This window comes from Centrocercus urophasianus, unplaced genomic scaffold (assembly GCF_019232065.1).
Source record: "Centrocercus urophasianus isolate 14NV4802_14NV808 unplaced genomic scaffold, USGS_Curo_1.0 seq_13, whole genome shotgun sequence".
NCBI classification, from domain to species: domain Eukaryota; kingdom Metazoa; phylum Chordata; class Aves; order Galliformes; family Phasianidae; genus Centrocercus; species Centrocercus urophasianus.
In genome coordinates, this window is record NW_024884475.1 from 39,006,824 (window position 1) to 39,077,532 (window position 70,709).

At 39.2% G+C, this 70,709-nt stretch overlaps 3 protein-coding genes and 2 long non-coding RNA genes across 11 annotated transcripts in view; 3 read left to right on the plus strand and 2 right to left on the minus strand.

Annotated features, from left to right (window-relative positions):
• The first annotated feature begins 1,259 nt into the window (after nt 1–1,259).
• Nucleotides 1,260–4,559, plus strand: LOC122157289. The gene is made up of 3 exons (XR_006167831.1): nt 1,260–1,368; nt 3,553–3,684; nt 4,388–4,559. It is a non-coding gene; the product is annotated as an uncharacterized LOC122157289 (long non-coding RNA).
• Nucleotides 4,560–11,719: 7,160 nt separating this feature from the next.
• RASSF6 (Ras association domain family member 6) lies at nt 11,720–33,092 on the plus strand. 7 transcript variants are annotated; one of them, XM_042812848.1, is made up of 11 exons: nt 11,804–11,892; nt 16,240–16,329; nt 23,022–23,100; nt 24,264–24,418; nt 26,344–26,435; nt 26,858–27,042; nt 27,469–27,570; nt 28,529–28,580; nt 29,668–29,786; nt 29,874–29,971; nt 30,760–33,092. In XM_042812848.1, exons 2-11 carry the CDS (start codon nt 16,259–16,261, stop codon nt 30,833–30,835), a joined length of 1,029 nt encoding a protein of 342 aa, XP_042668782.1. In that variant the 5' UTR covers nt 11,804–11,892; nt 16,240–16,258; the 3' UTR covers nt 30,836–33,092. The 7 variants fall into 7 exon arrangements, with proteins under 7 accessions (XP_042668781.1, XP_042668785.1, XP_042668780.1 ...); XM_042812850.1 differs by having other exon boundaries at nt 24,267–24,418; XM_042812849.1 differs by lacking the exon at nt 11,804–11,892 and adding an exon at nt 11,911–11,934.
• Nucleotides 33,093–33,251: 159 nt separating this feature from the next.
• On the minus strand, nt 33,252–46,647 carry LOC122157283 (alpha-fetoprotein-like). Its single transcript, XM_042812844.1, has 14 exons — nt 46,555–46,647; nt 45,073–45,133; nt 44,704–44,839; nt 43,548–43,750; nt 42,908–43,055; nt 42,564–42,661; nt 41,817–41,946; nt 40,973–41,187; nt 40,016–40,148; nt 39,138–39,235; nt 37,824–37,962; nt 37,176–37,399; nt 36,166–36,298; nt 33,252–35,290 (listed from the first exon to the last, which is right to left on the minus strand). The coding sequence occupies exons 1-14, from the start codon at nt 46,637–46,639 to the stop codon at nt 35,246–35,248; spliced, it is 1,848 nt and encodes a 615-aa protein (XP_042668778.1). The 5' UTR covers nt 46,640–46,647; the 3' UTR covers nt 33,252–35,245.
• Nucleotides 35,410–45,439, plus strand: LOC122157288. Its single transcript, XR_006167830.1, has 4 exons — nt 35,410–35,551; nt 36,206–36,332; nt 36,943–37,096; nt 37,210–45,439. It is a non-coding gene; the product is annotated as an uncharacterized LOC122157288 (long non-coding RNA).
• Nucleotides 46,648–61,146: 14,499 nt separating the features above from the next.
• ALB (albumin) overlaps nt 61,147–70,709 on the minus strand; it is a 12,546-nt gene continuing 2,983 nt past the window's right edge. Inside the window, exons 4-15 of the mRNA XM_042811641.1 lie at nt 70,016–70,230; nt 69,162–69,294; nt 68,373–68,470; nt 66,975–67,104; nt 65,856–66,070; nt 65,182–65,314; nt 64,258–64,355; nt 63,974–64,112; nt 63,363–63,586; nt 62,688–62,820; nt 61,610–61,666; nt 61,147–61,341 (exon numbers count right to left, since the gene is read on the minus strand). Coding sequence (XP_042667575.1) covers nt 61,616–61,666; nt 62,688–62,820; nt 63,363–63,586; nt 63,974–64,112; nt 64,258–64,355; nt 65,182–65,314; nt 65,856–66,070; nt 66,975–67,104; nt 68,373–68,470; nt 69,162–69,294; nt 70,016–70,230 — 1,569 coding nt within the window. The 3' untranslated portion in view covers nt 61,147–61,341; nt 61,610–61,615. The remainder of the gene's footprint in view (nt 61,342–61,609; nt 61,667–62,687; nt 62,821–63,362; nt 63,587–63,973; nt 64,113–64,257; nt 64,356–65,181; nt 65,315–65,855; nt 66,071–66,974; nt 67,105–68,372; nt 68,471–69,161; nt 69,295–70,015; nt 70,231–70,709) is intronic.

A 70,709-nucleotide genomic window follows, 5' to 3' on the forward strand; every position in this document is an offset into this window, starting at 1 on the left:
GGAGTTTGTACTTGCCCTGTTTTGCTGTGGCAGTTTCAGGCACATCCACCTGGTTCTGGAAGTTGTCACATTATCCATGTGGGTCATAACTGGTAAGAAGCTTACGTTTTACAAGAAATGCATGTCACAAAGCAAACACAAGTGACAAAGGTATAATAGGCAGTGATGATCTTATCCCAGGACTCTCAACATCACCCTCTTCTACCACTTGCTCCTGTATCAATCCCTGTATTTCACATAATGGCTTTATTTGCAGTCCACTCATTGAAAACAGCAGGCAAAATGAAAAATAACATCCATACTTCTCATAGGTGATCCTATGCTGTCAAGCCTCCTGAGGCCTGCAGAGCACCAGTGTCTCAATTATTGCAAGTACTGATAGATCCAACATAAGAGCTCAGAGTTACTTATGTGATTGCAGTGTCTGATGGAAAGAGAATGTTTAACTCTTTGTGGTCTAGCCATTAATTCACTGGAAAACTAAAAGAAAGAATATTTGCCTATTCACAACAATGGCAGAAGCAACTTCTTGCATTTGTGACAGAATAGGCTGGAATGGACACCTATTTCTTGTTTTGTTCAGGGCTCTTCATTTTCAGTCCAGAAATTTTTGCTTTTAATAATACTTGGCTATGTTAGGACTAATGGGATTTCTCTTTCCAAATGTTTCATAGGCTGTGGTGTCATTTCACCTTTTTTGTCCAGGAACAGTTACCTTTTAATCACTGAACTGTTGTAAAGCTTGTAACTACAACTAAACATTGCATGGTCTTTCCCTCTTATTATTTCTTGCCTGATGATCTCCCAGTAACCCACATTATGGCTTCATTCTCTCTTTCACGTCTGCTCCCATAGCCTCAGCAGTCACTCCTTTGACAGGGAAGCGTTAGGTCTGGTTGCTCAGGTGCAGCTCACTGGCTACTGGTGTACTGTGGAGAGCTATGACAGTTTCATCCATCTGTCCACCCCATCTCCCTCTTTTGTGTCCCAGTCACCACAATAAAATGCAGCAAAATATAACATTATTGCAGCACCTCTTAGTGCAACCTCATTAAGAAATCAAGTTTTTCTCCTTGGATCTTTTAGCCAGGAGGTATATGAAAGGTAGGGCAGCAATACTATGTGTGAAACCTCTGCTCCCATAAATCCTGAGTTTTGTCCATCACTGTTTTTTCGCTCAAATAAAAACAGTGTTAGCAATTTTCTGAGTAGATGATGTAGTGACTGCAGGCTCTTACGCAGCAGATTTGCGAGCAGCCCTCTCCGAGAGTGCTTCACCCTACCCGTGGGTCCGGATGAGCCTACAGTTCCACCTTGAGGCTGACGCACAAACTTCTTGTCAGTGACATTAAGAGCTTGCCCTTAATGGTAAGAAATAAATCAACACCACCTCTAAAAACGGTCTGTCTGTATGTCTAGTTCTGCGCTTCTTATTGCGTTCATTCCATTTAACCATTATTTGTGCTTAAGATTGTTTTGCTCTCACCCTGGAAGCTACAGCAGTGGTGTGACAGAAGTTGCGCCCTACTATTATCTCTAGTTGTTCACATATTAGTGTTATTAGATACAATCACATGTCCCCAAAAAGGTTACAAATGGGAGACTTAATTGATACTTACACATGACTTAGCTTCTGGAACTGGGAATTTTCACTTTCTCAGTTGGCTTCATGCCAAACAGCACAGGTTCGAAGTAAATCTGTGGGACTCAAACCACCTCTATGATAAGAAAAGTGTTCTGCCTTTGTTTCCAAACTTTTGTTCTTCCACATCAGCCATTTTTTCTATACTTTATCCTTGTTGTTGGACATAGATTGGGAGCCCCTACACTTGAGGCCTCTCCCTGCCCACTCACTGACTTGTACAGGCACCTGAACAGGTCCTTAGCCACGTTCCCCAAGCAAAAGCTGGCTTAACCCTTCCTCAGTATTTCATATTTAGTCTTGAGTGCACTGTCCATTCCTTGTTTGTTTGTTTGTTTATTTTTCTCCTAATTTGCCTGATATTCTGGTCTGTAATTTCCCAAACTCCAAAATCTACTTTTCTAAACTGTGCTTCTTGGCCAATTTCAAATCTGGTACCAAGGCATGTTTACATGAGAGTTCTGATTGTATTGTGTCTATACATTCATCTTCCTTTTATTCTTTCAATACTTGATGACTCTTTAAACTTCAGAAGCTATTTTTAAAAAGGCTTAATAGCTCCCTTGACACTATTTAATTGCAGATTTTTAAAACAACTTTCCAACATAAATGTGTTATTTCCCTGCCTGCCAAAGAATGAATAAAACATTCTCAGCAGGCTTTTAACTCTAATACATAGGTGCTAACAGCTCTGACACCCCTTCAACCAGCAGGAGAGTAATTTTATTCTAGCTTTGCCAAATGAAATAAAAAATTTTGTCCAGACGAGCTTTCTCAGCCAAATAGCATCCCTGGGGCTACCCCACCTAGTGGTACTTCTACTCTACTGCATCTTTATTATCCTAGGGTTATGGAACAGACACTGCTCTAGATTCAGGAGTGCTTCCCTGTGTTACTTTGTTGTTGATATAAATTAGATAAAATTATTGATATTGATGCCTATATTAGAATGGTGGAGTTTTGTTTCTTTAGAGATCAGAGAAAAGGTTCAAATGCATAATTAGAAATGTCTCTAAGGTGTGAAGAACTAAGAAACAAGCTCAGTGTAATAAGTGGTTAGCACATCAAATTACTTTCATTAGTGCATAGCACTTACATAAACCTTTTGAGTACAGCATAGTTTTCTGAGTTAATGTACCAAAGAAGGGTTGCAATAAGATGTTTCTTAAAATGGACTTGATGGAAAATAGAGATAAGGAAAATCAGAAGACATTGGGGTAGACAACATAAGGGTTGACATAAATAATTTTTACATTCACAAAAATCTCTGACAAAAAAAGGGCAGCATTTTGCTTGTCTTTAGGTTTCTAAATTTAAAATGTACCTTTTTACAAGATAAATTTAAAATAGAATATTCTACTTCCAACATGAATGTTTGAATGTATTCTATATTCAGTCATAAAAGGTTTCTCTTCCAAGAACATTTTCAGAGCAAACGATCCAAATTATTATAATACTGTAGTGCAGAGGCCCCAGAAGCTTGTGAAAGTTAATTGTTGCAGTGGTATGTACAACATGACCACAGATTTAAGTTCTGGGATACAAAGAACTGAAAACACCAGGATTTTAGAGCTTTACCTCAATTATTTTTAATTACATTTGACTATATGCTTGCATTACTGTGATAAGGTCAAAAGCAGTTAAAATAAAGCTCTTTGAGTAAATACATCATAGATGTAATGTCCAGCACAGCAGCTCTTGGGACATGGAGTGAAGCAAGAGCAACGGCCTGTGTAAGTCTGTGCACATTTTGCTGCCACAAGATGTCAGTGCAAGCTCACCAGTTGCCTGCAGCACAAGCCTGGCCAGCAGTAGGAGACTCCCTTGCTCAGCTACTTCCTTACATCAGTTTGGGTACCCAGCACACCCCTTTCAGCACACTGTAAGAGATCATACTTTTTATTTTGCAGCATCGAGTTATGCATGTGTCTGCAGCATGGAATCCATTACACAGGGAAAAAAAAACACGTCCTGTTGGTGTGGAATGGGCAAAGCAGAAGGATCCAGCCCCAGGAAGAATATCACTTCTGATGACATTTCAGGTAACATAGGTGGCTGACTGTGAACAGCAGAGTCCTATTTCTTTCCTAAAACATTCATAAAATCATAGAATCACAGACTGCCTTGAGTTGGAAGGGACCTTAAAACCCATCCAGAACCAACCCCCTGCTGTGGGCTGATTGCCACCCACCAGATCAGGCTGCCTGGGATCCAATCCAACCTGCTCTTGAATGCCTGTGGGATGGGACACCCACAGCTTCTCTGGGATCTTATTTAAGAGCAAATTGATTATGTCACATTTCAAGGGAATGATACCAGATTGAACACTCAGGTCACTTTTGAAGAAAGGGCCAATGGCCTGAGAATCCTCAATTTCAGGTTATTTTACTAGATATTCCTTAATTTTTTACAAAGGTATCTGAAATTTATTGCTCTAAATCAAAGCATAAAAATTCAGTGCCCACTCCTGTAGCACTTCTGACTGCTACAGAAGCATGCAGGGATCATGTAACTACGGGGTGCTTTGGATGAGGAACATTTGGCTCCCCAACTAAATTCCTCTAGTAATAGCTGGACATTTACTGTTCAGGCTCAGTTCCTGTTTCTGCAATATCTTTAGAACAAAATGTCACACCTGAAATTACTTCCATTCTTTTACCTGTTCAAACCTGTGCTTTCTGCACAAACTTGGGTTGAGCATACCAGGCAACTTACAGTCCTAAAGACACTCTCATTTCTCTACAGCTTTACAGCTGATTGCACTTCCTCTTCTTGGAGACAGCCTCTGTCATCCAGCAGCCCACGGTTACCTGATGTGAGAGCTGCCTTCTGTAAGTGTGGTATTGGTTCCCTAGTGTGGATAGCATAGTGGCATCTGGGACAACACCGTCCCAGAGGATGAATTTGCATTTCTAGAGAGGAGCTTGTTCAGATTCTTCACTTGCAGGAACATGTGTACTGGCTGGAAGCAAGGCATTGCCAGCAGGGCTGAGTGACATGTTCAGGGGGATCAAGTTTCAGACTCAAAGACACACCCTGTAAACAACTGAATAGGGAAGAATATTTCCAGAATTTCAATATCTCCTAAACAGTTATTAACTTGTTTATATTACTTTACACAAGGTGTGTAGTTCACAGTCCTAATCAGAATGCGATTTTACACACTGCTGTGTTCCATCTGCTTCTGTTCTCATCTGTCTTCGTTATTCCAAAGTACTTATCAACTAGAAAGAAATTCAGACATCTTCATCAATGAGATCAAGTTTTAATCTAATTTTCATGAAACCTAGCATCGTTTGTGAATGTGTTAACCAAGCACCAAGAGAAGATTTATCACTTCAGATTTCAAGACATTCTGTGCCATGCAACACCACTGAAATGCTACCGCCTCTGCCACAGAGCTGGCACGTAACTGCCACCCATAGCAAGCAGCATTCACTGTGCTCTAGGACCCTGCTCAGAAGAGTTTGAGTCTTGGATAGCTGAATGAAAAGAAAAAATGTGATCTACAAGGTCAAACACAGAGAGAAGAATATGAGATGACACAGTAAGTATGCGACTGTATTTACTTTTTGTAACGGGTGCTAGATAGCTGAACTCCTCCTGAAAGGGTTATTTGGTATTGTAATAGAAAAGCAGCATTATGCAAGGATAGAAGGGATTTGGAACAAGCAGTTACAGTGTCTAGTAGGTGATTTTAAGAAAGAAGAGCAAATAGAGCTAAGAAATGTCTTTTTGTCAGAGGGAAGACTTGGAGAAAACCGGAGGTCTCCTTAGACCACCACACAAGGCAGAACATCACACAGTCAATCCCATTTGTTCTGCTTTGTACTTTCCTCTTCATAGTGCTCTCCATGTTCATGTGATATTTTAAAAAGCAAAATAACACCTAAGTGCTACAGATCATTTCCTGCTGTCCATTTAGATATCTAATGCAGTACAAACAGTACAAAAATTTTTTGGTGTACTTCAGGGTGTTACTTGCTTACCTAGTCAATATTCAGTATAGAAATGAAAGTTTTCAAGTCTCAGATTTCACAGTTTCTCTGCAAGCTTCCCAGCAGCTTGATGTATCACTCAAGTTAGTTGTGCTTGGCAGCATACAATGAAGAAGTGTCTGCTGTGCAGGGACACCAGGACACAATGTGAAAAATGTCTGCATGGCACAGCTGTGTTGAGCAAAGGCGAGTGGGCAGCTCAGACAGAAGCGGGCTGCAATTGCTATGCATTCCTTCCATGCCCCCTTGCCTCTGATTCTTCACTTCATAACTGCATAACAAAAACTCATGAATGCTATTTCTCATGCTATTCTTTTTCAACCTTGATGCTTTCATTACTCTAAAAGCTACATACAAGGGCTGCTCAAAAATTAATGCCTCCTATTTTATAATGCTGTCCGACAATGTCAGAGGTGGATGTTGGTGGTATGGCAGTAGAAGTAGAACTGTCCTGCAAATACTGTTTTATTTTGATGCCATGTGACAGGTGGCAGCAGAGAGGCAGTCTGACAGAATGGCATCTGATGTAGAGGTGGTATGGAGCAAAGGCGTATCATTGAATTCCTCCATGCAGAAACAGTGGCATCCCTTGACATTCATCGATGCTTGTTCAGTATTGAGGGGAGACCCACTAATTGATTTAAGCACAGAGAGACTGTGTGTGGTGCATCAGCAGTGGTGACAGCAACATAAAAGACAAGCTACTTCCTAGACAGCCATGCACAGCTGTCACTTCCAGTGGCTTGCAGGCTCTTATTCATCACTGGTGAAAGAGCATAGTTAATGGTGAAGTCTGTGTTGAAAAGTAGTGTTTTGTAGCTGTGAATTTGCTCTATCAAATATTACTGTTATGCTCTTTTTATCTGTTATAGTTTCTGTGGAAATTAATAGGTAGCTTTAAGGCAACCATAATGGTATCTGAAGCTCAGTGTGCTTTGCTGGAACAGACTGTCTTCATCTGTTGCTGAGGATCGATTCTGTACAAGTCTAGTTTTAGTGGCAGTTTAAGTTTTATTAATATTTTGCTGATAAATAGCAAATTTTGAGTATATATAATTCTTAGTAGCACTTAATCAGCACTTAATCATTAGCCAATTTAACACATGATTTAATGGAAAGTCCTGCAATCAAATACAGCAACTTAATGGTTCAAGATTGGCAAGATAGACCTGGAACATGAAGGGCAATTCAAGCAGAAATTTCTAAACTTCACTGCACAGACAAGGACCTTTTCCCTTGGTAAATTACTCTCTTCCTGTTCACCGGCTCTCAGCAATCAATGGGATCTATCCCAGAAGGGCCTCTTTTTCTTTAACACTGACCCCCCCCCCCAAAAAAAAGAAAAAAAAAAGCCTACCCTGAGTGGTGTCTCAGGTCAGAGGGAGATCAAAGGTCACAGCCCACTGTAGACCGCAGGAGCTCAGAGGACTCTTTGCATAGGACCCTTGTTTATAGGACCTTGAGATAATTGATTTTAGTAAAGTTTTCTACTCTGGCCAGAAGCAGAGGAAGCAATTATTGGATAAGATAATAATTTGGTGAGTTCTGGAACGTTCTCCGCAAGTTGTGCTGTTCTAATACTCTCCAGCTTGTACTGTTTTGGTACCCGTTAGCTCAAGCTGTGTCTCAAGGAGCAGGAATTCTTGTCACCAACAGGGAGTATCGGGTCATCCCAACTTACTACACTTCATGCAAGATCAAAGCACAATGGTAGTTTGATCACAGAGTGATATGGGAAGCTGCACCACCACATCTGTTCACTAGAAGCTATGGTTTGTAATGGCTGTTAAAGAAAATCTGACTTTCTTCTGGAGAGAGGCTGGATTAAATGAAGCAGAAGAAGCGTCAGTGTGCTCTTCAGACCACTTGTCTGAGTACCTAGCCATGAGAAAACAATACAGTAGCTGATGTTTTTCCAGGTGACTTGTGGTTCAGTCTCCTAGGTCTGCTAGTGATTATATTTTTATTAAGAGGTTATTTTCCTTCAGTAGTGACAGAGTTTCATCAATCTGCACCATCAAGAAATTTGATCAAGTTACTATCATGTAAAATATGGAGATGACAAATAGCTTTGTATCACACAATTTTAATGAAGATTAGTTTATATTCTCAGTCTCAGTAGAATATCCTCCTCCCTTATCCTTCCCATTTTCTTGCAGTTTGTAAGTTCTAGTAATGCTGGGTAGCAAGGTTGTCAGCCTTTGTTAAAGTTGTTTACATTCGGTGCTCCAATACAGAGTATTATCTGAAAAAAGAGTACTTTCTGTTAGCAAGTATAAGCACAGTGATATCTAGAAATTTTTAACCACTTAAACATTATATATAAACAATGACAAGGTGTTTACGTGAATACTCTTTCACTCAGATCCAACTCCAGCATTTAACATTAGGAAGTTTTTAATAAATAGGGATTATTCAGTTTCAATTGCTAAGAAGGAATATTTTTTAAAATATATCTTCCATTTTATACATAAAAAAAATTGCTTGTTAGTACTGGTCTGATATTTGCCAGAGACCTGAATGTGGTGCTCAGGGACATGATTTAGCAGAGGGTTGTTAGATTTAGGGTAGTATGGTTAGGTTGTGGTTGGACTTGATGATCTTTAAGGTCTTTTTCAACCTGAGCAATTCTATGATTCTATGATTCTGCATGATCAGAATATTTTTAAAACAAGAACGAAATAGGTGAACAATCCATGTTATGACTTAGCTTCTTTTAGAAGGAAGTAATTAAAGAAGAATAATTAAGTGTGTGTGTGTGTGTGTGTGTGTAAGTAAAAGAATGTGTAGGACCTGTTTATGGAGTTAAGAAAAAAAGTATGCTAGGAGGTTTTTTGGTCTGAAAATCTTTAGAACAAGGAGCAAGGGCTTAGAAGAGCTGTGAAGGCTGGCTAGGTGTGATAGCAGTTTTTTTGTGCAGGATGTTTCTTTCTGGTTCTGCCCTTAACAATATTTATGAGCTCCAAGCAATGAAAATGCATGTATGCTTTTATGAAGGTCTGGACTATCAAAAGCATGACTTAATGGGGCATATGGTCAACACTAAGCTATGATGCATGACTAATGCTGGTTCAGTCTGTTAAGTAAGAGCTGCCCATCTAACAGTTTGCTTATGAGGTTAAAGGCAGTGCTGCTTGTAGGCAGATTTCTACTCAGGCAAAGGTTAGTGCCTGTGACACCTCAGTTCTTCCAGCTGTGTGAAATACCATAGCTGTTGGCGCATGAACTTGCCATAAACAGCAGGTTCTGCTCCTTCTGTTTTCTGAAGAGCTTGAAACTCACAAAGTGGTATGTGTGAGGAGTTATGGTCCACAAGGGACTGCCTTGTAAAGGCTGTATGTTTTGCATGTTTAGTTGTCGGAGCTAATCGTTAATCATCATTTTTTAATTCCTACTGGCTATGCTTATCAGCTGTGTCTGTGAAACACCATGCTACACAAATATTGCTGTTGATGCTTGAGTACACTGACAGAAGACTGCATTCTTAAAGAATGGGTAATCCTTTGCAGAGTAAACCCAGTTGTTCTGAATTCCCTCATTCGTTGCTATTAATGATGCCTCCTGACAACTTCTATAATGTAAAGCAAAGAATTTGACTGTGAAATTCAGATCCTGTCATTTGAGACTCAGAATTCTGCCTCAGAAGGTCCAAGAAGCCATTTCCACATTTGGAAATGCTGATCAGAAGTTGTCCATGAACAGCTGTTTGCAAACAATATTGAGGACTTTTTTTCTACTTCACAATGAAAAATATCTCTTGTGAGCTTATGTGCACTTACGTTTCTCAAAACATTGCCATTAGAATACAGCATGACTGTATGATCATGCTGTGGCCAATCTCTTTACTGGGACTGTGTACTATAAAAGTGGAAACCTTTGTTTTGTTTGTTGAGTGTGTGTGGGTTTTTTTGGTTTTTTTTTTGTTTTGTTTTGTTTTTTTGTGGGGCTCTTGTCTTTTACTGTTGGAGATGTCTGTCAGTTAATGATTTGAGGCCAGGTTATTAAACAACTGGACTTCAGCTTCCAATTATTTATTAACCTAAAATAATTTGCATTAATAGTGTAAGAAGCCAAAAAGAACTGTAGCCTTTAAGGACACAAGGATCATAGTATTCACTGCCTGTTCAGGAAAAAAAAAAAAAAAGCAAAACCCTTTTTACCCTTTTATTTAACCATTTCATAAGTATGTTGTGATGTTTTTAGACTTCCAGTGCAAATGAGCTACAATTACTAAGAAAGGTGAGTAACAATACTCACTCTGCATGTGAGATTTTATTATCCTATGAAAGGAATAGGAATATTTATTCCTGTAATTTACAGCAAATTAATCATTGCTTTGTGGTCCTAAAGTCATTTTTTTCCTATGTAATTTTTACTCCCAGACTGCACCAATCAGCTTCCACTAGGTGCCTATCAGTTAATTACATGTGACCTTAATGAGATCATATCAGGGTCAGTGGTACAGGTAGTTCAAGTGTGATAACGAAAATGAGAAACAAACCTGAGCCATGTTCCCCTATTGTAAAAACCAGTCCACCTGGTTTAACTGAAAATGAGGTTTATTGTCCATTATTACAATATTTTTTTTTACTGCTTTGGTATCTTAATTTGAGATGTTTGCATGAATCTAACTAGTAAGTACATGGGGTTTTCAAAGCCTTACTAGTAAGTGTAAAGGTATCTGTAACACCTGAATTTAAAAACAAAACAAAACAAAACCATTCCCACCACACACACACCCATGCACTCTAAACAACAGCAGCAACCAAACACCTTAAATGTTGGTTGTTAGCATGAACACTGAAGGGTTTAACTTCACTTTATATTTTAGAATACTTGGATACCTCCTGGTACCAAATAGCTTCATGGTGTCAGTGTCCCGCAGGGTGGCCCAGCTGTCAGATATGGATGGATTTGATTTTATCTTAGTCTCTACTTTATCTCTACTTTAATCCAGAGCTGTCAGGAGAGTGCTCAGGTATCTGAAGGTACAACAGGAAAAATCAATTTCAATAAATTGAAATTGTATGGATTTGTGTTAAATCATTGCAGGAGTGGTGGAGCTTGATGTGAAGCTCCAAGTTCACCACAGTGTGGAGCTTCTATGCTGTGGTGAATTGAGCAAAAATCCTGCATGCTTACTTCTTCGTGTGTTTTGAGAGACTTCTCAGTATTATACCAACCAATAAATTCTGTATTTACGTATTTTTGAGGTGTAGGACTAGAAGCTCTGCAGCGTAGACTGTAATCTCAAATATCAGATACGTTGTATTGCATGTACATCTGTCTAGCTCTTGAGAGGAGCACACCAGAGGATAATGACAGGGGTGGAAAGCAAATATTAACGGGTCTGCCAGTCCTTGGCATGAGATGATATAAACCAGAGGCAACTTGATATTAATCATGGTGCCTTAGGACTGGCATGAAGACAAATTCAGGTCCTGTATTTCTCATACTCTTCTCTCTTTGGCCCAACGAGTCTCAGTCTTAAGCTTGATCCTGTGAATAAATGGCTAAAACTGGATGGGCAAATAGCAGGAGCTTGGAAGGTTTGGATAAGCGTGATTTTTTATTTATTTATTTTTTTTTTTACAGCTTAAACATCTGCTTATGGGATTAGCTGTTTAGCAATTAAGTTAAGTAATAATGCTTTCTCTTGCCCAGTGAATAACATGCATAAGAATATTAAGTGGGTAAGCAAGGAACTGAGTTTAGAGCTGTTTGTGATGAAATGATCAAGATGTGTTGTCACAGTTTTTTGTCATAATGTTATAAATCCATATATTTATCCTTAGACATCACCTGTTTGTATGCATTCTTTATTTCACTAAACACAAGAGATTTGGGTATATCCAGAGAAGGAACAACCACATTAACCAGTGGAGTAGAAAACAAACATGAGAAGAGTTTAAAGCCTAGCAGTGCTTTCAGCACAGGATGTTTCAGGGTGTGCTCTGTCAGCAAATAATTACCGAGCGCCAGCAGGTTGCCTCTCGTTATGGGGTTAGTGATTAAAGTGTTAACCGGAGCCTCCCGTAGGTGCAGCCGTGACTCAGGGAGCGCTCCCTCAGCTGCCGGGAGGAAGGAAAGTGGGAAGGTGAATGCTCCCAACATGCACCGAGGTGTGGGGAGTGTCCTGGCTTTCCAGCACTCCCAGGTTGGTGAGCAAAACAGCAATTCGCAGCTCCGTGAGTTCCGTAGAGAAGCAGAGGTAGCTGTTAGCTCATGCCATGCTGTCATGCTTCTTCCAAGGTATGTGGTACTCCTTTGCTTCTGTTCTGCTCGTGTGCACAGGTAAGTGAAACATAAAAGCTGGAGCTGTTCTGCTAGCTGCGTGACCTGCAGCGTCAGGGGAAAGCAATGTCCTTCGCAGTCATCCAGAACTTGAGTCAGATTATTTTCACGTAATTAAGGTGCCAGAGGGAAGAAGAAATGTTCAGTCAGTTGGAAATTCTTGGAAAAAGTTCCTAAATCTCAAGGCGACTTGCCTTAGTCCCTTGTGATAAAGGAGGCAGATCCCATGCTCACTCAGTCACCAGTAAGGTTTTAAAGACTGTGCGGTGACCTTGGCTACTCTGTGTGGGGAGCGGAGGCTATCTTTCTGGAGTGACCTGAAATAGAAAGGAACTTCACAGCAATGGGTGAGTCATGTTTGAAGTACACTTGGTGAAGCCCTGCTGTGCAGTCACTGTTCAAAGGGAGGGAGCCTCTGGGTGCTGAGGGGCCTTGTTCACCGATTAACACCAACTTGCTTTTGGTTTCAGTACTCAAAGCTGGTCTGGAGCTGCACGAGTGGAGAGGTTGCAGTGTTTTGCATATTTGAGTAGTGCAGCGTGCTGTTCTGTAATAGTGAATTTTAGAACGAAATGTAAGAGAAACTGGAAGACTTAAGGCAAACAAAATCACCTTGTATTCAGTGGGGAAAAAATGCAAGTATTCGAACTTATTTCAAAATAAGTAATTTCTTGTAATTAGATCTTTGCTTTGGTGGTGAGGACATGTAATTGAAAAAGAATGATATATATGTGTGTGTGTATATATATATATAAAGACTCACAGAATTAAAGTGTATGACTAGATAAAGACTGATCAGCAATATAACAATGTTCTGCTGATACTGGATTTCCTATGAATATGAGGAGATGATAACTCTTTTAGAAATAGGTAGCGGTTCAAGAATGGCCTAAATACCAGAGTGCTGAGTTTATTGCATTGCTGATATTCTTACAGTGCAAAGCTCCTTGTGCTGTACAAAATTTTATATGTAAGTTTTGCTGATAGCCAAGTAAATATGATTGTGTGATAAATAGATAGCTGGACTTTGTGGGTTTTATACAGGAAAATGAGAACACTCACACAATCCTGACTTCCAATATTTTTTTGAATAGCTTTAGAAAGTACAGGTTCAAAATACACAGAAATCCTTAGGGGTTTTCGTGTTTCCAGTTCTTCTCAGCAGTGTTAGGAGCTCTGCGTAGCACACTGCTTGCTCTGCAGTCCCCATCTTAATCTATGAATGTGTCAAGAAGCACGTCTAGTCTGTTGCTCACAGCATCTTCCATAGGCTATTAAATATGAACTAAAATGCTGCTTTGCTGCTCAGCTGGACACGTGGATCAGGTGCCCTCTCCTGCAGCTGCATCCTTTTATCCTGGTATAAAAATCTGTGAGGACTTTTGCTCTTACCTTTGTTGTTCCTCCATCCCTGTCTTTTTGCTGTTTTCCTAAAGCCAAGAACTTTAAAACTGTGGCATGTTATGAAATTAAACTAGTTCTCTTATCTCTCCAAACACTCTGACTTTTTCCTTTAAAACATTAATATTATAAAAAAGGAAAATCTATTTTCTCGTCAGATTGGTCATGTACCCTCATGAGGCTGTTTGTTGGTCCTCTCACAGCTCAGGGACTGCAAAGTAGGTTTTTTTTTTTTCCCCATTTTTGTGCACTTCTCTAATAGTTGTTGTCTTCCTCTGGAGGTTCTCATTTTGCATCTGCTCCATTTCCTATTTACTCCTATTTTTCTTCTCTGTCTTTTGTTTCCTGACAAATGTATTTTAGGCTTTAGTCAGCCTTCTCCCAATAATTAAGTTTCTTCTTCATTAGGTGTCAGGCCTTAGGTTGGTCCTTCCAACGTCTGGATTTCAAAATCTTGCCTCTCTGAGGCAATGTCTGATGGGAAGTTATTCAGGAGATATCATTGCATAGGTGCCATGTATAGCAATAGCTATACATTGTTGAGAAAGGTGGAAAATTAACACACTTTGATCATGCTCTAATGATATTTATTCACTTAAATGTTGCTACTGGCATGCATAAAGAACAAATTATAGAAATATAGCTTGCAGACACGTGCAGATCCCAAAGGGAACTCCTGCTCTGTGAAAGGATTGGATGGCAGCGCACGAGTTTGCTCAGCTGTTGAGGAGCCCACGGGCATGGGCTGCCCCATCCCTCATGCTGCTCTGGGGTGAGCTGATAGAGGTGTGTGGTGTGATGCTGGTGAGCAGAGCTGCTTAGATGGGGTTGACTGGGGGAGGCAATAAGCATCTGTGCCAGCTGCAGTTAACAGCTCATTGGACTGTGAGACAGGAAAAGGGGAGATGTTGGTTATTTCCGTCACTGAATGATCTCATTTGGTCTCACTGTCAGTGCTTTGGGGCAGCCAGCAGATTTAAGGTATGCATAAGATTTTTAAAGCAAATACTTCAGTAAGAGCCTGTCACTACCTAGCAGAATAGGTGGTTCTTTGGTAATCTCCTTTTTGTGTTTTTTTGTTTTGTTTTGTTTTGTTTTTTAAAAAATCCAGTCTGTTAAGGTCACTTTTTCATTCATATCAATCACTTTACAGCCAAATTATACTGGGAGGTCTTCAGCACTGAGCAAGAAGCAGTGCCAGAGCTCACTGGGGTGGCTGCTCTGGCTAGCGGTGCCTGAGCTCACTGCTATTCTTCACAAGTTTTTTCATGTCCCATGGAAAGACACTCAAGTGCATGCCCATGTATTCAGGTGCCAGTGTATGTGAACGCCTCTGCATCTTTCAAAACTATTTTGAAATTAGTTCAGAGTGGGAAGCAGATTCAGTTAGAGGTATTAGTAAATTGCATAAAAGCAGATTTCAAGGTGTGGCTGATGGTTACTAAACTCATCTGAGAGGCCAAGAAACAGCAACATCAGACTAGAGTGCAGAAATCTCTTCCTTATATATAAACTCATCCCTGGGCCCTTTCAGTAAGTGGTTTAATTTCACCTTCACCTGGATGTCACCCAAGACGCAGTGGATTTATAGAATGCTTTCTCCTGCTGCTCATGTAAAGTTCATTTCAGTAGCGACCTCATTTGATTTCAGAGGTTGTGTAATAACTTACGACAACCCTTTCCTGTATGTTCTGTGGATGAAAGATAATGTGAAAAATGAGGACAAAAGAGAAGTTTTTACAAGTCATGCATCTTAGACTATGATGACCTTGACATCTAACTTTAAAGAAGAAGCTTGCTAGCGTGGAATCACTTGCTCAGAAAGTAGTCACTTTTACTTAGCTAGTTATGATCTCTACAAGCTTTAATTTCCTTTCTAACTTGATTTCCTGGATGCTATTTGCCTTTACTGTAGACAAAGTGATTTTCAGACATCTTTTACAAGGCTGGTTCTGGGATCTGACATCAGGCTGGAGACATTCTTCTGGCATAAGTGCTAATGGACGATGAGTGATGATAGGTAGATTCCTCTGTCACCATGCTTCAGTTAGAGAGAAGTTAAAGTAGAAATTAATGCAGTCTATGGAGATTGTACTTCTTGCATTGTGATTCCTTTTTTTTCCCCTTTTTACTACTTCTTGGGCTGAGACTAAGATATTTTTGTTTTAGTGTCTTATCAGTTGTCAATCCTGATTTTCTGTTACTTTCCTCAGTTTACCTTTTATTCTAATACCTGAGGGTGAAAGAAAGCAGCCAAGACTCCATAATTATGTTATTGAAGAATGCACTGTTGGAGTATCGTGAGTCTGGCTTTTTGCCTGCACAGTGTGCTGAAATCAGTGCACGGAGATCTGTAAATTGTATTGCTACATCACTTTAATTATAGCCTTGTTCTCGCTTTAATACTTCATACTTCAGGTGGTTTCTTTGTGTGCTGCAGGTTTCTGCCTATGATCAATGCTTTTTCTCTTGTCTGGTCTCACAAACCTAGTTAAGGGTGATTTGCTGAGTCACTTTTTTTTTTTTTTTTTGTGTGACCTTGGGCAATGCTCTATCCATAATTAGCAAATGAATCCTTAGCAGTAAATGGGTTTCAGTCTACTGAGTAATAGTCATGGAGTTCTGGAGTATTCCTAAAATTACTGGAAAACGTAATGGCGTGTGTTGGACCTAGGATTTAAACCACTGTGATATACCTGGTGAGAATGACCTATGGCTTTTTTCCTAGGGGTGGAAAATATTTGGGTATTAAGGCTGTGCACAAAGTAGCTCAAGTATGATTTGTTTAGCCTTTACCTTCAGTGTCTGACTTGCTTTTGCTTTGCAAAACTAAGGCTTTGTTGCTGTGCTTACCATTCAGAGTTCTATTAGAGCTGGTGAAAATATTTTTTTCCTTTTGTTTAGTTTCATCTCTTCTGAATAAATGAAGAAAGTGACTATGAAAGCACAGCATCTTCCTTCTGTTGCCATTAATGAGGAGAAGTTTATAACCAGGTAAATTTTTAGAAACGGAATTTAAAAATACAGTAACTTTGCTTTACTCATTGCTCTGTATTTATTCACTAAAGGAGTCCTGTAGCAGCAGCAGTTCCTACAGCTTGCTTTCTATGAAGCACTGATAGAACAAAAAGGTCTTTTATTTGGATTTCAAAAATTGAAGCACAAAACCTCTTGGTCTGTGGATTTTGTTTATTAGTTAGAACAGCACTTTTACAGGTTACTGAAATAACATTTAAAATTAGGAAAGAAGACCCTTCTGTCCTGAAAAACTGTTGAAATGGAGGGTGGATTCCAGTGTTTAACATGACTTCCATGTGCTTGAAGCACGTAATTTGGTTTCTATCTCCTGATGGTGAAGTTTCTGTTACTGAACAAGATGTATTAGGCTGTCAGCTTCATTCTGTTGTGAGTAGTAGTTCTCTAACTTAGTTAGAATAGGTTTGGAACTACACATGAACTGTTTTACATGAGATGCCTTTCTACAGTTGAATGTTTGTTAGTGATTTTCCTAATATTGCCTGAGTCCCCCAGTGTGTGGTTCCATCACCTTTTTTGGGGATGGCTTTTCCCCATGTTGTCAAGAGCACAAGAACTGGAATATATTGCAGCTTATGCAATATCATTTCCATCCCTCCTGACATTCCTTTCAAAGAAGAAGCTAGCTAAATGTTCCCAAGGATGGAGTTTGTGGTAGAATTTCTGATGCTGCTCTAAGTATTAACATCGGAACCTTAACATGGGTTATGAACAGTGGTGTTGATTTCTCCCTTTTTAAGGAAGATCATTAGAGCTCTGTCCAAAGTATGAAGGCAGTAGATGCATCCCTCCCTTTCTTCCTAAACAGCTGCTCTCTTTATGCTGCTACTGCTTTTAATAAATAATGTTTTGGTTCTTTTTTGTCAGAGGTAATTAGTCTGTGTTAGTTTTCATGCAGTTGGTACACAAAAATGTTTGGAAATTGGAAATGGGACTGTTCAGTCTCAGGAAGAGAAGACTGAGAGGCGATCGTATGAATGCTTACAAATTTCTAATGGGTGAGTGTCAAGTGAATGAGGCCAGGCTCTTTTTGCTGATGGCCAGCAACAGAACAAGGAGCAATGGACACAAACTGGTACACAGGAAGCTCTATACAAACATGAGGAAGAACTTTTCCTGTGAGGGTGATTGAGCACTGGAAAAGGCTACTCAGAGGGCTGTGGATTTTCCTTCTCTGGAGGTATTCAAAACCTACCTGCACATTTTTGTGCACAACTTACTCCAGGGATTTTGCAGGGGGTTAGACTAGATGATCTCCATGGGGCCTTTCCAACCCCTGTGATTCTGCAATTCTGTGAAATGTTCCAGATGAACCAGGTCAACACCCTTCTGTGTTAGTCATGGTTACAACTACTGTTCAAGTTTCCTTGCCTTGGGCTGTGGGAAGTGTTTCAGTATTCACTAGTAGATTTAATATGCACTCAGACTTGCTTCCAACGGAATTTGCAGACTATTGTCCTCCTTCTGCACCTTGAATTGGCAGTTATACAGCTCTTCTTCCAGTCATACCATGCAAATTTTGCTGATGTACCAAGTTTGATTCTTGGGGGTTGCAGAATGGAATTTGCATTTACCTGGCTGAAAAAAATCATAATGTCTTTAAGCATAACTGCTATAAAAATCTATGGGTAAATGCATAGGTCTCAGGTGAGAGGAGGATACAAGCAAGCCTTACAGGATTAGTGAACATACAGTGTGCTCTTCGTGGTTTTCCATGAGGGCGCTTGACCTAACTGCTCCCTTGTATCCTGCCTTCATTACTGAAGAAACTAGTAAAAGTGCACTATATGTTAACCTCTTCTTGGTTTGTCACTACATAGTTCTTCCAGTTACTTAGTGCTGGCTTTCATTAATTGCTGTGTCACAAAGGCACACTATAAGGGACACCGTGGCAATGCCATGGAGTTGCTGACTTTACTGGCAGCAGAACTGCGAGGAGACTCTAACAACAATACCATGCAGCCCTACAGGCTTGGAGAGAAGTGGCTGGAAAGCTGCCTGATGGAACAGGACTGTGTTATAATGTTAGACAGTTGGCTGAATGTGAGCCAGCGGTTTTTCAAGGTGGCCAAGAAGGCCAATGGCATCCTGGCTTGTATCAGGAATGGTGTGGTGAGCAGGAGTAGCAAAGTAATCCTGTCCCTGTACTCAGCATTGGTGAGGCCCCAGCTTGAGTACTGTGTTCAGTTTGGGTATCTCAGTGCAGAAAGGACATTGAGGTGCTGGAGCAGGTCCAATGGCAACAAGGCTTGGAGAATATGCCCTATGAGGAGAGACTGAAGGAATTGGGGCTGTTTAGTCTGGGGAAGAGGAGTCTGAGGGGAGACCTGATTGTTCTCTTCCAGTATCTGAAAGGTGCTTACAGTGAGAGCATGGTCTCTTCTCACAGGTGACAGGATGTGGGGAAATGGCCTCAAGAGCTTCAGGGGAGTTTTAGGTTGGATACCAAGAAAAAATTCTTTACAGGCAGGGTTGTTAAGTGCTGCAACAGGCTCCTCAGAGAGGTGGTTGAGTCACCATTTCTGGATGTGTTTAAAAACCATTTGGATGTGGTGCTCAGGGACATGATTTAGCGGAAGGTTGTTAGAGTTAGGGTAGTATGGTTAGGTTAGGGTTGGACTTGATGATCTTTAAGGTCTTTTCCAAGTGATTCTATCTGCCTCTTTGTTAGGGCAGTCTTGGAGTCCTCTCAGCCAAGGTGTGCTATGCGGACTCAGTCTGGAGCTAGTAGGCTAGTGCATGTATTAATCCTTTTTTTTGGACTAAAAGAAGTTCGGTAAGATGGACGTGAGCAACCAATGTGCCCTCACAGCCCAGAAAGCCGTATGTATGTGGGACTGCATCAAAAGAAGCATGGCCAGCAGGTCAAGGGAGGTGATCCTCCCCTATACTTTGCACTGATGAGACCTCACCTGGAGTGCTGTGTCCATATTTTGGAGTTCTCAGTACAGGAGAAACATAGACCTGTTTGTTTGGGCCCAGAGGAGGGCACAGAAATGATCCAAGGGATGGAATGCCTCCCCTACAAGGGCAGGCTGAGAGAACTGGGTCTGTTCAGCCTGGAGAAGAGAAGACTCTAGGAAGACCTGAGAGCAGCCTTTCATTATCTAAAGCATTTCTGTGAGAAGGAAGGAGACAGACTCTTTAGCAGGGCCTGTTGTGGTAGGACAAGGGGAAATGCTTTCAAATTAAGAGAGGGGAGGTTTAGACAGCTGTAAGAAAACTTTTTATAATCAGGGTGGTGAGGCACTGAGCAGGTTGCCCAGAGAGGTGGTGGGTGGCCCATCCCTGGAGACATTCAAGGTCAGGCTGGACAGAGCTCTGAGCTACCTGATGTATCCATAGATGTTTCTATTCACTGCAGAGGAGTTGGACCAAGATGAACTTCAAAGAACCCTTTGAACTCATAAAATTCTATCATTTTACAACCCTTACTAAATCACTTTGTTTCTAGCTTGTGATTTCAATTGCCTTTGCAACCACCATGGCCTAAAAGACAGGCCTCGCAGAAAGACACAAGTCCTTAAGTATTCTTAAATTGTTCTCAGGGAACTGTCCTCCACAGCTTTCAACCTTCCAAAAGCCCACAAGGTAACAGCTGTCAGTGGAATGATTGCTTGAGATATTAGGTTGTGAAGCAAAGAAGGCTTAAGTATTCAGTGTCTTAAAAGCAAGATCAGCAGGTCTATCACAACATATGTCAATCAAAAATGTGGATCTCTTACTTGCACCTTAATCTTGTTTTGCATCTGGATTCTGCCCGTCTGAGGCCAAGACATGCTTAATCTTGCTTCCCTTTAGCCAGTGTGATGAGTGTTTTTCATGTGCCTGATTCGTATCTAAGTCTGTTATTACTTTCACTTTTGGTGGAATGACCTGAATATAATCCCTCATAGCTCAGAAGACTCAGAACCAAGAATGAGTTACTCCAACACAGTGAGAGGAAAAAGGGCTTTCAACATCTGTATTTCCAGGATTTAAGATCAAAGTGACTTAAGGCAGATGCTGAAAATGTGGTTTTAGAGCCCAACAGGCTTGATAAAGCCACTCAAAATATATTTTGGGAACTGCAGCAAGTTAATGAAGTAAATAATTTATATCCAGAGCCCTAGAGGGGAATGCAGTTTGGGTTCAGCAGTACAGACCTTGCCCTAGTGTTAGCTACTGAATAAAAGCCCTGCTTCTCTTCACCCTTCTTGCTCCCTCTCACAGAGAGGGACAAAGATCACCAAGCAGCAGGGCACTACCAAGTTCAGTTAGTGTCATTCAGAAATGCTTTTCACACAGAATCACACACAGAATCACCCGGGTTGGAAGGGACCTCAAGGATCATGTAGTTCCAACCCCCCTGCCTAGCAGGGCCACCAAACACACACATTCAGATCAGGTTGCCCAGGACCCCGTCCAACCTGGCCTTGAACACGTCCAAGGACGGGGCATCCACAACCTCCCTGGGCAGCCCGTTCCAGGGCCTGACCACTCTCCTTGTATAGAACTTCCCCCTAACATCCAACCTAAATCTTCCCTCCTTCAACTTGGATCCCATCCTTTTGCCCAAACGCTCTGGATACATAGAAATGGAAAGAAGGGGCAGACACAAGACTGTAAGGTATCTGTTTAGAGCAGTCATGGAGACTGGACAGCAAAGAGATACTATGAAATAGTGTTCATTTCATCCCTGAAAATCTCCTTCCTAACTGCTTTGAAATGGCTGATGGGCTGGTCATACTTCTAGGGGAGATTGCTCTTCAGCTCATCATCTCTAATAAAGGTGCCACTGTCACTAGTGATAGTGCCTTTGTGTATTCTAGGGTGTGGGTGTGTTGTGACTGATACAGGAAAACAAACATGGAAAAATTCTCCCAAAATGCTTCATTCAGTGTTTCCGATTCCCTAATATTATGTTCTTAATTCCCTCTCTAAATGTATGTCTTATAGAAGTGTTTAATACTTTGCATATGGTCTCATTCAGAATGCTGCTACATCTGAAATTTTCTTGGTGAACTCAATGGCTTTTGCAGTATATAAAACTTAATTTCTACTGTGCATGGTTGCTATGTGTTATTTGATTCAGTGATGCTGCTGTGAGTCAGTTTTTGTAGTTTTTCTATTTATGCTTGGAATTGGTGTTGAAGCTGTAGTAGTGCTTCTGGGTCTTGAATGATTTCTGTAAGTCTCTGTGTAACTTTGCTGTGAGATAAACTTTAATTTGTTTTAGAACTTCTGTTATGATATTTTATACTAGACAGTACGGAAAAATAGATGCTATTTGGAAATAAGCTTGGTGTTTTCACTCACCACTGCATATCAGACCATGAGACAATCTTGATTGTTAGTCATCTCAGTTAATTCTTAATCGCCATCAGTGAGGCAGAACTCATGCCTCTCTGGCCATTCTACCTGCATTTTTTTATACATGCAGGTAGAAATTACCTTCTTGAATTGTAGTTGAAATAACCTTTGTTGTTTAACTGATCTGGGAAGAATGTTTCTTGATACTGAAAATATTCGTCACCTGGTTTTCTGTTTAGGCTTTTCTAGCTTGAGCTGCTACTTGCTTTTTTCCTTCATGGCTCACAGCACTTCTCGCTTTCTCCTCTCTCTTTTGGGCTCTGTCAATGTGGTGTATGTTGTTCTTCAAAAGCAATACTAAAAAGCAGAGCACTTTAACCAAACTCAGCCTTCAGCTTGTAATTCAAGCAGACTGGCTCTGAGGAGGGTGCTCCCCTGGGTACCTTCTTGTGTGGTACAGCACGGCACTGTCTGCTGGTGCAGAACAGTGACCAGAAGTCTCTTTTGCAGAGAGCTGGTGCCTGAGCACTCACCATTTCATATTTGTGCAGCACAGTATTTATTGCTTCTTCCCTATCTGCAAGGCCCGTGTGAGCTGCAGTGTCAGCACTGTGGGTTTTGGTAGCACTACAGCTGTTAGCTGTGTGATCTAGCTGGGATGTTGTAGAAGCACAATGTGTGTGCCCACAGACTGCTTGGCGTTTGCTCTGTGAAGCATTTTCACAGTAGAAGGTTATGCTGTGCTTCTTTAAACTGTAGAGCAGTTCTGTTTGGAATCTGATACAATGGGCTTGGTTATAACTCTGGCTTGTAGACAGGTGTTTTCTTCATATCTATCCATTCTCCTCTCAGTAAAGACTTAAAGCTGTAATGTTGCAAGCAGAAGGAAACTGAATTATTTTGTATTTGTAGTCGCTTTGATGAAGAATAAATGTAAAAACAAAAATGAATTGAAAACTATCACGTAGAGAAAACAAATTGTAACCTAACTAAAATCTTCTGCAACATTTTGTATGGGAGCATTGTTCCTGTTTGCTTCCCCCTCACTCTAGCAGGAGTTCCAAGTACCAGTTATTCTAGGGCAGTGCTATTAATGTCACCTAAGACCAACTAATTCATTTCCTCTGTATATCAGGTCTTTAAAAAAGTAACTTATGGGCAACCCAGTATCATGACAAAATTTTACTCCTGAAAGACTTAATAATTAACAAACCAATTCAAATGTTCAGTGGGTAACAAAGATTGAAGAAAAAAAAAAAAAAAAAAAAAAAACGCATTACTCTGCCACATAAGCCCTAGATTTTACAGTAGTAGAGATGTTTAAATGTGATTAATTTTATTGTGGTCTTTTATCCTAGAGAGCAGCTCCATTCTCTTCTGAAGGTCTATAACTCTTACTATTCTGATCAAGAAAATCTGCAGTTGTCATATGATCAGGTAAGGATCTGTGTGAAAATGATACAAAAAGTATAAAGTAATAGTTGGAAAAGTACTGATGGGTACTGGTGCTTAACATAGTTAGACTGAACAATGTAGGACACACCTTGCGCCTTATTATGTTAGATGAAATATATCACTATAATCAAAACACCTCAGCAAATGCTGAGTCAAGAGTATGTGAGAAGAGAGGTGAAAAAGGTAAGTTCAGACAAGTGGGAATTTGAGATCATTGAGTGAGATTTCCTTGCAATCCCAGTCATAGAAGATCATTCTTTGGGTTGACCTCTCAAGTCTCAGCTCATTAGCTGGGAGGTAGCTGAACTGCAAAGCTTTCTGCAACATGCAGCTCCTCCCCTACCCCTTCAGCTGGAACAGGCAGTTTGTAATGGCCAGGCTGCCATCACTTGAGTTGATTTGCAGATTATCTATCTCTCCTCAAATGTGAACCTTCAGCACAGAGAATGCAACAATAGCCCCACGAATGTCCCTTCTGTGGAGACCAGAAGAGTCTGTGTAGCTGAAGGACTGATGAAAGTATGAGTCATGCCTCTGATACCACAGTCCCTGGCTTAGCAGTCTAAATATCCTTCAGCATCACAAGATGTTTCTGCTTTACTTGCATCAGAACCAGAAGGACTTTTAGAGAAATTCTGGGTAAATATTGTCTGAAAATTGGAAGTATTCAACTATCTGTCACAGTTCATTCTGCTCAGAGACCTAGTGACCAAATTTGTTGTCAGCAAGAATGGGCATCAATAACACTGTTGCATTGCCCTACCTCAGTGAGAGTGACTTCATTAATGTTGTCTTCCTTCTTTGGCAGCAATTATTCTACCCCTTTGTTCCAAAAGAACTACTCACCCAAGCAGAACAAATAAGATTTGATTTCTAGTTGCCTATGATTGTGGAAATGTTGGTTGGAAAGAGCCTCTGGAAGAATTATCTAATCCAGCCTCCTGTTCAGAGTAATGCTGACACTAGGTCAGGTCAGCTCTGGCTTTAGTGAGCTGAGTTTTGGAAATCTCTAAGGACAGAGATTTCACACCCTCTCTGTGTGACCTGTTTCCAGGTCTGTGTTAGCATGAAACAACAGTATTCCAGTTTAATTGAATGGCTGTGCTATGATGCAGTGCTCCTTTTTTATTCTTTTTTCCCCCCAGCAGCGAGAAGGAAGTAAACCATTTATTGAAGGAATCTTATCAATATTTTGGGGAGTTCGACATCCTATCCGCTTAAAAATTCAAGATGAGAAGCAGATACCCTCTTTTGTAACACTGAAGTCAACAGAGAATGTGGGCTTGTTCCCCAGTAGAAGGTAACATATTAAGAAGGGGGGGATAGCTGATGTTTCGAGGCAGCTCATGAAGGTGGCCTCAAAGGCTATGGCTTATCTAGGATATAGTTGCATATCCTAGATTTCCCAAAGGCTGCAACATCAGGTTGACTGTGCAGCGATGCTCTTCACCAGGTGTAAATGAACTGATCTTTCTCCTCTGTTGGGCAGAAAGATGCATCTTGTTCTGGCTTTCTGCTTGAGAATTGTCAAGAAAGTGAAGGAGGAAGCTGCTCTTGTCTGTATTGATTGTTCACATGCAAGCACTGAGAAATTTATGTACACAAAATGTTTTTAAAAATAAGAATCTATACATCCAGTAACATGCAGCACCTGAAAAAAATGCCTAGTGGTACACATTCTATACCATGAAGCAGAAAGCTGGTGGATTAATACTAAATTATTGTCTGTGCTAGGTTACTTTCTCAGATGTTTCAGGCATGACAACATTGCTTCTCAGGGCAAAGTTAAAGCCAGGAAATGAATACTTAGTCCATGCAAAATCTGATGTTAAAAAACATTAGAGATGTAAACAAATGAGCTGTTCCTTCAGACAGCTGCTTATGAGTGTTCTATGTTGATCTGAATCCTGCTAGATTTCCCAGATCTTTAAATAAATAAATGGTGTAAGTGCTTAGAAGATTTCCTTTTTCTGTTTTTAATACTTTTTCCCAAGCCTTGATTGGTGAATTTGGAATGACGTCTGACAAGCAGAAGCTGAGTAATGTGCAATATGGAGGCTGAGCCAATATTTATCCTGAATGAGTCCCTGGTAAATTCTGTACTTAAGAGCTCCTTTTCTTAATAATTTGTTGTCTTAGATTGCACGAGGTATATGTTCGAATTGTGGGTTTAATTCTGTCATAATTGCAGCTGCTTAGCTCCAGTAAAACCAGGAACAGTCGTCTTCTTGCTCTTGGAATTAGTGGGAAACCTCGCAGGGAGTAACCAGCAATGAACTCGAGTCTGAGGCAAACCTGGTTCTCTTTGTTTGCCTTTAGTAGGTCTCTTGATATCGGTTACGTTTGTCCTGTATGATACAGTCCAGTCAAGCAGTTAAATTTCTCTTTGCCTTTTATTCTTTCAAGAGTGTATGACTGGTAGCAGATGTGAATCTTAAAGTAAATATTAATTCATGATCACAGAAATGTGAAACTGCCCTGACATGCTTTCAAGTATGCAGAACAGCTTGATTGTTTGATCTTAATTGAACTTTTTAAATGCATGGAACAAAACTGAGATAGTTGTTTGGCGTGCTCATTGGAATTAGTTGAATATTGTTTTGATTAGTTATAGGAAATACTTCTTTTTTTTTAACTATTTTCCTACAAACTAGATTATTCTTGGTGAGAGCAGTTAACTGGCCAGAGACGTTTTGCTAGAGACTTTATTCAATGAATTATGGAAATAAAGACAGAAAAAGTTAATCTTTGGAACAGGCATTCTTCTCAAGAGATGGCTTGAAATCCCTGCTGTCCTACAGAACTGGTTTGGAAAGCTCTACAATATTTCATACTCAGAAATGACATGCCCTGTGACTATTTAAATGTCCAAGTATTTTTTTTTTCCTGTGTGTCTGCACATCATCCTACCTGTGGTCAATCTGCAACATTGCTATGAAATATGCAAAGAATTACTGCAAACAACTTAAGGGCTGTCATTTTCAACTTTCAACAGGCTCTAAATAGGATTTTGTTATGTTTGGGATCTCTAATTGCACCAATTTTTTTTTTTTAATGAACAGAAATTTGATTAATGACATGAACTAAAATGACTCGCTTTGCATGCCACATTGAAGGCTGTAATTGTGTTCCATAAAGTTTTGAACAGGGGTAGGAATGTGTTAGCTGAAGCTTGGATACAAGATAAATTAAATTTACTAAGTTAATGTAGGTTTGTTATTTCAGGGGAATGACACGATGGGGAGAATTTGATGATCTGCATCATATTAGCGGAGAGACACTGAAATCTACTGAAGAGAAGCTGAACTCTGAGAAAAGTTAGTGTCTGTGCGCTTGTGTTCACTAAGATCTTTGTTCTGTGACTGCAGAAATAATTTTGCATATTAGATCTCAGTAAAGGGTAATTTTTCTCAGTCTATTTACCATCTTTTGTATGTTGCTGAAATAATGACATATGACTGGTAAAAATATGGCTGTACTGATAAATTTTCAAATTATATGTACTGTGGATGTGGTTTTTACCAAAAAAAAACATTCCCAAGAAGTAGAAAAAGTGGCAATTGTTGCCTGTGGCCACTGCAAGCAGCCTGCTGCTCTTCATTGTGTGCCCATTCCCAACTCTCTCCCAGAAATGTAAAATAAAATAAATCCCTCCACCATGAACCTTCTCACTGTGTTGGTATTGGCAAGGAGCAAGGTGCAGCTGTACAATATGCTGATGCAGTTTCATTCTGTCTAGGTTATTCATATTACGAAAGCAACACACTGAAGTCCAAGAGCGAGCAGGAACATGACTGTGCTACTCTGCCCAGGGCAGTCAGCAGTGCTGCAGCTGTAAGGAAGAGGACCAAATTCCCCATGATTGCTAGAACAGAAGTAGAAACTCACAGGTTTTCTATTAATGGCCACTTCTACAACTATGAGGTATGGATGTAGTCAGTTTTTCTTCACCTGAGGTTTGGGTGCTGGAGCAGAATAAAACCTCTCATGAGCTTCTGGACTTACCCTGCATCACCTTAGCCGGGGGCACATTCCCCACTCGGTCCCCCCTGTATGGTCGTTCCTGCATCCTTGGGCCTTGGCCTCCAGATCCAGGGAGGCAGGTTTCAAGTGCATACAGCAACAGTGTGGTTTGGTCAGGGCTACAAAGAATCCACAGTGGTCCTTCCTTCCTGGGGGGATGCATTCCCTTCTCCTGAGCACACCATGTACCTTCACAGCAACAGTGACAATGTACTTGACAGTTCGCTTCATCCCAGAGCTGCACCAGTTTAGATTCGTTTGAGTCTCAACCTTTGAGTACAGGAGTCCTCATATTCACAGCCTTTTGTTGCTATTTTTGTTTCTTAGACATCAGTTTTCACTCCAGCTTCTGGATCAGAAACCAAGATAAGAATTAACAGCCATATGAGAACAAGAGAAGTAATAGAACAATTGCTTCAAAAGTTCAAGGTAATTGCATGCTTACAGAAGCCAGTGCAACTACATTCTAGAAATGCTAACTTGACCAGTGTCCCACCAGTCCTGTATGAAAAGCAGGACATAACTGAAATCATAATACATGAAATAAAACATATATACATGACAGTAAGCCATAAGTAAGAGGAGTGGCGCTTTTACTTTACAAATGCTTAATGACTAGATATGCCTAGAAAAGATATGTAATTTGCAGTGAAGGGAGAACTAGTGATGGCTTCTTTATGCCTTCGTGCACTGGAGGGGAAATTCACCTTCAGCGTTGTTCAGCGCAGAGAAAGGATGTTTGACTGTGCTTCCCCCTAGTGACAGGCCCTAGTAATTGTATTTTTCTGAAAGCAAAAAGGAAGCGTTGCTTAGTGTGAGTGCCTGGTATGCACACTATTGGATCCAGGCACACAGAGAGATCCAGGAAGCCAAATTTAAAAACTGCACTCTGTGCTCTGTTGTGTGCGGTGTGACTTCTATACAGTTGTACACATATATTGAAAAATAATTTTTGAAACAGTCTCTTTTTTTTTTTCTGAACCTGGTAGTGCAGGGAAGTGGAAGAGATCACAGGTTGCTGTGTTAGTGATAATATTCTTGGAAAATCTGATTATCATCTGAAAAGAAAACTGTATGAGATAGTTACGGATACTGAAAGGAAACTCCAGTAAGATCACTTTTTTGGTCTAAGAAGGTGTGTGTTGCTCCTTTAGGCAATATGGTAGTATTGGAAATCATAAGGCACTGGAGTAGAAGGACAGAGGTAATGGCAGCGCAGCTTTGAATCTTATCCGAACAAAAAGTGTCTTCTAACTTCTAACAAAGTCCTAGTTAGTGGGTTTTGGTTTAACATTGAGTTGAGAAGCATGTAGCTTATCTGCTGCTGATGAAATGCTCAGGAAACATACCAGTCAGTCTGAATAGTGTTTTGGTTTTGTGTTTACAGATAGAAAACAGTCCCCATGAATTTGCACTTTATATTATCCATGTGTCTGGAGGTAAGCCAGATATCATTGTGGGGCATTTCATTTCTATTTATCTTCTGTGTACATGGGGGAGACTGCTTACCTTGGAGTGACAGGATTCATCACAGGCATCTGTCCTTGCACACATTGCCGAAACACAGTGCAGCATTTTTGCTTTTCTGGGACCCCTTAGATATGTGTGCCTCTCTGATGGAGAGGAAAACCTGAATAATTGTGTTCTGGGTGCTTTGGGTGCTGCGAGTATGGCTGCTTCCATTAAACAAGCCTCAGCTTTTCCTGTAATTAACATCTACTTGAGATGCTCTTCTGCTGTTACTTCTGTTCTAGATGACCACATGGCAGTCTTGGGATGCCAGTTTCCATCTGGCAGTATTATGGAATATTTGGAAATATGGAAATATGGAAAAGGGATATAAAGGTTTTAGGGAGTGCTGGAAGATACCCAGCTCAGCTTTGAAATGCTAACCTGTCAAAACCAGACTAAACGCACTTCATTTGGACTTCACAATTTTGAGACATAATCTTGGATCCCCCAGACGTCTAGTTCAAAGTATTCATTTTTAATAGAAAATACCCACTTTTGCAATGCATTACGATTCATTTAGGGTAGTATGGTTAGGTTGTGGTTGGACTTGATGATCTTTAAGGTCTTTTTCAACCTGAGCAATTCTATGATTCTATGATTCTATGATTCTATATTTTGTTAAGAATAATACTTGAGAGAATGGGAGAACTGAGGGAAATGTACCTTAAATATCAAAATGTGAGTCTGAAAGGATGTTTGAAAATTATGAAGTGAATTTTGTTTCAGTGAGTTACAGCTGCATTGTCAGGCCTAGAACTAATCTCTTAAACATGTACTTGATTACCTAAACTGCAACTCCTTTGTGTTGCATTTTGAAAGACACTGGCATGTGGTAGTATAAATGTATGTGCCACATCTTCCTGGGAATATGCATTAGAGACTTGTTATATCCATAATAATTGCACATAAGGCAAAGATAGAAACTTTGCCAAGAAACAAGACTTCCAGATGCATCTAGTACTTAGAAGAACTATTGTATATTCTATGTATCAGCACATTGCTTTTAAATCTCAGAAAAGAAGCAGCTGAGAAGTGGAGACATTCCCTTGCTGCACAGACTCCTGCAGGGGCCATCAGAGAAGGTTGCCAAGTTTTTTCTCATGGACAGGGATGTGGAAGAGGTCAGCAGCGATGTATGTATATCATCATTCTAACAGTTAACAGTATTTTTCCCAGTTAACATAGTCACTAATGAGCATTTCTCTTCATTTTCTTGATAGGTTGCTCAATATATTCAATTTCATCTCCCCTTTTTGGAATCAATTCTGCACAGAATAAACAAAGAAGAAGAACAGGAGATTCAACAGACAATTGCAAAGTAAATAGAAATGAAATCTGGGGGGATCACTTTCAGTCCATTAGAATTCTTACAGTTACAGTTTGGCTCAATAGATTAATGCATTTATGTATCAGGGTGCAGTTACTGCTTACACTGAACTTTGCGGGAATTGCAATTGTTTCTGTATCCTGCATCCCTAAATGACCTGTTGCTGTGGAAGGTACCAGAGTAAATTCCAGACCACTTATACAAGGTTGGAGTTTTTTCATAAAACTGGGAGCCCCAGGGTCAATTCTGTTGTGATTTGGATGTCTTGTGAGCCTTAGACTGGTACTTCAGTTCCTACTTGCTGCTGTGTATTTCCCTGGAATGTGTAAATGCAGTAAATATTGTGGTACTATTTAAGTGTCACTGCATTCAATTTAGACAGATGCAGAACTCCAGATGCAGAAGAATATCCTTTAGAACTTAATTTCTGAAAAATGGCATGAGTGGTTTTGATGGTAGCTCAGTTTTCACAACAGCTGGAGATTAAAGCCACACCAGTGGCTCTGAAACCATGAGGTCGAAACCAATGTGAATCTAAACTAGCTGTGAATCTGCTAACTAATGTCCATCAAATCATTTTGAATAAAAATAGCCAGGAACAGAGGAAAAAAAATAAATAAATACAAGCTATTGCCATTTTCTGTTAGAATGGCTTTCACTGCAACTTTTTTTACCCATTCAACTAGAATGTTCAAGTTCAGGTTAAAAATGTTTTCTAAAGGATTCTGTGTGATTAAACACACTATTTCTCTCTCCTCCCTTCCCTCTCTTTCTCTCAGATACCTTAAAGAGAAGCGTGTGATATGCCAGCACCTTCAAAATCGAACTTTTAAAAAAACAGAGACTACTGTTTGATGTGATTTGGCATATTGCAACTACCACCCACTGCCTTTGGCAAAGGAAAGTCTGTGTTTTCTTGAATGTGCCATCACTGAAGAGCACTTAGAGCACAAAGGTGTGCAAAGTGCTTCTTTCAACAATTATGCAACTGAAACTGTACACACTCCACTATGGCTCTGGAATGCAAGTTGGGGACCACCTAAGAAGATGGACTAAATCATCCAAAAGACAAAGTCTGAATCTAACTTGAAACTTCAGACTGGGAAAAGTCCTGTTCTGAAAAGCAAAGGCTTTAAAATCTTCTAATTTCCAAACCATTACCAAGAGTCTGGAAAATGTTGCAATAACCAGTGTGCTAATCGTGCCAAAAATAAGAAAAGAAAGTATATGACTTTCCTTCTGTTAGAAAAAATGATAAATTTTATTAGGAGGAAGCTTTTCTGTAGAGTTAAGTGGCAAAAGGTATTTATGTATCTAAGATTGCAGTTAGGCATTTCACATAGCTTACAAAAATACCTACATAAGAGAGACCTGAAAGCCCAGTGGCTTCCAATTGTAGGTAAGTAACTCATATAACCTTTGAGTCAAAGTTTGAAGAATGTAAATTCAAAGTCCACCATCTTCATGGCTACTCAGCTCTTAACTGTATGATCAAAAGTATCTCTGGCACTTATTTTAAGCTGCAAAGAATCCTCACAAAGTATTGTGGCATTTGCTTGACTGGGTGCTAGAAGGCATCCCATGTTTTCATTGAGACATATTATTCCATGTTACTTTCTCTGTTTCCTATTTGAAGAAGGAAAGGAGAAGTGTTTAGTGAGAGGCTGACATCAAAACTCTTACAGGATGGGGTTGGCATCCTTCTGCAGATGCAGTTTTTGGACAGTCTGACAGTTGCACAGTGTACAGCATTCCTCTATCAGATCCTATGTGGTTCAATCACGCTGAATAGTAAAATTCAAATTGTAGAGATGTAAATAAAATGTGCACAATTAAGTGCCCTCCTGTAGTACCTTCTTTTTAATGTGATGTCTGTGTTTTGTACCAGCAGTGTGTTTGGTTTCTGCACATAATAGAATGTATGTGCTGAGAGGGAGGGAATTGGTTACAGAAAATATCTAGAAATCACGTGGAATACATCAAGTGTGAAAAGCTGTACTCCCTGTGAGGTGACACTACTTGGATGGTAACTAAAAAATGAGAAGTCATTGTGCTAATTAAACTATTTTGCTTGGGGAAGGTGCTTATTTTAATGTGCAATCTATTATAATCTTACAGAGGAAATTATTGTGGGCATTGGAGCACAGAGGGGAGAAATAAAAACAATTCGGTAGTCAAGCAAGATGCATGGCATTTGTAACAGTTGCCTTGGGTGTGCCAATGTCAGTTCATTGATGCATGCAAATGTCACTGAAATTTCACAGGTGAACCATTCATATATTGATTAGCCAAGTGTTTAGGAGATAGGAAACTCACCATGAAACATTACAGGTTGGGCTTGTAAGGTCAAATTTCAGTGAAGTTTAAGTAGTTAGTGAATGGTCATGTCTTGTTCTTGTCCAAAGCCAAGATGTTGTCAGCTTGAACCAAATCAAGCACTGTCATTTTTTGTTCAGCTGCAGACAGGTATATTTTGGCAACAGCTGGCCATACTGAGACACTAGAAACTATGCTAAAGTATGGGAACAGACCCATATTGGATTGTATTTCTTGCTTTGTTCTGCCTAAATTACTCTAAGGAGCAAATTGGAACTGAAACACAGAACAATATGCAGATAGCTCAAACTTATGAGCAGGGAGAAAATCTAGCATGCACTCAAAAAACTGCAAGGGCTGTTTGCTGCCTTGCTGCATCTTCTCATTGTTTTAACCAGAAAGATGTATTTAAGGTATTTTTGTGTAGGTAGCCTATTTCTGTTGTGCTCCACTTGGTAAATGCTTGTGGTTGTATGAATGTGCAGTATGAAAGTAATGGAGCATGGTACAGTCATAATTCTTTGGTCTGAGATTTGAAAAACTAAAAAGAAAGATAGTGCCAGTGCACTGAGCATGTGGAAAAGTGTTTGCAAAGCAGGTTGTCCAATCCTGTGTGTTCCTAAATTGAGTCATTTTTTGCCATCGTCTGATGTTAAACACTTGGATCCCATTGAATTCACTTGTCTTGTTGAATTAGGACTAAATGGTACTGGAAAACTAACAATGGAGCCTAGCACAAATACAAATGTAGGTTGCTGGATTTAAAGCACTAGTGAAATAAATCTGCTCTGTTACACTGGTGTGAGTTGTGTGAATACTGCGGTCGCTTAAATGAACTGTTTCTGACAAATGCTGACAAGAACAGAGGAAGATTTTATTCCAAAGTGTTATTCCAAACTCAAGGTAGCAGTAATGAAAAAATTCAAAGATGAACAAAAAAATTCAAGTCCTAAGACATAATGAAGAAGATACTAGAGTAAAAAATACTATATAATTTTGCTGCTACTAAACAACCCAGTGAGAAAAACCCCAAGTTATCACTGGACTTTGAGGAAGAAAGATAATTTTTTTTTCAAAAACACCGCCAAAACCCAACCCCCAGATTCTGGAAGAGTGATGTACATTAGAACATTAAATCCTGAAAAAACTGTGCTGATGATCTCTTTGATGATCTCTTCGTTTATTTTTCTGTATGAAAACATCACTGGATCTTGGGTAGTGTGTGCTCTCTCTTTTGAAGCTCCCGACTGTTCCCAGACCATTGATTTCAGTGCTTTGTTTTTCCTGCTAGGTGCTGACTGGCTATCTTTGTCCTGCGACCTGCTTTTTTCAACAGGTGAAGACTCACATGTTCTTAAAACCTTTCTTACTAAACCGCACAACCCCAATCTAGTCTCATTTTCCCTTTTTTTTTTTTTTTTTTAGTGTAACTTTGACTGTTAATTGTTGCTTTCTTTTCAGTGAAATTCTGTCTGCAACTGAGACCCCAGATTTGTTCAAGTACTTCAGCAAAGTCCTGATGAAAGGTGAGAAAAACAAAACCGTGATGCATATTTGATATATCTCGTTCTTCTGTTTTATCAGTTAGTATTGTGTTTGTACCACCAGCATGCAACCATGATGCTAGGCTTTACTTAGCAGCAAAATATCAGTGACTCTTGATCAGTTTGTGATTTGTTCTAACTGCATTGTTTTTCATTCAACGCTGTAATGAATATTTTTCCTGTACTGTACTACTGCAGTTGCTTAGTTATACTTATGTCAAATGTTTAATTTGTTTTCACAGAACACAGCTGGTGTTTTCCTAGGCTATTTCTGTAATATGCCAAGATGATTTTGACATCAGAAATGCTGCAGTGAGATCTGCAACAGTCTCTGTCCACTGTCTGTCACACATTTAATGAATAGTTTTTCCTTTCACTATATCATTAATGAAAATGTTGCCTGGCAATATACACAAGATGGATTATGAGAAGGCTTCATTTGGTCAACCTCTTCAATCTGACTCTGAAAAATTGTCTCTTATTATATACTTTAAATTCTGCAGCCTTCTGATGCTTTCTCTAAGTGTTTGTCTGCTGACCAAAAGTGTCACGTTTCATCTTAATGACATTTTGCTCATCTATCTTCTTCCTTGTTCTGCTTGGGATGACCAAGATAATCTTTCTGTGCTTAAAGGCAATTTTACTGTTCCCTACTGCAGCCCTTATTAGTGAATGAATGTTTTGTATTTCAAAGACAGTTCTATTAAAATATCCAAAAATATTTGGTGATTCAGAAATATTTTAAAAGTTGTTATGGTCAGATTTTTTCAATCTTGTTTTTCTTTATGATCCATAAGAAGCCAGATTAGAATACTTTTTTCTTTTTCTATGACCATTTCATACAAGAAAAATAATGTTCTGTAGCATAAGATTATGGACACATTTAAAACCTCATTTTCCATCCAGTTACCTTTTGTGTTGCACCTTATTTTTGGATTCAAGTGGGTTTAAGTTATTTGCTTTGGTTTAAATTTTACGTGTTCATGATCTTTTTGAATCAAGGGCATATGAGCTACACATTAAGTTATCACAGAAATTTCTCCCACATCTGAATGAAATTCATACACTTATATAAATTTCTGTTAGGCTCAGATCTGAAGGCAGACTGCATTTACAGTTTCATAGCTTGTCAGATTTTTCTCAGAAAGTGATGTTTTACTGGAGGCACCTCTTTACCTTGTTGACGGTGGAAAAAAATCAGGCATTGGCAGAACTATAGCTGGTGAAAATTGTACTGACTTCATTGGGTTTGTAGGTAAAGAACCACAGCACAGTATTCTCCACTATGATAACTCATATTCTCCTGTTTATACTTCATGAATATTTAGAAAAGGTACGCTTAGTATTTAATTTGTGCAACTACATAGCATTCAACCAATATCTTCCAATATGCTAAATGAGCTCCTTAGGCTGACAGCAGTTTTTCACTTCTTTTTATAAGTTCTGGACCCTGAAAGAAGCAAAACAACTATAAGCAATAAAATCAGAAGGATCGTGGAATCACAGAATCACCAAGGTCAGAAAAGACCTCCAAGATCATCCAGTCCAACCGTCCACCAACATTTCCCACTGAACCATGTCCCTCAGTACAACATTCAAATGTTTCTTGAACACCTCCAGGGACGGTGACCCCACTGTCATGCAGCTTGTGTCAGCACCTGACCACTCTTTAAGATAACGTACTTGCAAAAAAAATAATGTGTGTACATCAGTAAGTCAATTCCTTAACGTTTTATATCTTTGCGGGTTGTGTACAAACACATGTATGTATGATACTGCCGCTGCTCAGCTCAGATGGTCTTAGCTGGTTTTGTATTTGTTGGAAAAACACTGAAGTAGTTTTATTATAAAGAGCTAGTAGTGTGGTTCTTTGTAGATAGGCTGGGTAAAGCAGAGCTGAACATTTCTCAAGGGTCATGGAAAGCTTCTTAAGCTTCAGTTAAGGAATACATTGGAGAGAGATGAGAAATAAGGAAAATCAAGTGTACTCAAAGGTAGAGAAAAATTTAAGAAGCTCTGTAGTATGAAGTTCAAAAAGCTAAAATAACACAGGAAGGGTGAGAGAAAAGCAGATGTAGAGAAATAAGTACAGGAAATACCTTGACAAAATTTTGAATGTTCCTTCCCTCCCTATTGCAAAGGAATTTGTTTTAAAAGGAAATTCAGTCAAGTACTGTTAGCTAGAGAAAGATCTTTGGAAAAGTAACCACAGGAATTGTTGCAAATTGCAAAAACAGACTTTGTTTTTTGTTGCTTAATGGAGAAATTTGCACTTAAGTGCTTTCATTTTGATTAAGAACATACAGTTGAAAGTGGAACAAATACCTCTTTCACAAAACATGCCTCACGATTCTCTTCCTTGCAGCACTGTTCCCTCATGGCAGTAAAAGCCACGGTGATGGAAGTCAACTGCTCCTGTGTGATCTGGGGCTTGTATTTGATGAGGTTGATGAGCATTCTGCAAGGGAAGCAAAGTCCTGTGAAGCTGGAAGGTGAGCACGCAGCTTAAGAAGCACTTCTCAATCACTAGTCCAGTAAGATCTTTGTTTTCTTATTATCCACTTGCTTTCTATAGCTTTTTTCATCTTTATGAAACAAACAGGCAGGTATTTGCAGTGGGGAGCATCTCCCTATTCTCCTGTGAAGTAAAATAGTAGTGCTTGTTTTTGAAGTTGTTCCACCACTAATATCCCTGAACAAATCATAAACAAATCATTTGTGTTGTTACCACTCAAGAGTGTCCTAGATAATATAAGTTTAATATAGCATGAGTTATCCAAGATAACTTGTTTTTCCTTGTAGTGGGAGGTCCAGCATGACAATTGTTTCTGACAAAGGCGAACAAGCATCCAGAGATCAAAGGAGTGATTGGGTTTTGGATAAATACATAGGCTGTCTCACTGAGAGACAAGCTTCAGTTAAACCATAAAGGTCGTGCATTAGCTTCCTTGTTCTTCTGGTATGTTTTTATGATAGGACTTTCACAGTCTCTGTAGAGGACAGTGTGAGGAACTAACTTTGGGCACTTATTGCTTCCTATCTGGTGCTGTACATACCAGTACAGCTACCCACCTCTGAAAAATGACTTTCTTCTAATTAAAGGCAGATAAATACAGGTTCAACCAGACTGCAAAAGAAAGTAGGACAAAGATAAGAAGAAACAAAAGCAGTTAGGTAGGTGCGCTGCTGAGGCTGGACATGGCTGCTTTCCAAGGCATTTTATAGAAGGCAAACAAGTACAGTGGACAAGGAAAAGGTAAGCATTGCCAGGGTAAAAATAAGGAACACGGGTAAGAGAGTGAAAGAAACTCTCTTAGAGTGAAAGAAAGCCTTACTCCTGTTTTTTGTGCTGTAACTTTTCTTCTTCAGTTGTACACAAGTCTTCGTGGAAAGTGAACAGATCAGGTGTTAATGATAAAGGCACATAATTCTCGTCAATTTCTAGTTTCCCCATGCATGGCCTCCTGAGAGCATAGGAGCTACTACAGCAGTGGCAAACAGCAGGGTTTATCGGATTGGTCAGGTGTCTTCTACATATTTCTCCAAGCACAAGATCCAGCTTTACAGGAAGAGGTAAAAAACACAATTTCATGTTATTCCCTTATTTTAATAAATCCCTGATATAGATGCTGCTTTTAGTAAAGTTATAAATGATAACTGAGATTTAAATTAAGCTTTGTCTGTAAGATAAAAGGGATTTTTTCTGCTGAATGTTTTTCCTGAATTCGTTCTGCTAAATGGATTGCTTGCAGTGCATGCTCACAGAGAGTAATTCAAGCATTGACTTCAGTAACAGTGTTATGCTTACTGCAGGTGTTTATGTGGAAGTACCTCTTCAGGGCAGCTTAATACCTCACTGAGCATTTTGCTCATTTGCTAGTACTCCAAACTATTGGACTTTGCTTGTAGTAGGAATTGACAGAGCTTCAGGAAAAAAAATAGGACTAAGACTAGTAAGGAAACAAAAAAACCACCAAACTTACATTTTCCTCAGCACAAGGCAATAGCTTGTCCTGGCTTAACTGGCAGCATTTGGAGCCAATTGTAGTCATTTGCTTGGTGAATTTTATCAGCTCTGCAGATGTTAGCTGAGGCATCTTCTTGGTGAAGCTCAGGAGAAGCCTGAAATGATAATTTCTTTGATATTGGTGCTTACATTCAAGCAGCTAACAGTGAGCAAGCCGCTGCCTTCAACTGTGTAAGGCTCCAGCCAAATCCCACAGCAGAACACTCATTCCTACTAAGGCAGAACTCAGCCTGGTGTTTACAGACTCATGTAGGCAAGTATAAGCATGCTCCCTGTGAGATCTCTCCTTTTTCTGACCAGTCTCCTACCAGGCTAAATAAAATTAATGCTAATGTTGCTGTTTATATTTTGGTAGGCTCTCTTTTGAAATGGTATGTATATTTTCCCTGCTTTGTTCACTTTCCTGGGAGTGCAGGGAGCTTGTTTAGAAGCAAAACTGAACTCGAGTGACTTCTTGGCAGAGCTGATCTCAGCAGGAGATAAGCTCCAAAAAGTTGTTTTTTTTTTTTTTCCTACTTAAAAACTGTGCTTATTAGTCCTGGTGGCTGGGGGAGCCATAAAAACTGGTACACTAGGCAGAAGTAGCATACTGGATTTGTTGGAAACCTCTAGTTCCAGAAGTCTTTTAAAGACCGAACATGCCCAAGAGTACAAAAAGCTCTCTTTATCTTCCTCCCCCGACAAAGACAGCAGAAGCCTAATTTCATGCAAGCAGTTTATAGATTTGAAATTACTTACATACTTTGTTAGGCATGTGCTCATTAACATTGCAAATCAAGGCCAGAATTCCTGCAGGAGACTTGTGCCTGCATGTTGCATTGAAGCACAGCACACAGCTAAGCCAGTCTACTGTAGTTTATTTTTTGTTACAGTTGTTAGTATTTGCATTTGCTGATGGAATTAGAGAAAGGTCTTTTGCAGAAGGTGCAGAAATGGCCTTTTAGCCAAATTAATGACTCTTAAGTTACATCTCACAGCTCAAAATGCAGTTATAAAGCAAAGCAAAAACAAAAAACACCAATGCATAGCAAAAGTGAATGAGAGATTGAACAGGTTGTCATTTCACTGCCTCAGGAGCCAGGTGAGGAGAAAACTTTGTCTTGGAAGTTAGAAGGAAAGAAAATCTTACAACTTATTGGACCAAACATTCAGATGATGTCTTTTAGCCCAGCCTTTTTCTCATCTATGAATTAATTCTAGCCTACATTGTTCCCATCTGGTACAGGCATCAGGTAAGCAGAAAAATGTTTTAAAAACAAAAGATAAATACTCGTTTTGGAAATAGTAATCTCCTTTCTCCTTGTAAATGTCACAGCTTGTTTTCATCACACTTTCAGTTTCATAAATGTGTTTCTTCAGTTCTTCTTCCTGAGGAAACAGAATTAATTTGAGGAATCACTTTATCAGTGGGAATGCAGAATGTCCTATTGCCTTATGATGAGGCCTTGATCTCCATAGCTGCCTCTCACCTGAAATGCACCACTAAGTTTTAACTTCATTAGAAACCTGTCTAAAACCTCTAAACTGCCTGAATGTGACAGAAGTCCACTTCAATCATCTTTAAATATTATTTCTATAAGTAATGGAGGGCTAGGTTTGAGACAGAGTTCCTCTGAGCTTCAGACGTATGCAATGCAGATGTCTATATCTGAGACTGGCTTGGAAGGGACGTTAAAGCCCACCCAGTTCCAATTCCCTGCCATGGGCTGGTTGCCTCCCACGAGATCAGGCTGCCAAGGCCCCCATCCACCCTGGCTTTGAACACCTCCAGGAATGGGGCACCCACAGGTCTCTGGGCAGCCTGTGCCAGTGCCTCCCTGAGTAAGGCCTTTTCAATGTTCAAGTGGGCAAGTGGTGCTGCAGGGGAGCCTAACAGAGAGTGGGGCTCACAGAAATGCTGTCTCCATCCCTCCCACTGGCATCTCTATCTATCCATGTTAAATCATTATAGAATCAGCAGCAGCTTCTTGCAAATTATCCACAGAGAGAGGAGGAGGCTGGATACCAGAAATCAGACATGCACACCAAGAGAAGGTTTCTTCCTGTCCCATCCCCAGTAGCTCTGATACCCACAGAAGCACTACTTAGCCAGAACAAGCTGTGTGGTTGTGTGCCTGAATTCATCCATGTATTATAGAAGGCACTTACCCCTCTGCTGCAGCAGTTGTCTGGAGAGCCAGTTTTGCAGCACTCATCCAGTAGGTCCTCGTATCCTTTACCTATTCTTAAAAGCATTTGAGCAGAAAATTCAGGATGTCTTCTGGAATACTCATAAAGAAACCTGCAATATGTATGCATTGGGAATTAGCAATAAGACAAAACAATGGCTTTCAGGAGATTGGGGATGGTAAGGACAATAGGGATGCTTTTGGGTTGCTTTCATTTGACCTTCCATGTAATGGGAAGAATTTCACAAAATCACAGCCCAGAATTCAACTTGAACAGAACATGACTCATTAAGCTCTTCCTATCTAAATGAAATAATTTCCAGTAACAGAGCCATTTCTCAAAAGATCTTGAAAAGATTAGTTGTCCTAAAAGCAGTCACTCTACGTAGCATTGTGCTCAATCTCTTAGCTGCACTGTTCGTAAATGGAAGTGATGAATGTCATTTGAAGTAAATTAATTATCTTTATTTGTGACTTGATACTGTTTCTGTTGCAGCTTGTGGCTTTTTTTTTTTTTTTTTCCTAAATTTGCTACAGGTGGGGTCAGGGCTTTGTCAGATAAAGGAACATGTCTAGAAAAGAAATGGATCAAACCTGTTTAATCAAGACATAAGCATCATTTAGGTATGTGTTTTTATTCCCATGTAAGAGTGTATCAAAGCTAGATTTTGAGCCTAAGATCAGAACTGATAGTACCTAAATTTCACATGCATTTCCTCAGTTTTCTCTGAAATAATTGTGTCTTGTTCAGCATTTGTTCTCATTCCATACCCATTCCATACATACAAGACAACCTTGTGCAGTTCCTACATGCCCACATGCTCAGAGTGCGGACAAATCCAAGGCTAAATGAGCTGATCTTTATCTTTCAAACTGCCATCTTGTAACTCAAGTAGTAGAACAGCAAAATTGAAGACTGGAGGAAGATGCATGTTACCTGGCTAAGTGGGTATCTTTTTCCTGAGCAAAGCGTTCACATATTCCTTTGTCTTCTATAAACTCCCTAACCTGGGGAGACAAGTTTGCAGGTTTGTCATCATTTTCTGCATTAACAATGCATTCAGTTCTTTGGAGCAGTGGCTTTTCACAGCACTTTTTAATTTTACTTGATATGATGTCTTGGTTAGTGCAGACATAGTGTAGAATTTCTTCCTGAAAAGCAAACAAAGGAAGTTTAATAAGATTTTGGTCTTTTTTTAATTTTTAATTTTTTTTATTAGCACTGTTATCTCCATTTTACAACCAGAGAAGGGGACACTCAAAGGGGAGAAGGAGCTGAAAGCAGTCAGCTGTACAGACTGCTGTACAGTAGTCATATGGCAGAACAGGACAGAAGTCATGTTACTCTACCTGCTGAAGCCTTTTGCTTTCCATTTGATAGGTTCCAGATAACCACCTAAACAGAGAAGTTAGTTATCTAGCTAGGCATCACAGACAAGTAGTGAGATAGATGGGTTTGGTGTGTTAGAAAAGCAGAGAGAACAGAGGAAAGGCAGATACATGTTTTGCTGAAAACTGAACAGAAAATATATGGCACAGCTAGAAGCTGCAACAGGATTCCCTAGAACAGAATTAGACCGTTTTAGTCACAAAGTTGATTTGCTGACTTTTTTTAAAGACTTCATGACAGAAAAAAGTAAACTGGGATAATCAACCATGATTTTAGTCTGAAAAATTAATCTCTAGAGAAAACGGTACAACACAGAAGGAAAAAAAAATCTGAAAACAAGAAGGAAAGGCATATAATTTCTGCAAATGTACATAAATATTAAATGTTTTACCCTATCACGCATACACTCCAGCATATCTCCACGACAGCAGTCTTTGTGCATGTTAGCAATATCCGACACAAGTTTGGTAACAGTAAAAAAATCAGCTTTAGGGAATTTCTGGCTTATCTGCACAAGTTTCCTAAAATGAAGAAAAATAGTTATTGCTAATATTCTCAGTGTGAAACTGTGATAGCTTCCATTACTTGTCTGTAGAGGGCTGTATGCAAACTGGTCAGAAATGGCCTGTTACTGCTGTCACTGACATTGATAAAAAAAATGCCAATTGAAGCCAAAGGCTGAGATATTCAGAGTTATCTTAGGATCTCCGGTGAAATTTAGTGTGAGAAAACAGAAATGTGGTAGATGAATGTGAAATTACAATAACAATCTTGTGTCTTATATGAGCTAAACTGTATTTGGCTCGTAAACATTAAATCACCAAGAGAAAACAGTGACTACTGTCATGCATCAATTTGTACTAGTCCATTTGCCTTGTTAGGTGCTACTGATGGCCTGCACAGAAAGACGATGTTGCAATATTCACATCCATTTTATTGCATGCAGGTGAAGATCTGCTTTCAGCTGACATTTGACATCCACAATGTATTTCAAAATGCGTATGCCTAAGGGACTACAGTGAAGCAGCCAGGAAGCCCTGGAACAAGCAACATATTGCATCTTAACAATGAGTGTGGCCAGTCTACTGCTGAAGCAAAGAAGCCAAAGCCTTGTTTTGTGAGCATCAGGAAGACTCACAGAGCCTTTATGGTCCGTTCTCCAAACTTCTTCAGGATTCCACATGTGTGTTCCTGCCTCAGGCCATCTTCTCTGATGGGCTTCACCACCTTTGGGGCCTAGTAGAAAGACAGTACAGACTGTGAAAATGGAAGAAAGCCAAGGAAATGCTTTGTGGTAAAACTACTGATTTAAGTAGTTAAGTAGAGTTCAAGTCATATTTCACCCTGTCCTTAGCAGGGTGAATTCTAACATCAGATACAGAGGCTGAAACAGAAATAATCAATAGCTCTGTTTGAGCATTTGTTTTGTTATGGGAAAGCCATTGGTCCCATGCTACAAAACCAAACCTCACTTTGTAATACCTGTCTCCGAAAGCATTCCTCCAGGTTATGAGTGGAGTCTTCAGCACTTCTGCAGCAGTCCTTCATCATCTCATCATAATGGATAGCAACAGAAAGGATTGTAGGGGCATAGAGGAAAGGATGCCTTCTGGAAACCTCATAGATAAAACTAAAACAGAGATAAATGTTTTTAATATCAGATTAAGCCTTGAAACGTAGGGAGCTGCAGTGGTATTGTAGCAAAACAACAAGCTGTATGATGCAGTGTGTCTTGGAAGAATTCTGACATTTTTCTGGAAATTAAAGGCTGAGATCCTTCCAGTTCTGGTCTAGAGGCAGCGGAACATCTGCTTGGCTTTTAAGGACTAAAGACAAATCCCTAGTATTTCAGGTGAATGCTTTATTTAAACTACAATGAGATATATCAGATTGTTTTATTTTTTATTTGTTTGGACCTATATTCAAAGTAGGCTTTGGTAGAACAGGTTTCACATGATGAGAAATAGACCTGGATGAATTATTCAAATATTTATCATTTGGAAGAAAAAAGAGGATGGCTCTACAGCAAGTCTCATTGAACTTTTTGGTTGATACTGCATTTGTGGTCTCAAGGCTCGTAACCACTATATGCAGACAACAAATCTATGAGTCATTTACTTACTATCCTGGTAATGAATGGCGATGCTCTGAATAATTTTTGCAGGCAACTTCAGCATTTGGCCTTTCAAAAGGAGAAATGAATCCTTTTGATGAATTTTTAAGGGAGAGGAAGCAATCATTTCTTTCAGGGTCCTTTTTAGCACAGCAGTCAGTAAATCCAGGAAGATTGTCCTCCTGGCATATAGTGTTGAGGAAGATCCTGTCCTGTGAAAAATTAGAAAAAAAGCTAATGTGTGTGAGGATTCTATTTCACCCCCATGAGTTTTCTGAGGAGACTTTTTAACCCAAAAAGCCCTAATTTGTGTAAATGTATAGTTTCTCTCTTTACTACCGCTGCTTTGCCTGCAGCGTCAGAGTGACTTCTAAAACATATGTCAATTTCTGGTACCTACTATTATGCCAAGATAGACTTTATTATGAGACAGTTTTCAAACATATTGTTCAGCTTCCACTGAACTTAAAACATTCAGACCCTCATTTCTTGACTAGAGTCAAGATGATTGTTTGATTTGTATATCTCAACGGGATCCATATTCTTTTCTAATTAAAATCAGTGTGTAGTGACAAGTCTCAGGTTTGTGTAACAACAGTTCTCAGGTTCCTTGTTCATCACATAGCAATGCTCAGGTTTGCTGTCAGTCATGCTTCAGCTGGGAATTGTTTTAATTCAGGATTTGCATCAGCCCCTTGCTTAACAAATACAGGAGTTGTAACAGACTGATATCCATTTTCCATGATTCAATCTGCTGATCTCTGACAGTGCATTGAAGTGGACTCCACTGAATACTAGCAATGTGAGTTAATGGAGTGGAGAAAGCTCCTATGAGCATCATAGTTGCTAGAAATATCTATTCTGACTTCTACTGAGTTCTGTTATGATAGACATAAAAGCACAAGTTTACAAATGTTTTAAGAGGTCAAGGATTTCAAAAGCTACTGTGTTATTTTCTATGAAGGACTTTGTCATCCTTTGCTCATCTTGAGATGTCTTTTAGGTGGGAGCATGGAGAAGGAAAGAGTCAATAAGAGCAAACATTCACACACAAGTAAACCATGTCTCCTAATATCTTACTCCTGCTGGAAAAATGCATACCAGTACCCTGAAATTATGTCACTTCTGAAAATCTGTACTGCATTAAAAGTACAAGCTTGCTTACCAAAGGCTTCTGACAGTTTGGATTGTCTCTGTCTACATCAGTGCACCTTTTGGCAAAGTCTGTTACAGCTTCAGCCATTTTAACCACTTGGCCAAATGTGTTTCCTTGCACGTACTGCGCAAACATGATCATGGCTCTATAAGAAGAATGGAGATCATTAAGAATGCTTCTGTCTATCTAAAAAATAAAAATAACTGTATTACTTTTTGCACGAGACAGTAAGAGAGCTTCTATCACCAATTCGCTCAGGCTGATGGAACAGGGAGTGTGCAACTTGCATTGCGTGCTCATCTCCAAATGACACAAAATGCCATAGGAATGTTCACAGGCAGCAAATTTGCAAGTAGATTCTTTACCCAGACAACTTACATGGCTTTAAAATTGTTCTCTTGCAGCTGAGAAAACCGTTGGCTGATGCTGTTTTTTTCCTCTGAAAAACAAGATAATTAGCGTTTGAATAGAATATGTTTCAAATGCTTCATCAAATACTTTTCTTTTTTAAATATACAGGAGTTTCAGAAAAACAGAATGCAGTGCCAGTAGTACTATTACTAAGGTGGAGGGCATGAGGCAATGCTATCTATTTGACTTGAAGGTGGGAAACAATTTGTTTTTGAGCTAAAATGTAATTTCCCTGCCTATTTCATGCTTTGCAGAAGGGAGATACAATCAAACTTAGAAGGTGTTCAGCTATGATGGTACACATCATGTGATTAAATAAACGTCTTAGAAACCATTTGTTGACTTGTCTTAGCTATTTAAAAGTGTACTTGATGATCATTTGGCTGCAGGTGAAAGCTTCCCTGTGTAGAAAATACGCAGTAAATTGAAGACCACCTTGGTGAACAAAAAATCACAGAACTTCATCCTTCTCTATTAACTGGCCCTGTGGAACACGAATGTGTCCAATTTGTCTGAAGATTATATGCAAATATTTTCCTTTGCCAGTGGATCTTTTATTAATGGCCAAGCCTAAAGCCTACTGTTTCTTGTGTTTCTTGTTTCCTAGAGAATACTTTCAGAGAGTAATTTTGAAATTAGGAGCATCTTCCCTAATCAGGATGGTTCTATCTCACACCCATGTCAGTAGTTCGGAGAGCAGTATAAAAGAATCAGGCAAAAACTAAGAGTTAACCCAGTTTCCCTAAGTAATGAGGAAATGTCAGTTGGAATGATGATTAAAGATGAATAGGAAAAACAGCAGTTGTTAGTGCATTTGAAAGTTCTAAAGATGAGAACATTTGACCAATGATAGAAATATATAATGTGAAAGACTCATTTGACCTGCACACTGTGGGAGGATTTCAGTTTTCTCTTTTTTGCGACTTAAAACTTAGTGCCAAATGCAGTCATCATAGGCTACTTCAGCGGTTAATGGAGAGTAAGACTTATCCAAAGAATAATAAAGAGCAATTTCCTGACACAGCTACACTGAATAACTAGCTGGATGTCACATCCTCTTCTTTACTTAAATATCTTTCTCCCATGGACTATGTATGGATGCTAGAACAACTTGCAGTCTTTGCTTCAACAGGTTTTGGAATACTTGAAATTTAGTGGAATAACCACACTCCTATAGATTAAATTGCCTTTTAGTGGGCATCCTCTTTGCATGGACTAGCCTGTATCATGCAGCTCATGGGCTCTCAAGACATTAGGAAGTGATATTTTTAAGGCTGATCACAGAGCTGGAATTATACAGCTACAGTTCTGTTGCATACCTTTCACTTACAAGAGAACTCCAGTGTAGAACTAGCAGTGATAAAACAATACTAAATAACCATGCATGCTAAGATGCAGTCATCAGTATTATATGAAAGAACAGAATAAAAACATGAGGTATGTTCTTACCTGTGTCCCGATAACTTCTTGGCAGGGCTCTGACTATAGTAAAACTTACTAATAAAATAATATAGATTACTGTTCTCCAGTTCATAATGTCAGCCTTTGGCAGGGACGGAGATAGGTTTAGTTTATCTCTGAAAATCAGAAAGACTTAAGGCAAACGACATATATACTCTACCAAACAATTTCTGGTTAATCAAAACCCTTGTAGTGTCACATATAACATTAACCCTTCTAGAATATTCCTACAATAATTAAACATGCCATTATTTGCTCAGTGTGATGAACTGATCAACTTGTTGCAAAGAAATGACTTTGTAGATTCTTTTTTCCCTGAAATTTAGGTAGACATTTTTAACTTATCACACTTCAAACAAGAAGTTTAAACATTCTCTGCGCTTTTTATCATAAATGTAGATCTCTTCTACTTACAGATTTGCTCAAAGGTGATTGCTGTGCAGAAGGCTCCTTCCTAACATGTTGTTAACCAAAGGATCCCAAGTTCATCTGTTACCCTGAGATTTTTGCTTTTGCTTTCTTGCTGAAAAAGCCATCTTTTGCTCCCTTAGTCCAAGGTGTCATGGTGAAAAAGTTGAATTAAGTACCCTATACAGGTATATATATATATATATATAGGGTATATATAAACATTAACAATTAGCATAAAAATGTATCTGAAATCTTCAAACAAAATCAACTTGAAAACTGAAGAAGGAAGGGGGAAAAAGGGTTTTGACTTATTTAATGTCTTTTTTAAAAAGTATGCTATAGCATAATTGTTACCAAAATGGTCAATTTTTTGAGACAGAATGGCTTAAGAGAGCCATGGGTATTTTTAACTAAAAGATGAGTGGACAAGTACAGGTATATTCAGTTTGAGGGAGGAAAAAAAAAGAGAGAAGTTTTTATTTCTTTAGTGAGAAACTGGCAATATTCTTTGTTTCATTCTGAAGAAGGATGATGAGGCTTTTCTGATCTCACATGAGGCAGTATCAAAAGGAAAAAGGATTCTGAGCGAAGATGGTAGCATGGAGGCAGTGTGGAGACTGCTTGGTGCAGTCCCAGATCAGTTTCCTCAGAAGCAGCGGAGAGAGATACAGATTAATCCCGTTATTTTTATGATCAAATGCAATCGTGTTATGGAAAGCTATAAAAATAAGAACAGGGAAGGTGTATTTGCTTGAAGAAAGATTCAGAAGCAGCTGAGACTCTGATGCTAGAGGCTTTTTATAGCAGGTTTATAGAGTGTGAGAGTTTATTGATGTGTAATGTGCCATCCTAATTATTTCAGGAAGCCGCACTTGGCTGCTGAAGCGCTTAAACTCAGTGTCTCCTCTGCCCCTCACCATGCTTAGTGAAACAGTCAAATGCTTTTCACTTGTATTTGAGAATATTTGCTAGTATGAGGATGGCAATCTACAGTGAACATTCTCTTATCTGTAGAAGGGAAATGTACATATAGTATTTAACTAGAACAAATGAAAGAATTATGAGTTCTTGTTTTTCAACCTTGCTGACTGAATCAGTCTTAGACCTGTGGAGACCACAGCTGTTTCCAGGCCTTCTTACAAACTGTCTTGCAGTTTCAAGGGAGAGCTAAAAGCAGCTGACTGCTGCTGGGGTGTGTGGAGTTGTGAATTTCCATCATCTGGTTGTGGCTGTGTGGAGGGGAGAAGCATTCTCAAGAGACTGCTGAAATTTCTAAGTATTTCTTACGCTGTAAAGTTTTTGGTCTTTATGTTGTCACAACCAAAGAGGGGAGCTGGTTCTTCCTCATTGTTCCTCTTTGGTTTTTGTTAGCTTTAGAGGAAGGTTCCTGTGGTTTTGGTTGGTTCATGATACAATTGAGTCATTGATTAGCAATCCCTAATTAAGCTACTGAAAAGCAAGTGTGTTGAGACACTTAATTTTTGCTTTTACTAGTGAGAACAGAATTTGTGAATTTAACTTTCACTTGGATTAGCTACTTCATGATTATATCAATTCTCAGTCTTGGAAGTCAACCTTGGTGCTTTCTGGTAATGTAAGTAATGCATGTGAAGGATTAAATTATATTCTTGCATTAGGCACTTGGAGAGTAGTAGTCTTACAAAATCCTGAAAATTCATTCTGAAATGAATGATATCTATAGGAAGCTCATATACCTGGAAGAATTGAGCTTCTCAAGTAGTGAGATAGTTTGTCTTTACAAAATCCTAAACTGCTTTGATATTTGGAATTCTTTTCCTTGTAAATAATTTCCAGTAGTGAAGTGCTGTCTAGTGTTCATACTGAAACTTTCTAAATTCTTTTGAATTCATATTTTTAGAATTCATATTTTTAAAATGTGATGTCAAGAAAAGGAAGCTGAGTAGGTTTTATCTGATTAAATTTTCTGGAATGGGTCTTGTTTGGGTATTGAGCTTTACTGCCCACAGAAAATAAGCTAAAGCAACAGTTATGAAATGGAATTTTTTATTCCCCTCACCACTTCATTTTCAGTGCTTGTGTCTGTTGTACATCCAAATCTGCAAAGGCCTTGTCTATTCCTTAGGTAATTAATTTCTTGGCCTAGAGATCCTACGTCTGTGTTTCAATCATGAAGTCTCCCCTACTCAAACTTATTGCTCCACTGAGTGGTAAGATTGCCATGTCCTGTGTTCAGTGAGGCTTTATATATTCTTTATCTCATGTGCTATTTTATTTATTTCAAGAAAAGGGAAGAAAACATTAAAAACAATAATTAGAGAATGGAACTTGGCCACTCAAGTGGTCAACACCTGGCTGCTGTAATACTTCACTGCCTTCTGTCAATGGCTACATCAAACAACATGAACGAATAAATATGTGCAAGTTCGTGTGTGTGTATGTGCATACACATTAAAAAAAAATGTATCTATTTCTTCTAACTCTTCATCAAAGTTGAAAAAGTGAGGTGGTCACAAATTTCCCTTGGTAAAAGTCATTGGTAGGGAGTTTAATTCTCTAATTTTAAGTAAAAAGAATCCAGATGGTGTAGACATTGGGTAATGTGTGAGGAAACAGCCTGTGTAGTCTACAGGGCATGTGATACTGTAAATGTTTTGATTGCTCTGTCTGTAATGACTGAAGTTGTGGGTCTTTGTTGATCAAGAGATACACACGATGAGATGCAGCTTGGGCTTATTTATCTGCTGGGCATGACTGTACACAACAGTAGCACAGTTGCTGTTAGGATAGTTAGTTGCAGCTGTTTTGCCCTACCAACAGTACATGATGACTTTTTGGAAACGGAAGATAATTCCTTGCTTCGAAGGGCAAGTATTTGTAATGGTTGGATTTAAAAAGGGTGAAAATATAGTTTTATACACAGAGAACTGTAAACAAAGAAAAATGGGTTCACTTCTGTAGGTTTTTTTTTGTTTTTTTTTTGTTTTTTTTTATTGAAAACCGTAATCCTTTTCCCTCCCCATCTTGTAGTAATGAGTTTGTGGTTGAACACACAGAATTTTCAGTTGAAAGTCAAAACCAATTCAGCTTTTAATCCATACTATTCTGTTAGTTACCTGCAGATTCACTAAGGAAATGTAATCCCTAAAACATGTTTGAGTTTTTATTGCAAACATTTAGCTCAAAACTTCACAGCAGTTTTCTATCCTTTCACTGTCTTGACGCACATGCATGAATAGCATTCAAAGTGGTCTGAACTGGCATTGTGTCAGCTCTTCTTGCTAAAGCATACTGAATTTACTTTGAGTACCATGGCACTATTGGCCAAACCCAAACTAATTCACATGAGAAAGCATGTTGCCACCTGAGGATTGCCAAAGTAGACAGGTTTCATAATTGGTTTTTAGGGTCTACTTTGAAGCTCACTGAAGAGGGTGAAAGGTTTTCCAGCAAGATGACTTGTGATGGCGTGACAGCTAACGCTCACTGCTGTATCTGTGCCTCAAACATTAAGGCATTCATGGGTCACTTGGAACACGGAACTTTTTTACTTGTATATTCAGTACATCTTTTCTGTTGCACGTAGCAAACTTGGAAGCAGAACAGGGAGGAAACCCAAGTTATTAACTTCATTGCTGCAAATGATTTAATAGATTATTTGGCAGTACTAGGAATTCTTATGATAAAGAATTACTTTTTTCAGTCCATGAATGTGGCTAATTGTATCAATCATTTTTGAACTTGTTTCACCTGTATGACTTCCTGAGTTGAAATGTTTTGGCAAAAGTACATGTCATTTGCCTAGCTAAAAGGATTCTGTTCAAATTCCCTTAATTTTAGGGAATGAAAATATTCATACGTAATATCTAGCTCCTCCACGTTTTTAGTCACACTTAGGTGTTTTTTGTGGTCCCTTGTCTAGATATGATTTGGCAGTTTCCCCTTGAGAAGCATTCACCCTGTGGGTGTATCAGCAAGTCAGCACAGGAGACAGAATAACCTTGCAGTGTGGGTGTAAGCATGCCCAAGCCATGCACACCTACTTCCTGCCGTAAGTTGGCAAAGATCTTTTCTGTCCTTTGGTTCTTTTGAGTCACTTGGCTGGGAATGAAACAACTTTCCTTACCGCTTTTCTTGGCAGTGCTTCTCTCTATGCCCTTTGTCTCTGAACTTGTGTGGACAACACACGTTTTGCTGTGTGTTGTCAGAGTGGTGTGTTGGTGGAAGGTGCACTGGGTGCTTCAGTGGTCCTGATGTTTGGAATCAATTGACATGTTTCAGGAGCACTTGTTTATGTGTCTGTCTGTACTGGAGTTCTCTTAGCATGTCTACGCATGAGAAGGCTTACCTTTTCTTCTGTTTCTTTGACCCCAGTAAAATTTTGTGGTGTACTTAAAAGCAAAAACAAAGCAAAACAAGAAGGAACAAAGCCCATAAACAAGAAGACAAATTAATACATTCACAAGTATTATATATTCATCAGCTTCAGCTTTTCCCTTTTTTGCTGCAACACTGACAGGATGTTCAAGGAAGACTTGTTGCCTTCCAGTATAACTCTAAGCCATCCAATATCACGTGACTCCCAGAGTGATAGAACCACCTAGTTTTCTCAAAGAGGTTTAGTCAGTAGCTGTTATGGTCATCTCATTGTCCTAACACTTGTGATATTATTTTTACATGGTCAAGTATTTACCTGCAACCTATACTGGAGGGAATTATTTAATGAGCTTCTGAGGAGAGGTCTGGGTTTCATCCATATCGGAGGTGGTTCCCTCAGCTTCAGTTCTGTGAAGTTGTGCTGTTCTCCCAGGGATGCCGCAAGCAGCAAGAGGAAAAAACAACCATACTATCTTTGCTGTCTGCACTGTTCCTACTTTCTCCACACAGCAAATTATCAAACTTTTACTTGAATCTTTTAAGGTATAGGATTTCAAGTTTCTGTCTAAAATGACCTTTGATCAGCTCTGTGATACAGTGACTGAGTGGTGCTCTGCCAATTTTACTATTCCCTTAATTCTTCCCTTCCATGTCATACTAGGACCATGTCAACAATAAAATACACATTTTCTAGAGAATGCAAAAGAAATAATCAAGTAAATACATGATTTAACAATCACCTCAGAGAGCATCTCTTTAATAGCAATATTTTCTGATAGCAAAAAGAGGATAGAGAATTGATGCATCTATTGAACTATATTGATCTGTTCATTCGTGAGTTCAAGTTATGGTTCTACTTCACAGGGTAGTGTTGGTGTCAGTTTAGATTTATCAGTATAACCAAATGCTTGCTTTTCACTGCAGGACACTTCTTTCCACACTATAACCAGTTAATCTTACTGGATCTAACTTTGTTTTGTTAGAGGATCAGGTTGAGGAGAGGCTCTTTCACTTTTTCATACTGCAGCAAAGGTTTGGGGCTCAATTTGTTATTACACTAAGGAGGAGAGGAGAAGCAGTCATTGCTAATGGGTGGATTGTGGTTGTCAGGGTAGGGAACAACAGCCCAGTGTTTAGTGTGAAAGATTTAGATGTGTGCTATTTCTGTTGAGATTGCTGACTATCTGTTTGTTAGCAGCACAAATGTTTTGTACTGGAAAGCAAAGCCTATATGCTAGCCAAGTATGAGAGCATAAGACAAACCTCCAACATCTGGAAGGGAAGAGGTGATGCTTTGATGGCTGGGCTAGATGATCCTACTGGTTTTTTCCAACCTTCATGATTCCATGATTCTGAGTAATATATTCTTCAAGTTAATGTCCTGTTTTTTCACCACCTCCCCCCCTATTCTTTCCTTGATTTCCTAAACTCCTACTTTTAAATGTTTTCCACATTCCACAGAGACTGGCTACAGCTGACCACAACAGAGTACAAAGGGTGACATTTACAACTTGTCCTTGTCTTTATCTGGCACCTGTAGGCGTGATGGTCTAGCCAAGTGAAACACCAATGCTGAATGTCAAAACACACTATCTTAACAACACACAGTCTCTGTTATCTTAATACAACATAAACTTTGGTTGCAGTGACCTGCTTGCACAGCATTTTTGTCTATAGTGGGGAACTTGCTTGCAGGTAACAAAGCAAAAGGCAGTTCAGAGAAGGCAATAACTAATTCTTGTAGGCCCTTTTGCAAAAGACATTGCTCCCCAGATATTGAGTCTTGTGCAGCTCATTCTGGACCTACTAAAGTTTTAAGTTTTGGAGTATAAATTCTCTATCAACTCCTTCTCAGTGTGTGACTTTGCCTATCTGAGGTTTTTCTTCTGGTTGAGTCATCTTATTACTGTTTTGGTTGTTGTTTTTTTTTTTTTTTTTTGTTTTTTTTTTAATATGGCATGGCATTTAGCTAGCATAGCGCTCTGCCAGAGAAGACCCATTAGTATCTGGCATAGTAGATAAAGCCAAGGCAGGATGTTCAGGGTATCTTACATAGCATTAGATGCCACATTCTAGGCAGCTAAATCATAGCTTTAGGTCCTGCAGCTCTGAAGGACGAGACAAATAGATCAGTATAGAATGCCCTAGACTTCTAGGCACTTCATATATTTGCATCTGCTAATGGCCCAAATTAATTGTGGAAGTCATTGTTCGAGTCTGTATGGTTTTCAGCCCCAAATGAGAATCAGCATTTCATATTTAATAAGATATTTCTAAACATATAAAGAAACATATAATACAAATGAAGGTTGCCAAAGATTTCAAGTTTACAGTGGAGATCCTTGCTCACTTTTCTCCTCTCTGTGCCTTCTTAAATGCAAGGACCAATATTTCTTAAAAATATTCTATTTGGACTGACAAAATAGTACTTGTTCAGTGCAATGCGAACAATGTTCTTGCTCTTCTGGGCACAAGGTTTTGTTGTTCTGGTCTTCCGTTATCGGTACACTGAGCTCTGGACTTTAGTACTGTCAATTGAAAATTTCCCTGGGATTTTGAAAATTGCAAAAAACTGGTTTGTTTCAGGGTCAGCCTTACACTGCAGTCAGTCACTGCACTGTATGGTACGATTCATGAACTTTTCTTACTGATACCTCCAGTGCAAGAAAATGGTGGGATATACCAGAACAGATGTAATGACAAGAAAGAACATTGGAATGATGGGGCCGTATAGGAAGGCTTGTGCACAATTCTGTGAATTCAGTTTCTTGTCAAGTATGTATATGTATACAAATCTACAGCTTGTTTAACATCAGGGAGAGACAGTTTTTCAGTGACTGCTATTTGTCAGTCTGGGCTGGCTGAAAGTATAAACTTAATTTCAGTGGTATTCAGTTCATACTTGTGGCTTAGAACATTCTTACTGTCTCCTACTGGGTTGCAGTTTATGAACATGCCAGTGTAGCTCCATATCCTTAAGGCCTTCCCTGGGTCCACTGAGCTCTCTGGTGACCCCCCTCACACACACACTGTGTGTGTATTTGTCTGGTAATATTCAAGCCCACACTCAATATATTTCTAATTCAGCTGTAGAAAATAATTGGTTAAGGTCAGCAATTACTATCTGTAGACGTTGACTTTTCTGTTTATACATCACCCACATACCTGTTTCAGCCACTAGTGTCAAGTAAACTGACACATCCACTGTCTATTAGGAGAACCTGGGCTTTTCATTTTGTATTTCTTGAAAACAAAGCAACTAGATTAGATTCTTGTTCCATTTAATAGGAATTACCAGTGTAAGATTTCAGTAAGAGAAAGGATTCATTGGAAGCTTTCAATTTGTCCCTCTTGGAAATCAGTGTGTTCTAAAAGACAGATCTTTGTTTGCAGGGATGTGTGTCTAGATGTAAATTTGAACTACTTTATCTAGCAGTCATATAAAAATATATAACACATAAAATGGCATTATTAGAAATTCTTAGCTGAGGAGTTTCAGAGAAAAATGACTAGTAGAATAATATTTGTTGATATTGTTGATTTCTTTAACCTGTTAATTTTTTACTTCAGAGGGCGTTTTGGCTTAGAAACAGTGAATGTTACACTCAAAATAAGTTTTCTTAATTTTCACTGTGATCTGTTTCATTCTGTTTCATTTTTTTAAGAGATATCAGACTCTTTGAGGTAGTACTGTTTCCTCCTGTTAAGAAATAAATAGATAAAAAGCTAAAATAGATAAAGCGTTTAGTTCATATAGTATATTGTATATATTTCGGTTGAAAATAAGGCTTTTTTACTTCATATTCATTATAAAATTATCCAAAAGAATCACCAGTTATTGACACAGTTGCAAATCTTCTAAGGTCAAAAAGGAGCAATGCCACTTCATGATTTTGTGTAGACCATGACAGGGAGCTTGGAAACAGAGAAGGTGGGAAGCAATAAAATATTTTACATGTTGTTATGAACAATCAATAGAATCGTAGAATCGTTAAGATTGGAAAAGACCTCTGAGATAATCCTGTCCAATCCCAAGCCATCCCCACCATGCCCACTGACCATGTCTTTTGACAGTGCACCTCGAGTGCTGTGTTCAGTTTTGGGCTCCTCACTACAGGAAAGACATTGAGGCCCTGGAGTGTGTCCAGAGAAGAGCAGCGAAACTGGTGGGGTCTGGAGCACAAGTCTTATGAGGAGCGGCTGAGGGAGCTGGGATTGTTCAGTCTGGAGAAGAGGAGGCTCAGGAGAGACCTCATTGCCCTCTACAACTTCCTGAAGGGAGGTTGTGATGGAGAGGGATTTGGCCTCTTCTCCCGGGCAACAAGCAGGACACGGGGTAATGGCCGCAAGTTGTATCAGAGGAGGTTTAGATTAGACATAAGGAAGAACTTTTCCTCTCAGAGAGTGGTCAGGCACTGGAATGGCTGCCCAGGGAGGTGGTGGAGTCGCCGTCCCCGGCAGTGTTCAAGAGGCATCTGGATGACGTGCTGCGTGATATGGTTTAGTGCTTGTGGTGGCAATGGTGATGAGGGGACGGTTGGACTAGATGATCTTGCAGGTCGTTTCCAACCTTGTGATTCTATGATTCTATGTCCCTCAGTGCCTCATCTCCATGTGTCTTGAGCACCTCCAGGGATGGTGACCACACCGCTCCCCTGGGCAGCCTGTGCCAATAATTCAGTTAATCACACAAATGTACATTTCCATTAGCCATGAATGACGCTTCTAAACTGCAGTCACTTTTGCTGAAAGGAAATGTGACAAAGTTACATACTGGGTTTATGATTTTGACCAGAGTACTTTGAAAGCAACTTGCAAATTCAGATTTTTGCTTTGCCCTGGTACATGGGTCCGTTAACATCTGGCTTACAAGTCTGCCTTTAAAATATAACTTGGTGTGACCTTTGAACTGTGTATATTTTCATACTAGTACTAGTGACGCATAGTTTTATGCTGGATGAAATTCAGTTTACTAGTCCTGGTTGCAGAAAAAACATTCTCAGGTCTTTGGAAAAAGACAAAGCATGAGTTAGTAACTATCAAAGAAAATAAATAAAGTCACTTAGCATTGATTACCTATATACTTATTCATGTTTACCCAAAAAGTACATTCGAAGTAGAAAAGACAAGCACTATCCTTAATAAGAGGTAACTAGGGCAAAAAGATTATAAAGATTTGTATCGAAGATATTAGTGGACCTGAAGATGTTAGTGGAATTTCTTGTGTGCCATCAAAAGCACCTACACTTCGCACATTTTTGGTGTAATGCTGTCATAAATGTTTTCTCATATGTATATAAGAGCATGAAAACAGTAGGGTGATCAAAAGAAATTTTTTGAAAATTAGAAGTGTGCACTGGTCCAAAGCTACTGCCCATTGCAAAGCCTTGGATACACTCTACTGCATTTTTAATAGGGCTGAGTAATGCAAGATCAGCATCGTAAGCTGCTGTGGAGGGTTAGAAGAACATTCTTGCTTCTTAATCATTTATCTGTTTTCCTTGTCATGACCTTGATAAAAGTTTTCTCAAAAATCAATATGATTTAGAATGCTCAAGGGCAAGTTGAGGCATGCATTAAAGGACTTTCCAAATATTAAGGCTGGAGCCCACGGTCTTCCAAGAGGAACTCCAGAATCACAATACTGATACTAGTTCTCAAACACTGAGACTGAATGCAGAGCAGCTGGGGCTAAGAAGAGGAGGGCATTCCATCAACCTCAGATGAACTGTGAGAAATCAAGCCCCAGCAGGGAAATGCCTTGGCCAAGAGATGACAACATCTTATAGAGTGCCTTTAAAAGGTGAGTGCCAGTATGCAGTGTAATAAAAGACAGCTGTCAATTTATGATTTAGAGTGTGGTATAGGAATGGACAGGAGGAAATGGCTGAATAATTCAGAGATGAAGAAAATGAGGAGGTTTTGGGGAGCTGGGAGCCTGATGAATGCAAGGGACATGTGGTCAGCTGAAGGAGTTAAAGACTGAAGGAGAAGGCAGAAAGAAATGGATATAGTCTTTTATCTTAGAACAGAAGGTGAAAGAATCACAGAATCACAGAATCACAGAATCACCCGGGTTGGAAGGGACCTCAAGGATCATGTAGTTCCAACCCCCCTGCCTAGCAGGGCCACCAAACACACACATTCAGATCAGGTTGCCCAGGACCCCGTCCAACCTGGCCTTAAACACATCCAAGGACGGGGCATCCACAACCTCCCTGGGCAGCCCGTTCCAGGGCCTAACCACTCTCCTTGTATAGAACTTCCCCCTAACATCCAACCTAAATCTTCCCTCCTTCAACTTCGATCCATTTCCCCTAGTCCTGCTGTTGTCAGCCCTTTTGAAGAGTTTACTCCCCTCGTGGGTGTAGGTTCCCTTCAGGTATTGATAGGCTGCAATGAGGTCACCCCGCAGCCTTCTCTTCTCCAGGCTGAACAAGCCCAACTCCCTCAGCCTGTCCTCATAGGGGAGGTGCTCCAGCCCCCTGATCATCTTAGTCGCCCTCCTCTGGACCCTTTCCAAAATCTCAATGTCTTTCTTGTACTGAGGGCTCCACACCTGGACACAGTACTCCAGATGGGGCCTCACAAGAGCCGAGTAGAGAGGGACGATCACCTCCCTGTCCCTGCTGACCACCCCTCTCCTGATGGAGCCCAGGATCCCATTTGCCTTTCGAAAGACTCTTTCTTAACCACCAGAAGAGTATAATTTCCAACTTCTGGATCTTCTTGTTACTCTGAAATCTTTAGAAAACTTCTTGAAAATCGTCTTTGCACTGCAATGGTAGGTTGTCTAGCATGTGAAATTTAAACATTGTAAATAATTCAGAGAAGGTTACTGTTAATTATTGTTAATGGATGGTGATCTCTAAAGTTTTCCGTGTAAAGAATGCACGTTTTTGCTATCAGGTTTTCTTGAAAGAAAACTTGATTTGAAGAAGTCAAATAGACATAGAGGTTGAATGGTCATGGCTTTACTAACCTTTATAGATGGTGTATGAAAAAGAGATGGGCTATAAAGAAGTGAAAGTGGTGAAATTAAGAATTAGCTTGTGTTTTACTGAGGTTTCACAGTACATCACAAGCTACAACTATGTATCACTTTACTATACTGTGCTATAACAGGAAGATTAAGCAAATAGGGCATAGGAACAGGAGCAGACAGCAAGATGTGTAATTCCCTAATTCCCTGTATTACTTGTTTCTGCAGAGGTCATGTTCTTTTAGATTCTTGTGTATTACCACAGTATTATGTTGTTTTCTGGTACTCAATTTTTTTTTTTTTTTAATTTTTATTTTTATTTTATTTTATTTTATTTAATAAATAAATAAATCTAGACAGACATAACAGACATTAGCCTCTCCAGGGCACATCAAGTGTACATCAGCAAAACTGCATGAGAATTGTTACATTTTTTAAATTTCAAGAGGTGGAAGTTCACAACGGTGCTCAGGCTGATATGGCGTAATATTGCAAACTCAGTGTCCGTAGACAAGGAGATAGGCCTTCCAAAACTCTGTTATGGCCTACAAGTTGGTGTGTTTATTTGCTTTCGGTTTTTTTGTTTGTTTTCTATTGAGTATTCAGGAATACTTGTGTAGTTTTCAAGGAGGAGGAATATCAGAGTAACAAGGCTTCTGAGATAACCTAACACAAAAAAAAAGGGTGCCTGACCACCCTTCAGAAAGGGTGGTCAGACACTGGAACGGACTGCCCAGGGAGGTGGTGGAGTCACCGACACTGGGGGTGTTCAAGGAAAGGCTGGATGTTGTGTTGAGGGACATGGTTTAGTAGGAGCTATTGGGAATAGGTGAACGGTTGGACTGGGTGATCTTTTAGGTCTTTTCCAACCTTGGTGATTCTATGAAAATCTGCTGCATAAAAATGAGTCACAGGTGTTGTGTTGAGAGTTACGATAATAGTTGGCCCTTCTGAAACTTGAAGTCATAGTTTGGTTCCAGAAACCTAAATGTGTTCCAGGTGATCAAGGAGGTTTCTCAACCTCTTTATGAGACACTTAGGCCATTGAAGAATATTTTTGCATCAGTCTGGTCTTAGAGCTGCATCTGTGCTTGATTTCTCTACCTTCTACACTCAGGGAAAAAGATAGACAAAAATACATCACTTCTGGGAAACCACAAAAGTGCAAAAGAATTATTATGTAAGCTCAGTTTCATTATATTCCACAAATAAAGGAAAATTACTCAGCATGGGAGCAAAAGCTGTTAAGAAATAATTTTTAAGCCACATCAAGACATCTGTGTTACTCTTTCTCTATAAACTGACAGATACTTTAACATACAAAAGAGAAATTGATGAATTCCCATAACTTGTCCTACTACAGGCAGAGGTCAACCCATCCTTTCATATATTTTTTTTACATGTTTAACTTTGTTTTCTTGACACAGCTCTTTTCAGCATTGATAAACACACCTGGGAAATCACATATAATGCTGTATCTCTCTGGAGCATGCAAAATTGCTGGAGCATTAACTAAAAAAACGTTCTTCATTACTAAATCTTACAGATTTATTAAGTTGCTTTGTTTTTGAAATGATTGTAGTAGCTGAAAAGACCTATTAGATATAGCTGTGAGCTAACCAGCACATATAAGAACAGGTTGTGATATGGTCAGAGTTTTGGCAAAGACTGGCAATCTATTGAGAAGTCTCTTGATAGTCTCCTGGAGCTAGAGCTGATTTCTTTGCTTCAGAATCCTAGCTGGATTCTTTTTTGTACAAGCTTTTCTTGGTCTAATTAACTACAGCTATGCTGTCCTAGAGCAGGTTCCTCTCAATTGCAGTGAAAGACTCAGATTTTTGGATGGTGAATTAGATAACAAGAATGGCCTTTATAATGACTGTGCTCCCTTACACCAGAGAATGATGAAGGGAAAAAGCACTTAACTGCTGCTGGTGAATGATTCTTGCTCAGATTTGCTATCCATCTCTTTAGATGTTTATGAATACCCTGAGGTCATATAAATTATTCAAAAACAATGCATAACTATGACTGATTCATTGAAAGTCCAAGCCTTTTACTCATATCTAGATTCATGGATTCTTCCTTGTACATTTTCAACTCCATATCTCTGTTTCATGCTGAGTGTACTTCTGTGGTTCTGGGGAAGACTGCTGGTTCATGAACTAGAGTCACGAAATTTCAAGGCCAAGGTAACTGTCTGTACGCAATGCTTTATTATGTGAGGGATCAAAGCAAAAACAAGCCCACCATCCCACATTTAAGTGTAGAAGATTTGGGGTTTTTTGGGGGTATTTGTGGACTGAAACTAATTATGTGATAGAAAATCATGGTGCTTTAGTGACATGGAAGTTCTCTGTTAGGAACTTCCTGCAGTGAAGGACATTATTTTGATTGTTGGCTTCTCAAAAGGCATCTCTAAAGTCAAAATCTGTTTTGAAAAGAATTGAAGGCATAAACAGAAGTGTCTAAAAGTAGCTAACTCTGCAGCTCTTTGCAAGCCAAGAGATGCTTGATGTATATGCATTATTTTATTTTATTTTTTTCAAGTGAACACTGCTAACCATCTTAGAGTGAACTGTGCTTTTGAACATTGTCTTACTGTGTAATAACCACTGAAGTGAAAAGTGAAATGTTCCTGTAATTGAGTCAGAGAATTAAGCTCTACTAAATATCACACCAGCTTTCATACTATTAGATTTGTGTGATGTGAGTACTTTACAAGAGAAAACAATAGAACGCCTGTCCATATATACAGCTGTAGCAACCATCTTGTGTAAGGAGTGCTGTCATTCTTTGCCTTTGGGCAGTTACCACCAGACTGAGACTAATGCAGATTTAAAAAGCTTTTATTTATTATTCTATTTTTTTTTTTTTTTTTTGCATGTAATAGAATTGAAAAGTTTCTGGAAAAGCATATTGTTTGACAAAACACTGAAGATTTACGAAACCATGATTCAATAACAAGGGAAAAAAGGTAATGGGCAGGAGAAGCATTTTATCTTTGTATTTTTCTCACTGGCAACCTAGATGGGATTTGGAGGGGAGAGAAGGGAAGAAAAGGAAGAAAAAAAAGGGTTATTTTGTAAACCAATATCATTCTAGTAATATTTCAACTCTTCATATGCTATATAACAATAGATTTTAGGCCACCCACTGAAAAAGCATGATGGTGAAATGGAAGCTAGGTACGTTTTTTTTGTTTGATTGTTTTGTTTTGTTCTGTTTTTTTTTAATTTGAAGCAGTTAAATAGGTGAAAGGATGGGGAGAAAGAGATAGATACTGTTACCTACCATGTCTTAAACACCAATTCCTAACGTCGCTCTGCTCTGGACTATTAGGTTGGCACCCTAAAAAAAAGGAGGACCAACAGTTGTGAAAGAGAAACAAAGGCAGCATCATTGGTAGCATTTTGAGTGGAAACTTCTATGAACTTCAACCCAAGTCTGAGCTTTGGCTCAGAGGATAATTCTCATGATATTTTCTAGCCTCAGAAGCCGTGCACTCTTGTATGATGGATATTTTTCAATCTTGTGAAGGTAGAAAATACTCTTTTAGAGTGAATTACAAAGTAGTTTCTTTCAAGATCTAATATATTTGCCTATGCAATACTTTGGTTATAGGTGAAAAATAGTTGGTTCAATAAGTAGTTAAAGATACCAGTAGTACAGATCTGTTAATGCTTCCAGTGACAAAGATCGCTCTCTGGAAACTGACATTTATACTTCCTGCAAATGCTTTGAGCTTACTCAACAATATGGCTACAGATAGGCTTCTCCTGTAGTTACTACAGGGAAGAGTAAACAATGAACGAACAGCTGTGTTTGTGGTTCATGTAGCAGAAAAAAATGGAGTGATTGTTCATAGAACATAATCAGCTGGATTCCCCCTACCACTATGTCTGTTTTTTCTAGATATCTCTGATAACTGACCTAGATGCATTCTTCACTGGCAATCATTAGCGTTCTATCAGTGTCTGTTGCACAAAAGGCAGTTTACGCATGCTACAGATATGGTTTAAACTCTACACAAACATAATTTTCAACTGTGGCTTGTAGGTAACATGCTCTTTCAAAGAAGTCTCTCAACAACCTTACCTAATCCAGAAGTTTTCTCTGCTTTAAGAGGAGGATTGGACTAAATTACCTCCAAACAACATTTCCAAATGAAATTATTCAAGGACTATAACCTGTGACCATTATCTGTTCTGTTAAGATGTATTCTAAGTTCTGCAGGCAAATTTATTGTGAGAGCATACAGACAACCAAACACTGTAGGCTGCAGAGTCCCGTACTAGATGGTTTCCTAATGAGTTTTCAGTTCCCTGTATACTTTTTTAATTTTTATTTTTTGAAAGGACATAGGAAGTACCTCTTCTCCAAAGCATGTATTGATGTCTGACTGCTTGCAGCACTTGTCAACCATGGCAGTGAAACCATCAGCAATTGTCTTTATTTGTTCTTCTGTCATCTGGGGCTTGCGTTTAATGAGGTTGACAAGCAATCTGAAAACAAAACCACAATATACAGTTAATGCTACCTGTTGACATTTTTTTTTTTTTTTAACTGGAGTTTTAAAAAATGTCATTCCATGCAGATATATCTCATTTAAGGGGCTTTTTGCCATGTCTAGGGTAGCTTGTGCCTGTTTTTTGTCTCCAAACTCTCAGTCTAACACCACCATCTGCTGCTTTTTCTTTTTCCTTTTTTTTTTTTTTTAAATACAGATGGGAAAGAACTTACTGGAACGATCTGTATGCTGCCTTAACTAAGTACATCCTAAGACTTGCACTGGTAATGGGCTTACACAAAACTGGTCATCTAAGACCCTAATTTCATTTGAAGAAAATACCTTATTTTGCCTCTTCTCATCTACATAATGTTGTGCACTGACACGGTCAGTACAAACACACAGTTTCATCTGGTTTTCTTTACCACCAGTGAATTCCCAGTTAGGCAAAAAGAGAGTGTTTTTGCAGCATACTTGTGCCCCTGCTAACATGTTACACCTTCAAATATCTTCTACAAGGTATTTCCTTTAGCTTACTTCATCTGGCCTAATTCTTGTTCTTCAGCAGGAGCGCTGCACAGTTTTTCATCAAAGCTGAACATATCGGGATTAAATGGTGGAGGAACATATTTGGTATCTACTCCCATGGCAGTGAAACATGGTCTCCTGTTAGAATAGGACTCGCTGCAGCAGTGTGAAACGTTGTCATTTATCGGTGTGGTCTCCTGTTTCCTGCACATATCATTAATCACCATGCTCAGCTGAAAACGAAAGAAGTGCAAACATGTTAAGCATTCAATAATAACAGAAGAAATGTGTGATGTTTGTTTGTGTCAAAACAGGATGCCTAGAAGTGGAAGATCTCCAAACTAAACTCCCGCTCAGAAATGGCATGGTCTTAAAGTCTGAAATGAAATGCGTGTTTCTTGAGTCAGGGATTTCTTAATCTGTAATCTGGCCGTTTGGTTACAACTGTTAAGCACAGTTTTCTTTTAAGAGACTCTTCAGCTTTTCCAAACATGAGTTCATAGCTTTTTCATAAAAGCTATGAAAATTAAGTGTCAGCTTACTACCTCACCAGAATTCAATGGTTTTGAGAACAGAAGAAATCTCAAAGAGAAATAAGGAAAATAAACAAGTGTACTCACATAACCCTCAGAACAAGCCATGCGTCTGTCTTCAGAAAGCTGGCAGCACTTAGTACCGATATCTGTCATTTTCTTTCCAATTTTAAGCAAGGCTTCAGTGGGTGCTTGAGGCATTTTCTTAGTGTAGCGGATCAGGATGCTGAAAAAGCACAACAAAATGACTATTCATTCACATCTGAAGAATGTTCTACTGAACTAGACCTGAAAAGTCTGAATACATACTCCCAATGCAGCCAGAATAATAATTGTTTACATGGAAGAAGTACTCATCAGAAAGTACTTACGACTTGAAGAAGTCTCGCTCGCCATGGGCACTGAGAAGATCACAGTTCTTCTTCACAACATCCTGCGTTTCTTTGATATGTTGGTCCAGTTGTTCTTTCTGTAAACAAGTATACGTTTGTCAGTAACAGTAGAGAACATCCTGGTAACAATTGTACAGATAGAGTTTTCGGTCTCTTCTAAAGCTTGCTAGCTCTAAAATACCTGTTACGCAAAGTCAAAGTCCATTTGTTGTGAGTTCCTCTGGAGTAAGGGGCCTTGATTCACATAGGAGAATTCAGTTCTAACAGAAATGTAATTAAAATGGCAGGAAGATTTTTGAAATTTAATTATCCATTGGATCTGCTTCTTAGAGAATATTTGTCTCATCTCCTCTGTTAGGGATTTGTCGTCTATATTCTTAAAATCAAGTGACTATTTCTAAAATACAGGGCAATCAGCTGTGAGAGGGAACATCTTCTTTCTGTAGCTGGGCCAAAGCTCCCAGTGAATCAAATTCTGCTGTGATTTGCAGATGATTAAATTCAAGGTCAGGAGACCAAAACTTAGGATTTTCTATGTGAGCTGACCATGCAAGTTTCTATCATAATCAGTGACTAGCTACTCAGTATAAACAGGAGAACAGATTAATTTGGCTAACTAGCTATTAATTAACTTATTTAGGACAAGCAGTACCACTTTTGAGAGTCAGAGGCATCAGGAAATTGAGTGAAACTAGTCTGAAGTTTTGAGGGTGACCAGTGGAGTTCTGAGATCACTTTATAATGTTGTCATGGGATCTGGACTACTTTGTGTCCCATCAGAATACTAACTTCTCCTGGGGATTAGTCTCTCAAAATGCTTTCTGTCTGCTCTTTTATTAAATTGCTTCATTATAGGTATCATGCAAGCATTTTAATTACATGCAGACAAAACACTGCACTTACAGCATTTGCGTAGCACTCAGCAGGGTTATCAGATTTGCAGCACTTTTCCAGGAGTGATTCAAATCCTTTGGCAACTCTCAGAATCAGCTGTGTGGAGAACTCAGGGTGTCTTCGTGCGTATTCATAAACAAATCTGAAAGACACATGAGCTGACAGCATTAGAGCTCCTGAATATCATGCTGCTTTCCACAAGTACAACATAGTAATCAACAATGACAGTCCCTCAGATGAGATCATGTAAGGTGAACACTTCCTTTTCATATAATGTTTTGGACCACTCTGTTGACTGCCAACAGGACAAATGTAAGAGGAATAGAATAGCTTTCCTAGGACAGAATGCTTCTTAAGCAGATAATGCATGTGGACCTGAACAGAAACTCTGAATAAAGGAAAAGCAATGATCAGTTCAGCCTTGATAAGTAGTGCAATGCTGAAGAGGAACAGTCACAAAGCATGAATGAGAAACTAGGATTGAAGTTACATCTGTCCCACTGGATTTCCATATGGTAATCGTAACCTCTTTTCTCCATGCACACTTGGAACATCCAAGAGGACAGGTTTTTGTTGTGTTGTTTTGTTTTTTTTTCCCTCATGGTGCAAAAGGTCCAGAAATGAGAACAAATAATTTAGAAGAATGTTCAGGTACAAGCATGCGTAAAGTTGGGACTACTTACTCTGACATGAATGCATCATGGCCTGCTTCAAAACTTTTACACAATTCCTTATCTTGTATGTATTTTTCAGCTAATGAGGGAAGATCTGCAGGTTTCTCATCAAATTCTGCATCCATAATACACTGGCTTCGTTCCATAATAGACTTCTCACAGCAGCCTTTGATTTTACTTGAGAAAACATCTTGTTTAGAGCACATATTGTTCATGACCTCTGCCTGTAAAATTAAAACATAGCCTCAGGCAAGCTATGAAGTAATAATTTAAAGACATATTAATTCAACTCCTCTCTCTTTCAGACTCCTCTCTTTTCATTCAGGTTACTTATTTACTGCGCAGTTTCCTAAACAAATGCTGTCTCCATAGGAGACGAAATAATTGGAGGGACTGGCATTTTCCTGTGTATGTAGAACGTGTTGTTCTCAGGTGCGAGGAAGAATAAGGTTCCCTCTCTGATCTTAGAACCTTTGAGAAGACAATCTCTGGAAAGGCAGTGAAAGCCACTGAGACTGTCACAAGGGTGACTGACTGATCTCTTCAATCCTGTCACATGGGCAGCTCTGACAGAAGACAAAACATTAAAAGCTCTAGGATTTCATGGAGCCAGCCCAGGACACAAACTGGTTGTAGGTTTAAGAAATATGTCTAATTTCCAGCTGGGCTGGCAGTATTTAGGTAACGCCACTACTGCAGTTTTGCAAATTCTCCTGATTGAGCTGTCCTGCAGAATTTGTTGCAATACAGGAAAGCTGGATTAATGGCAGTATACACATCAGAGCTGCGAAGAATTTCTGGCCTTTTTGCCTCTGATTTCTTTTGCTCTGTTTACAATGGAATTGGAGTAAATGCCATCAAACAAGTCCCATAGTAAATGTTTTTATTTTAACCAAATACCTGTGCTACCGTGTCTGCAACCAGTCCTTGTCCTCATGATCATAAAGAGCTAGACTTAGAAGAGGTATAGAATCTGTTTCCATTAATAGCCATCCAGCTGTATTCTAGTGGCTGAGGAACCTTTTGGCAGTGTTGAATACAAGCTGCTTGGACTCCGAATAGCTGCTGAAATTTTCTTCCTATTGTTTTTCATGTATTTAAGTACTTTCTGAAGAATATTGAGCTTACCGTGTCATCCATGCACTCCACCATGTCCCCTGCACAGCACTCTTTTTCGATCTCCTTAGACTCACGTACAAGTTTAGAAACTTCTGAGAATGGAGCCTTGGGGTATTTTTGGCTTAGGCGAGCAAGTTTTCTAGATAGAAAAGATGAATACACTTGACTCAAAGCTCCACATTGAACAGGAAGTTGCAAGTCTTAAATATAATACTGTAGATCAGCAGTGCTCTCACCTAGATTTAATTGTCCAGAAAACAAGGCTTTGTAATTTGTACTTCTGATCTGATCTGTCTATGTAAGAATCGATCTCTACTGTTTCCTATCTATTTTGAATGGCTGTAAAACATCTCTATATTACTAAGCAGAGACTTAGAATCAATTGAACTTTTAAATAAAAGTTGGCTACATCTAGTCAGGTTGTCCTAGAAAATTTTATCACACAATTGCAGAAGTTGGACGGGACCTCAAGAAGTGATTGAGTCCAACCTCCCTGCTAAAGCAGGTACTCTATAATAGGTCGAACAGGTAGGCGTCCGGCTGGCTCTTGAATATCTCCTCATAAGGAGATTTCACAACCTCTCAGCAACCTGTTCCTGTGCTCTGTCGCCTTCAGAGGTTCTTCTCCATGTTATTCATGTGGAACTTCCTATGTTCAAGTTTTAGGCTCTTACTCCTTGTTCTGTTATTACACACCACTGAGAAGAGCCTGGCCTCATCAGTTTGCTTCCCACCTCCCTTTAGATAATTACAAACATTTTACATATCAGATTTTAGTATGTTGTCCACTGAGTTAAAGAAGTTCTCTGTAGTAAAGCAGGTGATTCATTTTTTAACTGCAAAAGTCTTTCTTAATCTTAAAAATGTGCTGTAGCCAAGAACTGTGATTCTGCCAAATTTGACTGCTCTCAGCTTAGTTTCTTATGTGCCTATTGCTAAAAGCTACAGACATCAGAACGGTTGTAAACTTGGCAAAAAATGTAGGTTAAACACACTGGAATCTCTGGTTCTCAGTGATACTTTCTCACATAACTCCACGTCTTTTGTATTGATTCTAGGAACGATTTCATTTCTTTGTAATTTGTGTGGCTGACCTTTTTTTTACTACTGCTCACCATCCACTTGGAATACACAGGTTCTACTCTGCATCAACTCTTTATGCAGAAACCTTATTTGAACTAGATTTTACATCTAAAAGTTGAAAAAGAAATCACTGGAGGTGTAGACTGGAAAGACTGACTTTCTAACCTCAACAGTTCTCAGCCAAAGTAAGCAAGAAAGTACCATGACTACAATTTTCAAAGTAAGTATATAGAAGCAAAATATATATGCTGGTATTTTCCTTGTGAGTCATTGCAGACTTATGTCAACAAGCCCTCTTTTTGTAAAACACTGATTGGAACTTACTGTGCTTGGAAAACTCTATCTCCGAACTTCTTGAAGATTCCACAAGAATATTGGTGCTTTATGCTTATTTTCTTGGCTTTTTCTCTCATGACATTTTCCTGTAGTAACAGGAGGCACAGTGTCACATTAGGCTGACATTTAATGGAATGAGAAAAAGGCAAATCTAAAAATTCCATTTCAGAAACACAAAAGATTCTTATCCAGTTAGCTCTTATAGAAAGCCAAGCAAACTGGGGATTCTTCAGGCAACTCTAACTATGCAGTCCAGCATCTATCTTCACAGACGTATTTACTACAATTCACATAATCATAGAATCATAGAATGGTTTAAGTGGGAAGGGACCTTTAAGGTCACCTCGTTCTACCCCGCACCCCGCTATAGATCATGTGGAAGTCACTGGGGGGGAGTTTTGAGACAGACAAAGGGAAAATTTGACTCATGCTAAATATGAAATCTCGTCTACAGTTCTCTAAAAAGCAAAGCTATATGGAAGTAATCTGATCATAATCCTAGGGTTAACGTATGATTAATCCTTCTCTACAAGTACTTCATACAAAAATTTGCATAAGCAGGAACATTCAACCCGTTTCTCACTCTTTCTCTTTCAATTGCTTGTGCAAGGAATAAGGGAGGAATCTCTCATACAACTTTCTGTTGAGAGTAGAAATTGCATGTTGAGAGAGATCTGTTCTTCTCTAGATCCTCTTTGGTTAGCACACCTTCTGTCTACACTTCACCTTTACGTAGCAGCTACTTTGCTTTCACACACAGTGAAAAATATGACCTACCTTGGCATCCAGGCAAGCACCAACATCACTCTCTTGGCAACAGCTTTGAAGTGCATGTTCGTAATCAGCAACCAAACTAAGGATTGTAGGGGCAAACATGTAGGGGTTTCTTCTTGCAACAGAATAGATGATACTATAAGAAAAAGGAAAACATAAGTTACGTAATTCAGTGGCAACAGTAAATGGATTTGAATCTTTTATGGCTTTTATAACTTTTGTTTCTAGTTTAGAAATTTAATGTACTTTTCTATTGTACTCTTCTAGTATGTATAATGCCTACTAATGGTATATGCTGAGCTAAATCTCAGCATTTCCAAAGCAGGACTCCTTAACAGTGATGGAATTATGAAGTCCTTGTATCTTCAGCCACTTTGTTTGATGTATGTATGCTTGTTTTAAATGCATTGTCAAATATTTGAGAATTTTAATTTTGAGCATGAAAAATTAATATGTGGCCGTTTTCCCAGGATTTCATTGTTAATCTTTATTCTCTTTACTCTTATTTTTCTTCATACCCTTTCCAGTTAGAATAGAGGTAGTGGGAAACTGGAGCAAGTAAATTGTTACATTAATATTGGAAAAACTGAAGGTTTTTTTAAATTTATTTTTTGCAAAATATCCTCAAGGATTTATAAAATGTGATCCCTTAAAGCACATTTTGAATGGAAAAATCTGCTCAGCATAGACTGAAAAAAGTGTGATCAGAACTTTAGATATTTAATAATTGAGCAGCTGTTTTGTGCATGTAAATATTCAACTGCATGTTTACAACTTTTTCATGCCCACACGCTCACTAGACCTTGGGGATCCTTTAGCTAAATACTTAAACAATGCAACAGCAGCATTTTTCTTACTGTCCCAGAAATGGCCCTCTGTGGTCCTGGTATTCCTTGCATATCACATCAGAAGCTGGTCTTTGGTATGGCTGAATGAAGTCTGGTTGGGTAACTTTAAATGACAGGAAGCACTCATTTCTTTCAGGATCAGCTTTGCTACAGCAGTCGGCCATTTCACCATATGAGTCACGGAGCTTTTCCATTTGGCAGATTTCATCAAGGATAATGGAAGGCTATAAGGGAGATGGTGAGAGTCAGAATTATTGCTAGAAAGACATTATGTAAAAAGTGTAAGGAACTGTCTATCTACCTGTAAGAGAAAGCCCAGATAAAAAAGTAAGTTTTTACCAGACAATATTTAAACCATAAACCAGAATAATCCATTGTTTTCAATACAATTTCACAAAATCTTGTTTTATGTAGTCCAGTATAAAAACAGTTAGAATGGTTTACTGAAAATATATTTATATTAGTTATAATTAAATAGTGCATGCAAGACAGTGGTCTATTTTTTCTTGTAATCTGACTAATGAATTCAGATTAATCGAAGCAGGGTTTGATGTTCTACTTGACAATCACCTTGGGAAGCCTTTAGGGAGAATTACTATAGTCATAATGTTTGATTTGAACATAGGAGTTGAGAAGGGCACTAGCACCTAACTTTCTTCAGGGCCTGGCTGAACCTGCTAGGTATCTAAGGATCTTATGTACC

Excerpts from the sequence above, each read along its gene's own strand:
- RASSF6 (XM_042812845.1), top strand. The coding sequence starts at position 11,753 with ATGCACCGAGGTGTGGGGAGTGTCCTGGCTTTCCAGCACTCCCAGGTT. Across the intron at positions 24,419-26,343 it reads GGCTTGTTCCCCAGTAGAAG|GGGAATGACACGATGGGGAG; the intron begins GTAACATATTAA and ends TTGTTATTTCAG. Across the intron at positions 26,436-26,857 it reads GAAGCTGAACTCTGAGAAAA|GTTATTCATATTACGAAAGC; the intron begins GTTAGTGTCTGT and ends CATTCTGTCTAG.
- LOC122157283 (XM_042812844.1), bottom strand. The coding sequence starts at position 46,639 with ATGAACTGGAGAACAGTAATCTATATTATTTTATTAGTAAGTTTTACT. Across the intron at positions 43,751-44,703 it reads CAAACTGTCAGAAGCCTTTG|GACAGGATCTTCCTCAACAC; the intron begins GTAAGCAAGCTT and ends AATTTTTCACAG. Across the intron at positions 37,963-39,137 it reads GATTACTATTTCCAAAACGA|GCTTCTCCTGAGCTTCACCA; the intron begins GTATTTATCTTT and ends TTATCATTTCAG.